Genomic DNA, 70,814 nt, shown 5'->3' on the forward strand with positions numbered 1-70,814 from the left:
GAATTCAGATCGAGGCCAGCGTGTAGACACTTGGGTCCAGACTTGTTCCTTCTTCATGAGTGCTTGGCACCGCTGGCAAGGATCCCGCTATGATTTTAGTAAGTGGCACTCCACCCATGGCTCGTTGGGGTTGGAGGCACAACCACAAGAATTACAGCCCATGTGAATGTTTGTCACCCAGTGATGAGTGAAAACCACCGCATGCTCATTTCAGCCGGGGTGAGTCAGAATAGACCCGGCGCTCAGTCGAGCGTTACGCCGAAAACCTATAATGACTGCTTTTGGCAGAAGTTGGCTTCTCAGAGGATGGAAGTGCAACATATAGAGTTCATTTAAATACTTTCAGTGGCTCCCATCAATAGAAGTGAAATATGAGGCTGTGTCGGCCATGTTTTCCGCAGGTGTGTGATTTTATCAAGTGTGTTTCCCGGCTGGCTGGAGGGAGAAGGCGGCGTGAGCTCAAAGGGTGTTGACAGACAGCCTCCCCACAGACGCTCCAGAAGAGTTATCTTCCCGCTGAGGTGCGGAGCAAAGCGGTCGTGCCGACCTCACCAAAGCCCTTCTGAGGTTTGTTGGAATACAAGTGAAGTCCTTCCAGGATCGTACGGAACTGATTCAGCAACCTTCCGTAAACTATGACCGTAAAGAACACACGCCTCCTTGTTCACCTCGCGGTGGGTCGGTATCGAAGCGTTGAAAGGAAGGACAAGGACTCCCATTGAGTGGGTCACCCCAGTCCCGGGTGGACCAGATGTTCAGCGTTAGCGGGCAGTTTGAAAATGACGCACTCAGTCGTCGGCTGTTTCAGGTCTACCGCTGACGGATGGAGGGGCGGCGGAGTGGAAGCAGGTCTCAATAGGAATATGTCATTTGACTGAGGCTTTGAAACGTCAAGTCAAACCCGCGCAACATTGAATTTAGCCCTGTGAAATATGCGGGAGGTTAAACGGGCCATTACACTTGAAGCAAGAGGTCAACTGTAAACTCCCTGAAGAGTCATTATCGTATGAACGAGCAGGTCATTTCTGGAGGAGACATGAAACAGAAGTTCCTCTTCCAGATGATGTCAAGGACAGAAGATGTTTCGCAGCTGCACCACAGAGTTAATTGAGGAGCTTCAGGGGATTGTTTAAGAGGTTCTGACCCGCTCTCGCACAAAGCCAACCTTTGAATTTGACGTAGAAAAGGGAGTCATGAACAACGGCAAGTTGTCCACACTAAGATTCTTATTTTTTTAAATCTGTTTTACAGTGGCAAACACCAGCCTGACTCAGACAAGACCAAACTGAATTCAGAACACGTTAGGGTACTTGCCATTGTCTATCCGAACGAACCTACATGTATTTAAAATATGGCTTTGAGTTACTCTCTAACAAATGGATAGACAGAAACTATCACACCAACTTCATAACCCCCATGATGAATAAAGGAAATTATTGACTAGACAAAAGTTGCATTCAGAGCTAGCTTGACATGGAAGGTCTGAGGTCTCATTTTCCTTTAGTCACTGACGTAAAGCAAGTTTATCAATGGCCACAAAGGTTCCATTTTGGTGGTGGCTTTTCAAAAACAACTGACTTAAATCACAGAAGTCCTGACTGGTCCACACAAAAAATCTAGAGTCCAGCCAGGCCGGGACCAAGGTGAGACCACATCTAGTTGTAGGTGAACACTTGCTCCGTAGTGTTTCATTAAAGTACATTTTTATTTATTTATTGAAAGTGCAGGCAAGCATGTGATCCGTGGCTGCCTTGTCACTGTTTTTTGCCGGTTCATTTCAATGTCTTTGCTCCGGTTGTAAAGGTAGGAGGTCATAATATCTGGTGTCCAAGCATTTGAAAAGTTATATACAAAAAGAGGTGGATGTGGTTCCTGGGTGTGGTGAACTGAACAAGTTCAGATAAAGAAGCAGACTCAAAAGAACTTCTTCATGATATCATTTTTACTGCAGGGGGCGCCGTGTGGTCGGCCCACAACAAAGTCTCCGTAGAACTGGTGGCACTTTTACAACATCTATTGCCGACGTCTGTGATGTGGCAGGGGAACATTTTTTACTGTTGCTGTCACTCTAAAAGTGTGCGGCAATACGGAAGACTGACTTCAAAGTTTCATGTTGACGGCAGTAAACTATAATGCGCTAAGGGTTTTGGCTAAAACCTCAAATAAACAGACTTGAATGTCAAATCAAATGCAGCAACCATGGATCCCGGCAGTGTGTTTAGGTGGTCACCTAAATGTATTCCTCAGAGAAAGGCCTGGCGAAGAGGTGGGAGGTGATGTAGACACGCATTTTGAATCAAATAAAAAAGTGTCCTTAAATTGGCCATAAGAATACACAGCTTCAGGCGCAAAAGCTTTTACCAAACTGGAGTTCAACAGTTCAGAGAGTGAAGTAGCAGCTGGGGTTTCACACACTCCACGTTCCTCGTGTACTTCTCAGCTTCAAAACTCATTTTGAGAACAGACACTTCTCATTTCTGCTACCAGTTAAACGCATGGAATCAGCGCACATCTGGAAGCCGCCGTCTCTTATTTAGCTTGAGTCCGGCTGGACTGATCCTGCTCTTCCCCGCTCAGCGGAGCCAATTAAGCCGAAGCATTGCAGATGTCTGACGTAGTTTTCAATCAACACTTTAATTTGTTTGACACATGGTTCTGGGGATGGAGCTCCTCCACACCAGCTGCTTGTAGTTAAGGAAGACAAAACATCTGGGAGGCTGTGACCTCTGACATGCTTGAATTTGTCTCCCTCCACATTGTTTGGAACAAGTTCTGCATTGGTCTGGGCTGCCGAGCACAAACGCTCACTTTCCTCAAGTCATTTATTTATACATTCAGTCTAATACATGACTCTTCTGAGTGAAGTCAAATCATTGAGGCACATCATTGTGCAGTTTCAAAGAAAAAAAAAGAAAAAAAACGAATCAATAAGACTGACCCCATTGCAAGACCTAAACATAAATCCTGTTATGTTGTACTTAAAGTCTTTAAGTCAAAGGCATTGAGTCTAAAGAAAAAGTGGAAAATACAATGTTTGTTCATATAAAGAACACGCTTCCTCTCAGTTTCCTAAATTGATATAAAAAATGTATTTCTAAAAATAATTCCTTGCATCCAATACTGGTACAAAAATCTGTCCTGTTTTTAATTCAAGGAGCTTGAGGTTTTTGTTTTTAAGTATGTGCAAAGATTAACCACCCCCCACACCGCCAAATAAATAAATAATCCAAAGCTGTTTGAATTAAAAATAAAGCAGTGTTGCAAAAAAAATGAAATGAAAATTTATATTTAAAAAAAATGTATAGAGCATGAAGTTGGGGAGTTAACTTTTAAACGACTATAAAAAGGAAATGAAAATCTGTATTATTGACTACATTTACCTGTCCTTTGGTTTTGTTGAAATAGTAGCAATTAAACACAAACATTTTAATAAAATAAAGCGATCTTTCTGACACAGAACAGTATCAGAGGCAGAGTCTGGCCGAGCAAACACAAAGTTGAGCGTTCCATATTCTCCAAATTCCTCACACAGGTTTCCCTCAGAATCTGCTGAGCTCATCATGTAAAAACACGGGCGCACGCGGCCATCAGAGCATTTCTGCTTTCTCCATCTACATGACGGTAAGAGCGCGCCCCCTACAGGCGAACCGAAGCACCCTCTCAAATACCACAACACAGCATTTTCTTCTTTTTTAAATATCAAAGTTTATTGCTGACATGCATGTAGAGATCTGATGAAGTACAAAAATATGTTTTTATACAAACGTGTTTATCATCTGTACAATTACGCAGTTTTTCAATGTATCTAGACGCCCGTTTCTGATCGAGCAGCTTTAATAACACATGATCCTACACAGAGTGTCCGGGTGAAGCAGTCAGCGAGCACGCTGGAAAAGTGTGGAAGAAAGTTTGAAAAAAAAAAAAAAAGGGGGGGGAAGAATTAAAGAGGAGAAATAGTTGATTCAATATCCAATTATGTTTGCCTGTCCAAATCATGCAACAGTTTCACCTCACATGACGCTCATGCTTCTGGAATCAGACTAACATTCAGTGTGGCACGACCCACAAGCTAGAACACTTTTCAAGAGGGCAAACAACATTAAAATCTATTGATCTGCATGTGGGGCGGAATTGTGACTCGTGGCATGAGACACTGCACAGAAACCACCGACAGCTACGACACGACCTCTTCTGATGAACTACAATACTGCTGTTGAACCACAAACTTCACATTGAGGTGGGAGAAAACCCTCGCGTTGCTAGTTTGGACTTAGATGTGGCTTTCAATTTATGACTACCTGTGTGTGTGTATCCTTAAAAAAAACTGCATTGTTGTGGTGTAATATTTACATACTGACCAGAGAGTGCAGTTTGTGTATTTAAAAACAAAAAACGTCTCGGAACATCTCACACACCATTTCCCAGTAAGGAATATGCAAAAGTCAGTCTAGTTAGTGTAGCTTGAGTCGACCACTGACTTTGTGATTGGAAAATGGAGGTGACAGTTGCTACTCTTAAGCTGTACACAAATGAAAATGGGGGGCAAAAAAAACAACCTTACTAGCATAAGTTAAGGAGGGGAAAGCCTTGTCATTGAACCCTAATGGTTGCAGTGATGAGCAAAGTTGACACCAAGGTGAGAATAAATAACTCAAATGAAGATGATTGATAAATATTCCAGCTGGATGGTGAAGTAAACGGAGGAAGAATAGAAACGCGAACAGTCACCAGCAGTTTTCCAGAGGATGCGCATTTCCATTGAGGATGTGGGGAGAATGTGTTGGAGCCATTGAGGAGCTGATGTGAAAGGGAACAAACCAACGAAAACTGAGGGCGGTGTATCATCTTAGGGATGAAGGGCAAGTACGAGCTCCAAAACATTCTTGTGTACACATCTGTTACCATCGAGCTACCTAGTAATCTGTCTACTTTTTAGAGAAGCAATAAAAGTGACTCCCATTCAGTTACCATTTAATCACAAAAAAAAAAAAAAAAAATCAACCTAAAAAAAAGTTGTAGTCTCACACTTCAGTTTCACCCCCCCGCCCCGACAATGGCTCTAACACATGATGATCACCCATGATGCCGGACAGCGACCACGGTCCAAGCGTGCTCTGGTTTCACAGTGTTTGCCGTGAAAGTGGGCCAGATAACAGAAGGTTGTAAAATAGCTTAAAGGCTCAGCCGCACGCACTCAAGGGTACAGAGACTGGATTGAAGAATTCACACTCGAACAGAGGGAGGGTGGTGGTCGACTGACGGCGTGTACCGGTTCCGTGGCTGTATTTTGTTTGAAGACATGATTTGGCATTGGAAACATGACGGCGCCACATAGTTTTAATGGCACTCAGGAAGATTTACCATCAATACGCCTTGGCATAGTTTCATTCTTGGCTTTGTGTCTTCCAGGTACCTCACAGTAGCTGCCTGGATGCTAAAAATAGATAGTCCACAGGGACGAGCTAAAGCAGACGCCTTCAATGTCAAAGGTCAGGGTAAAAATGCTACTGTCATTAAAAGCTTATTCGGTTCAAGGGAAACCCGACGGAAGGTTCCGGAGAGAGAGAACAGTAATGCTTTATGTCACCGGTGGTGTGGAGGCTCTGTTCCTGGTCGGGGAACGGCGAGCGATAGAAAACGTGGAGGAGGTAGATTTGATGTTGCAGACCTGACTGGGTCAGATCTGCGGAGGAACCAGTGAGAGAGGGTAAGATCGGTGACTGGACCAGCAATGGTGTAATGGAGAGGAAATGGGCTTGCTACGTGACCCTGTATTCAGGGGACCAGGGCGAGGTGGGCTGTTGCTGGAGCAGAGGAGGAGGATGGGATGCCACTCTGCTCCAGCTCAGTTCCTCCCCAATCCCACCTTCAACCTGGCCTGGAAGTTCAGTGAGGCCCACACAGTCCAGCGACCTCTTTCACCGGGGCGACGGAGGATTATTTGCGAAGGAAACGTTGAGCCAATATGGCTGCGTCCAAGGGGCTGACGGGCTGCGCGTCTTGACCCAGTCGCCTCACAGGCGGGAGGCTGCCAAACTGCCGCTTGGTGAGGAAGCTCTTGGCCTCGTGGATAGTGATCTTCTCTTCGGCAAGCAACAGCTGCTGACGCATGTAGTTCTCAAACTCGTACTGTGAAGACTCTTCGATCGCCTTGGCCTGCAGCAAACCACAACATCCACTGATCAGAATCATCGTGGGGCAGGAGATGTACAAAGCCTTATTCAACCCGTCTTGATCGTCCACCGTAGTCACACCTGTCCTCTACATGAGACGTCCCTCTACATTCCTGTGTATTTTGTGGATGGAAGACAGACAATAGTACCTCTTGTAGGTGCTCCGGGTGATTGACTTGATCATCAATATCTGGGACAACCTGCAAGGGGCCGCTCATGGAGGAAACCGACTGCCTGTCGGACCAAACAAATGGTGCGGTTATTAAACTGCCATGCAAAGCGCTAATAGTCCAGCAGGGGGAGCGCTTACCACGATGCAATGATGGCACTGAGGGACTCCAGCACTTCTCCTGCAGTCAGCCTGTGCTGAGGATCCAGGACCAGCAGCTTTCGGATCAGGCACACAGTGTTCTCGGACACACGGCCATCTCTGACAACAGGCATCGAGAAAATGGAAGGCATGAACGACATTTTTCATCTGCCATCCTGCCTTTAGCTTCACCTGGAATGCCCTTTCATCTCCCTGTCTTGGTGCACTGTTTACATTCACTCATCATACAAAGGCAAGAACCATTTCATCTCAACCCACACATTCTGATACAGATCAAAACCAAAATATCTAGTATCATTCATCGCGATGTATTATGCCACTCACTCTGGGATGGTGTATTCAGCAGCCTTGATCTTTCGGAAGAGCTCTTGAGGTATGCTGTCATAAAAAGGGAACTGGCCATAAAGCATGGTGAACAAGACCACGCCGAGAGCCCACATGTCGCTGGGCTTGCCGCGGTATGGCCGACCTGCAAACAGGAAATTGGATCAATCGTTGTGTAAGAGCTTATGCAGACTCTTTTATCAACAGACAAGAGTTTTAAAGCATCAAAATAAGAAGAGAAACACCTTCTGCAGTGCCGAAAAGACTCTAAATTTGACCAGAGCTGCAGCGACAGTCAGTCCATGAAATGAAGGTTGAGTATCAGAGAAAAAAAATAAAGCAGTTTTACAACAATGCTGAGACCTTACTTTAGAATAAGTGAACGTGTTAAAGTAAATGATCAACTGCACCACCACGAGGTTGCCTCACTGGTATTCAGCTGAAGTGGATCAAAGACATGATTAAAATACATTTGCCCGAACAACGTCCACAACTTGCTCTGTGAGTGACTCAACACTGGTTTTCCAGATGCAGAATGTCAAACATTTCTACCATATACAGTATCCACTACACTCAGGAACATGTGCTCTCTAGAAAAAAATTACGAATGAGGGGAGCAGATTCATGATGATATTATACCATCTTTTAGATTCCTGTTCTTGTCACTATATTTGCATTTATATTAACATTCCTGGTGTTGAGACAGGTGGAGAAAAATCCACATGGCTTCTGCAGGTAAATGCCCGTCATCGGAAAATAATTCAATAAGATGAAGAGATAAAATGAAAGGTTATATAACCTGCTCACTGGAGGCAATTAAACTGTGCGACTCCAGGAGACTCGCTGTGGTGAGAGTCGGGCGGGCGGCACAGGCAATTGCGTTCAAGCTTGCAGCGCACACACACGGAGCGGGAGGGGGGGAGGTGGATGGGAGTAGTTCCCCGCTCATGACTCATCACTGCGTGAGTCACCGACTCTAAATTGTGTGGCTGTCACGTTAGACAAGCGCATGCACGCATACACACAGTATCTCGCTTTTGAAGCGCTGAAGGTGTAGCATTATCTACCATAGAGAGCGTTGTGGAATAAATAAGAGATGGCAAAAGCAAGAGTCCATTTCTTCTCAGAACATTTCCAGGGGAACCATTCAAAATCATTTCTGCTTTTCCAAGAAACAAGGCTTTCGCAGCGTGAGGAAAGTCACTTCCTTATTCGACAAATCGTGAGAAAATCCTAAACCATCTCGAACACTCAAACTGAAAGTAAGTAACAGGAAACGGTGTGTCCTTAATTTGTCCAAGATTGCGACAAGCCCCCTTTTTTAAGTGCAGTATCCGCACATCAACAAGATCGACTGCAATGTGTTGCATAACACGTGTGTGCCAGGAACTCATCTAGTCCAAAATCAACAACTGCACGGCCACTCATTACAGGAAATGGAGTCGGTGTTTAACCAGTGACGAAGAATCCACACATTCATATCAAACACACACACACACACAACAAGATTCATGGTGACAAACAGATAGATGTAAAGACTGGTGAAGAACACACTGTATTTTAGATATAAATTAAGCATTCATCATTTCCACTTCCAGTATCATGAGCAACTTTGGCAACAAAGAACGTTTTCACTCACCACTTAATACATCAGGGCTTATATATGCAGGACTTCCTCTCTGGTCTTTCAGCAGGTCTTCTTCACTCACCAGGTGTTTCCCCAAGCAGAAGTTGGTGATGGTGATTCGGTGGGTTCTTAAAAAAGAAAAGGACACTTTCGATAAGCATAAAAAGACGGTGCATTCACGAATACAATTTTTTTTGGTTTTGCTAGTCTTGAGAGGGCGCAACCACCAATACTTTCCTCACCAAATAATGTTTCATATCAATGCTTTTTTAACGTAGAATGAACTTTGACACTTAAATGAGTCAAATTCAGCTCACTGTCATCCTCCGTCCTTTTGGTTGAACTGGTTTATTCGGAAACAATGAGGTGTTCAAGGGTTTGTGTGACTCATCAAGATCACACGGCACAGCGAAACCAGGTTGCAATGAGTCCTAAACTTTGATTCAAATAAGATGAACCAGTGGAAAAAAATGGCCACCCACTGATCAAACATGAGTCAACCTGCTGCCTAGTGAAACTGATAATGATTCAAGGTAGGACGCTCAAAATCCGCAATTAAATAACTGAGCAAATATGCATGTCTTACTGGAGTGTGGTGGTAAAAGCCAAAGTGAGTGTATGGTCATGTGTATAATGGTGAGCACTGAAGCATCTGACAGAGCCATCACAAGAGACATTCGTCAGCACAGAGAAGATGGTCTGTTGATGTTAAAACTTTAATCACATGAAGCCTTACATGAGACAAAAGCTAAGCGATCCCTGTGGTCAAAACTTCAGATGTATATACAGTAAACAAGGGCTGAAGGGACAAAGGGATTTCCAAAGACTGCACACATAAAAGCGAGGTCTATTCTTTTGTCGGCGTACATCGCGATGCATGCAGCTATTCATGCATTGGAGAAAGAGCAAATGAAAATTGCATGTTTGCCTCGTGAGGTAAGGTTCCCAGAGGACTGAAGACATCACACAGTCTCTGCTTCCAAGTCATGTGATCTCAGGGAGGCAGGAAACCAGAAACCTGGTGACCTCCTGCCACAAACATAATGCTGAAACTAAACCAGTTGTAAACAAAATGTCACATAATAATAAACAAATATATAAAGATAATTTTTGACGTCCTACTTAATGACTGCATGAACTACTGAACAGATTTATTTATTTATTTTTTAGGACTAAAATAACGATAACAATCGGGTTCTAAGACAATAATAAAAAGTGGTTGAAGATTTTTGAATTTATTTTGTGCGCACTTTGTCCAGTTGAGGCGTACTCTGTGCTGAAATGCATATCCTGACCTAGAAATGTTTAAAGTAACAAGAATAGTCATGTGACACTTATATAGGTATAATTAAAATAAACAATGCATTCCTCTCTTCAATAAATCTGACATCTAACATTTTGCAGTGGAATTTTGAACTTCTCCAAGGTCTAATCAACACAGACCAGCCTGTTGGTGTTCCGGCACAGTAAAACAAATAACAGCTGAGAAATAGCGTAGTAAAAACTCAGACTGAAGCGTACAGCTTTATTTTGCTGCATTTTGTGCAGTGTTTACTGGGTTGGATAAGCTCTCTACAGATACTAGCCTAGAGCAAAATTCTAGTCCGGTAGCAACCTCTGAGTCATCCAAACTTGTTGACAAACAAGACAAACATGCAGACCTCCAAATAGTCCTGCTGAAGTGCTTTAACCAAAACTTCACAAATAAGCCGACACTGAAAAAAAAAAATACCAAAATGGTTTTCTAGGGTAGGGCATACTTTTGGACAAGATATTAATGTATACAAATCCCATGTTGTGGGAACATTATTAACAAATATTTCATTGACAATAGCTTTGTTTTAAATCAAAGCACACTCATGAGACACAGAAGTTAAATCAGTCTGAACAGAAATTAGTTTCGGTTTCACACGCCTTTCAAAATGGAAGACTGTTATTCAAGCTGACTCCATTATTTAGGCGTTTCGAGGAAGTTATTACACTACCAACACACAGTGAGAGATGCTGCAGATTGATTTACAACATCCTGCTTTCACAAGAGATTGCTGTGCAGAGGGGAAATAACATCACAGATGCCTGAACTGCTGAGTGTCATAGACATCTGTATTTTGAGTGATGGCGATTTTGCACAATCTTCTGTGTGCAGAGTGGAAGGGCATCAGACAAAACAAGGCTGTAAGCAAAATTTGATACAGGAAACAAAAAGGAAATAGAAGAAAGGGAGGTGATAAGGGATAATAAAAGGTGACAGGGGCTGGAAAAACAAATTTCATGATGAAGTATGGAAGCACTCGAGGAAGACTGAGTGAGACTGTGCGATTGCCTGTGTATGACGTGCATGGTGGTGTGAGTCAGCTTTGAGCTATGGGGCCTTTGGCAGGCCTCTTCTTTGTCTCCAGCTGGGACGAAGTGTTCTACTCTGTCTAGAACTCCCTCCTCCCCTCAACCAAAACACACCGGTTTCATCACAACCAGACTACTGCAGCTACTCCTGGTCGGGGTCATCGGGCTCAAGCCTCAGGGAAACAATGGATTTGGTCAAAAATAAATAAAACACAGGAACATGTGAGTGAATGAACTTGCATGCAGGGTGGATGACTCAGTACATGGTGTTACAACTCATCACACACACATGTACGGCCAGTTTTGAGTGAGCGCAGTTTCATCTACTACAGTGTTAACATGACCGATGTACTACTGTGTTTTCAATTTCACATCACCCTCCTCATAGGGTGACACATACCAGATATTGTAGCAAATAACTGAAGGCTAGTTTTGAAGTACCAGGAGGAAAATATGTACCAAATCGCAGGATAACTCACTGACTGCTGGTGCCAACTACCAAGCCATATAATCTTTTCTCCTCACCAGCCTGCAACCCACCTTCCCAATCTATCCACGTGGAATGCATCATCAGCATTTACACGACCCGCAGCGTAAGGTCGTGGAGCCTTTCACAAAAGAGTGTGGCTTTGGATTTCTAAACACGTTTAGTTAGGGTATGTGACCCTAGCTCGGGTTCAAAGCCAAGTGTACATCAGACGCATGCTGCTGGAACCATGAGAGTGCTCGCTCACACACTCTCCCACCTACACACAAGCACACAAGTGGAGGCAGAAGCACTTCCTGGCAAGCTAAAATGACTAACCACATCTCATGAGAAAGATCACTCTTCGTGACCATTCCCAACACATGAACCCCATGTGGTCTCACCGTTTGTTTAGCACCATGTTTCCAAGCTTCAGGTCTCTGTGCACAATGTTTTTCTGCAGACAGAAGAGAAAAAAGAGACACATTATGTTCAGAGTCCATAGTTGGTATCAAAACAATCATTGTTCCTGGGTGTGGCCCGCTGGGATGGGAAATGAGTCATCACAGGAAGAAAGCATACAAACAACATCAGAGAAAAATCAGCACAAAATGATTTTACAACATCATCACTTTTGATTTTGTGCTGCACACTCAAATTAAACACGTTTAAGGTCAGTTATTCTTACATCTGCTTAATCCAAATAAATATTGCATAAAAAGACAAATATGACAGGGTCCCACCAACATGTGACAACTCACCTTGTGAAGGGCTTCGACCACACGCACAACGTCATAGAAAATGACGATGGCCTCGCGCTCGCTGAGACGCTTCTCCTTGATCACATAATGCTGGAGGTTTATCAGGTCTGCAGTCTTGTCGCTGAAGTCGTGAGCGCACAGGCAGTCTAGCACCAGGCAGATCCTCTTCTTCATCTTTCGCACCTTGTTAGCTTCCATGTCTTCAACTATTTCATATGCTCGATCCTTGAGAACGAGAAGCAGGAGTCACTTGACATTTTTCAATCGGTGCGCCATCAAGTGAAAAAGCTGACAGATTTGTGGATGTACCTGGAAGAGGCCATGGTGGTGGACCACACCGTCCTGGTTGTGCAGCAAAGAAAGTAGCGAGTACTCTGTGTGTAGCAGCATCTTCCCCTGTCGCTCCTCTTGTGTCTCCCCAGCAGCATCCACACGCTCTTCTAGTGTCAGGATCTAATGAAGACAAGGCAATCCAAAATTATGTCATGTGGTTATTGCAAAAGCAAATCCAATATAACATCGACTGAAACACAATGGTCTGACAAAATATATTTACCATTTTATTTGCCATCACAAGTCCAGATGAGTTGTCACTTGGGTGACTAACTAGACATATGAGCAGACTCTAAATGGCCACAGGGGTTAGAAGTCAACATTCCAGATGGGCAAAAAAACTTCCACCTTACATTCTTTTTCATTAGTCTTCCTTTTGTACCTGACAGCCAATAGCCCCAATAATGCAATTGCATAGGCCACATTGAAAAAGAGGGCTTGCAATGTTGACAAAGCCTGGTCAATAGTTCAAATGGCAAGAGGTTTATGAAGAATACATACAATACAAAGTTTAGTTTTTCCACTTACTTTGAGCTGATAGAAATCATCTGTGCCATCTTTCCGAGCCAAACACTGGACTATACTGGGGACTGGTGAGTTGCCCAGACGAGGCCCTGCAAGCGTAAGAAGAACAGCTGCATGACCAAAAGGCAGAGAATGTTTGCTCTCACTGCTCATCAGACTGCATTCATCCACCAACACTCGACGGTGTGACGTTTTTATTTCACACTTCTCACTAACACATGTCCACATGTACGCATGAGTCACGGGAATCAACTGAGAAATTCTGTTTCACACTGTGTGAAAAACTACGTATTTCTAATCTCCTGTTCGGCTTCTGCATTGCTGTTGGTTCCCTTCAAATAAATGTAAACCATCTTGTCATCCCCGTCCGGTAAGCAACATTAAAATAAGCACTGTAATTGACATAGCAGGTTAATATTCAAAGAAACAATACTCCATATAAAATAGTTTTTAGGATGTTTTCAAGGTTCAATGGGCTACAAGTGATCGCCATTTTCTCTTCAAGATGGGCAGTGTATAATTGTGTGTAAACAGATTTGCTTTCGTCCTGTAGATTAAACTAACCATCTTGATATTTGAGAATTTTATTTCCACCAACCATATAAATTTGTTTTTAATGTGACTGACCTTTTCAACTTTTATTTTTTGACCAGAAAACAGCATTTATATATTCTCCTGTTGGCCGAGAAATGTGCTTAATTGTTACCTGTCCATTGCACATTTTTTATTTACGCTTTTGATATGGATTCAAAACACATGACCTCATATATTAATGTGAGAATATTTTATCGACTTCATATGGCACTAAAACTGTTGTAAAACACGAGGGCAGCAGCTTTCACTGCAACACATCTCACCTATTTAACTAATAAACATAGACCTCTCTGGTCGATGTCATAGGGATCAGCCACATTCTTTACATTCTTGCCTCAGGACAACTCACGCAGACACCCCACAAATTGCACACTCAAGACACACAAATGCTACTGACGTTTTAGACACAAACTTGACTTACTGAAACAATGCGCAGAGAAGACACTGTTTGAGTAAAAAAGACCAGGAGAGTGCACATCACTTCCTTACCAAGAATGAATGGCCCAGCTCTCTTAGCGTTACTGCCGGAAATCCCAGGACATTGCAGCTTGTTGGCCCTGCCTGTAGTATCTCCAGCACCCCTGTCCGAGGAACGCCGCTTGGACATGCTGAGGCTGTGAAAGACGATAGATCTGATGAGAGTCCAAATCAAAGAGTCATGAGGATGTAACAAGAATCATTGGACATGCTGTGGAAAGAAATTCAACTTCAAACAGTCTCCTAAAGTGAAGTAGAAACCAGCCCGATTCCTGCAGGGTGGAAGGGAGAATAAGCAGAGGTAACCTCAAGGGCAGCTCCTCCTCACACATTTAAATATCCCACCCACACATTTACCAACACCTCAGCAAGAATGTGAGACCATTACAGCTCCATTCAAAATAATGCCTGCTGGTGTTACTGGTGACACCTCTGATTTAATCTCCCAGTCACACAAGGCACACTGTGCCAGAGGCTTCCATTTAAATAGATTTCATGTAAATGCATCACATCATCGTGAGACCAGGACAGAGAGTCCTTCAAGTGTGTCTCCATATTTGACACGATTTGGTTTTACCGACTGCTGCATTCGATGTTCAGCAAATCCTTTTGGTCTTAATCTCCACGTTTTATCTGAAAATCTGTACAACCAGCTTATCTTCAGATGGCCGGCCTATGAAAGGAACACTTGCATGTGAACAAGGCTGACACATGCAGCCGCACCAACAAGCCTTGCCCTTTCATGATGATAAGAAAGTAGTGGAGCAACATGCAAAAAGAACCAGCAAGACCATGACACATCATTAGAAAATGTACTCCAACCGGAATGCAAATTTACCACCATGAGTTCCACAGTTCAAGAAGTCTGCTTTACGTGGCGGTACAGAATTCCTATGTGATGAAATCTCATCTGTTTCCCGTAACAAGAAAGGAAGTAGCGCTTTGGAATGAGCAGTGAGATCAACCCAAAATTTGCATACACATTTCAAAGGCAACAAGAAAACGAAAAGGAATCACACGAGTAGTTTACTCCAGTAAAGAGTGGTAAGTGGCTCACACATTTCAAAGTTTCTGACTTAGGACAATAAAATACTTCCCGCACTCCAGTATACAGATCCTCAGCACAGTACTCAATAACAGAACAGCATGCAAAAAAACAGTATGCAGTAACATTAAATGGCTGGTTGCGTTCCTTTTTTTACTCGATTGAGAACTAGATGAAAGTTTGATGTGTGCGTGCAGGTTTAGCTACCCAGAGCAACAAGAACAGCAGATGTTACCAAATTTCAACAGAGCCTTCAGTCGTTTGCAACGCTGAAATGTCAGTGCCAAAGTGCACAGTCCAGTGCAAAATTGACGACCACGAGATCGCTGCTTGACTTAATACCACAAAAATCTCTGGGAAACACAGCACCAATATAAAATATCTTCAGAAGTGTCATCCAACACTCAAGCATCGTGTTGTCATTATCAGATATACCTTCATGGGTCTGCTCTGAAGTAAGTTGATTGAAGGATTCAATTATTGATGGAAATTTACTGTTGTATACTTAACAGCGACATGTGTGAGGTCTAGTCAAAAGGGGTGAGAAAGACAACAAATCACAACTTCATTCCTCTTTAATCATCCATACAAATGGAGGAGGATGAAAGAAACAATCCAGCGCCACACAGATAAAAAGTGACTTCTACTCAGCTACTACAGTAGCTCAAGACTATTCAAAACTATTAAGAATAAATGAAACTTGTAACAAGAGGTTCTTTAAACCTATCACATTGTTACATCGTACGTGCTCCACCCCATAACCCGACCTCCCCCTCTCAGAAAAAACAAAACAAAAAAACAATCCATTCGTGATTCATGCTTGCGCTCTTATTTTGTACCACCAGCCAGTTGGCATTTTAGCACAGTTGGCAGTCAGAGCAGGCTGGTATGAATTCTCACTTCCATGAGGCTTTTTTTGATCCCAGACAGCAGACAGTGTCATCATCACTGTCTCTTGCCCATCTGTCTCCAGCTACACGAGTCATCACTCACTGCGTCTGATGAGCTGAGGGGTCTGACAGCGTTTGTTGCGCAAGCTGAAGTGACACGAGTCACGTTGCTGATAGCAAGCAAGCACTTCGCAGGAAAAACCTCTAAGCAGGACACGCAAGAGCACTGTGAAGATAAACATGCATTGTAATGTCATCCATGACCACCTATCAAAAGCCGAGTACTGCTACTTTGGCAGCCAACACATCACATCTCAAGGGACATCCTCACTTCCTGTGTGCAGTCTCTGGTTTAAGCACATTATGTGGGTGTCACAAATAAAGTATATTGCAATCCGTTTCATCCATGACTACAAAGTGGCAGACTAGTCAAAGCGCCAAACACCATCATCTGAGCATTAAAGGGCACAAGGGAGCAATAGAGAGAATTCAAATTACCTGTTATCATATGTCCTTAGGACACAAATCAACTTAAAAATGTGTCCAAAAATAGCTATAATAAAGATACAATCGGAAATTGAATGGCAGATAGCATTTGCATTAATACATCCAGCTTGTTTAACATAAAACTACACTTATCCATGCACCATGGACTTGTATCTGAAACTGGGGCATGACATAGGGGCTATTCATCCAGTGACTAAACACCAAAGTGTTAAGCTGCAAAGCCAACCCCTTGAAACATTTGAAAAGCAAAGGTCATTCCAACCAACTAATGCACACCGACCTAGATGACATCAGTGCGATGACAGTGCACAACTACCCTTTTCTGACAGTGCCGCGCCTCCTTGCTCAGCCAGCGATCTTGAGAGCACGACCGCCTCTGACTGTACCGCTGGGAGGACGAGAACAGATACAGTCTCTGAATCATATCACACAAAAAAGGAGGCGAGAGACACTTCTGTGCCTACGAGACATGTGGGATCCTTAAATAGTATCAGAACAAATAGATGTCCTCGAGAACTGCCCACCGCCACGCTCCACGCCACCCGTCTAGAAATGCAAATGTAGCTGGCACCAAAAAAGCAACGAGTCATAATTGCTGATTGATATCCAATTACACTCTAACTCAAGCAGCCTACTCAGTAGATGCTAAAAATAACTGCACACACGTAAAAATAACTCTTTACATGTAGATCTAAACAACTAACAGTTGTTGCATTAATAAATATCAGCTGTACAAGCCTGTTGCAAACAGCTGGTCAATCCAAACAGTTACCTGATAAAGGGAATGTATTTGTTAATAACAGGGCGACAAATGGAATCAAAACTAAATGCAGTAACTGTTTTCGGACTATGGAGGTCAGCATACACAACCAGGACCAAATAACTCAGCTGTTCTGCTGATCTTAAAGCTGCACCAAACCCATGTGCTATTCAGGAAATTTTAAAAAGGCTCTCGAAATACACAATACCTTTTATTAAACTAAGCAGTGCTTCCATGTTTCACATCATAAATACATTAAATAGAATGCAGAACTTTAATGACTGCAGCGTATCAAAAACAAACTTAAACCAAGAGATAAAAAGATCAAAGTGTCAACATTGGCGGTTGTTTCATTTACGAAAGCACAAGCGCTATATCTATTGTAAGTGGAATTAGATCACTGCGGTGGAGTTAAAAGGACCGCATGATTAGAACACGTTTGCCAACTACACGGTTGACTTCAGCCGACTGAAACGAGGCATAAATCATATTTAGCTGAATATATTTAATCTGGAAGCACATGACGAAGTTAAACACGACCTGCGGGTTATATTTAAATCCAACCGGTCATGTGTGCACGGAGTTATTCACACGGGGAAGCCGACTGAATTCCACGGCTACAGCCAACCGGCCACACAAAGGGAGACAGACTCGACACCAGGATTTTCGGTGCTGGTTATAAAGTGTGGCAGTTAAACCTTCGAGTCACCTCGGCGCATTTTGCTCGGGTTGCTTGGTTCCAAGCACCGGGCGAGGACGACACCGCGCCAGCCGAGAGGCCATTTAAACAAAGTACATTACAGCTGGATAGCTTTGCCAGGAAGCTAGTAGCAACCTCGTCGCTTACCTCGAGCCAAAACCACCGCTTAAAAGTCCGCCTTGTCGGTCTACAACATGGGCATTTCTGGGGCAACTGCGGCAATGGGAATATGAAGTCCCCCAATCGAAGCTTTGCTATCGGTTGGTCTAGTTTCTGGAGCCGAGTAGAGCCATTAAGGAAAAGCCTCCGCTCTTCGCTAATCGCATCTTTCCACAGCGACAGCGCCACCTGACAACGGAAATGACGCACATACTTGTGTGATCGACAGCTGGATTCGACCAATAAGGACGCACATACCACGTTTTTTTTCCTCCTAGTAAATATTTCTAAACTGATGATGAAACTATTTCTGACTGAAATGTGATTACGTCATTTATTTTTCCACGAATATGTGATCCGGGGAGTTGGATGGAATCGTGAAACATATGAGAAATATTGGAACACATCACATTAATTCGCCATTAGATATTACTACATACGTTGACATGCTTGGGTAAAATAAATTAAATCAGGACGAAAAACAACGTATATGTGGTTGAAAAATAGGATGTAAAACAAATATCGAGAATTCAATTAACAAATGTTGAAATCCCAAGACTGAATATAATTTTGAAATGTGTCTGTGTCTTTCCTCAGTCACTTATTATGTGGCTATTTTCGACAGGCCACTAACTTTTGGAGCAGCACATCCAATCTAATTTTAAACATCAATCGACATTTAAAATTCCGACCGCAGGCATAACAGAAGCCTGCCAAGTCAGAACGCGGTTTCAGATACTTTTAAAGAGCTGAATTTGTCCTCTTGATCTGAGACAGCAGAGCACATGGTCACAGCCAGATGAAACGCTTGTCAGTACCACCCACAGCTGTCAAACAGGAAGCTGAATCATGAATGAAGATGATCACAGCATGACTGAAGTGTGTCATGGATTTTGGGGAAATAATCTGCTCCTTGTAAATTAATTTCATTTGAACTCATCAAGACAAATCAAGAATGTGACTGAAGTAAGTCAAGCTAAATTCAAGTGTTGTTTCAGAATAAAAGGGACTGATTGCGAAATGACATCTGTCCTCTGCTCGCACCAGATACTGTGCTCAAATCGATTCCCAGCATGTTTTGCAGATGTGATGTTCACCTCATGTGGCTCCAAGCGTGGGTGACTTGAGGAGTAAACATTTAAGTACGACGAGACAGGGAAAAACTGCCAAGACAACTGTTTGCTTCAGTATGCTGAAATCCCAGGTAGGAGTTTCCAAAAGACCAGCAAGTCCAGCAACCCTAGCACCAACCACCTTAGTTCTAAAGTGTGGTTACACTCTAGCATTATTAACCTCTACATTGTCTGTGAGACAGTATTCTTTTGTGCCTTAGTATATTACTGTCCAAAAAAGGACAGGCTCGGAGACTGTTGCAGGACGCATTTAACTATTAAATTCCTTTTGTTTTCTTTTAACCAGGAAGACTTCAGCATTCACAAAAAAAGAACAATCAGAAACCAATAGAATGTGATTCACAAAACCAGATTACGTTTCTTTGAGTTATACAACTCAAATCCCTGACTGAGTTTTGCAATGCTATCCTAGAGAGACAAGAATTGAATTAGCGACACAAAGTAGATTGAATTTTGTCTCATAGATGCCTCACACACTGCAACAGTCGCAGTAACGGCGCGCAAAAAGGTGACAGAGCTCCCCCTAGTGTTCGATCTTCTTAACTACAACAGCACGCGAATCACCAGTCAAATGGGTCAAGCTCATGAAGTGATTTATTATAATTGTTTATCAAAATGCACATTCTAACATCGCAAGTTAACCTTACTATACACATTGACACGAATAAATAAATACATTTACAATGCACTCCGTCCAAACCACAATACTCTGGGAGTAACTGGAAAATTTATGGATTCATGTTAAGATTACACAACCGGTTTGGATCACATGAGAAAGGGCAGTTAGTCCAGCCGCCCTTGCAGCAGTGTTTGAAATGAGCAAAAAACCTTGACGGTGCATTGTTGCATTTGACAATTCAATGCTGAAATCATCTGTAATTTAGTGTCTTAATACATAGTCAATTATAATGGCACAATATGAGCCAAAATATCAGGATTGAAATACAATACGCATGTTTGAAAATGACAATCATGTACATAGAAATGGGACCGTTTCTCACAATGTGTTAATTATGTTACGTATTATTTGGTTGGCTTCATTCACAAACACCTAGTTATGCACTCATACGGGCGGGACCTCTTTCTCAAGTCATTGGAGCAGCAGCAGACTTTAGAGCAAGCGTGAGCAATTGGTCAATTAGTTCACAGGCCATCCATCATGGCCAGAAGGTCATCACCTTTACTGTTTCCACTAGAAGACTGTTCTTGAGACACACTGAACTCGCCGATGATCTTGGCTAGCTCAGCATTGGTTTGTTGGTCCTGAGAAAAAACAATTCAGACAAGACATCATAAGGTTTAGAGCATAAAAAACAATACTATGACACTATTATTTACCTTTGTTGCTTGGATGTTAATGACTCCATATGACAGTTCATCCGGTCTTGATACTAATGCCTCTCTGTGGATAAACAAACCTGTCTTCAACTGACCAAAATCAAATGATAAACTATGCTTAGAAAGAATACCCACTCTTCCTCCTCATCAGTCGCAAAAAGATTCACTCGAAAGCCAGTGTCTGTGTTCCCTGGTGTCTGACAATCTAAGCCACCCATTAACTTAGCTAACAGATTCAGTTCTTCTTTGGCCAGAGGGTTGGGGGCGGTGTTGACCTGTTGACCATCAGGAAGTTAGATACTTGAGAGTGGAAGAGCTGTACAGAAACAGTAAACCGGCTTCACCTTCGTGTGCTGTGCAGAATTTTTGGACGTTCCTGAAATATGCGTTTCAACTGGACGACACACACTGTACCTGCAAGCAAGGCGAGGTGCAGACCATAAGGGGGAACGTTTGAGCAGACTCATTCCATAAAGACAGTTCACAATTTCACTAAGGTTTATTTGTTTTAACACTCACATGTTTGTCCCAAGTCTGGTGACTCTATCACCAAACAGGTCAAAAGAACCCTCTCGGAGAGCAGCAGCATAGTTTCCCCCGTTATTGAACTGTAGCCGGCTGACCTCTTCACCAGTGCAGCTGAACATCCTGGAATAAAAAAAAAGAACTCATTTAAATAAGTCACTGTGTAAGCAGAGTCAGACACTGCACTAAAATTAGAGACTAAATGCTTGTAAACAGAACCTCACTAATGCAATTAGCTGCAGACGGCCTGAAATAACCATTTAAGATCTGCCAGGAAAGAGAAAAGCAAGCACTTCTGAAAACTATTCACTAGCATTCACCTCAATATTTACATTTTGCCTTGAGATTATACCAGCCTTGTGCAGTATTACCTTATCAAGCCCGGGATCTGAGTCCCACAGGGCACTGGGCCACAAATAGGAAGCACAAAGCGGCCGTTCGAGTTCTGCACTTTATCCTTCAGGAAAATAGAAACCTGATGCAAAAATAACAGCGAGAAAGGAAGACAAGATGAAGATGCATGTTCAACGGGTAAACTATGGATAATAAGAATCCCCGCCACCTTAAAACTCAAACGTCGACTTACCCTAATATGCATATCTTGAAAAAATATAAGAAGTGTTTGCCTTATTAACTGGAATTCACCACTTGACAACGGTGTGTAAATCTGCAGGGGAAAACAAAAACAAGAAAATAAAATCAATCACAACACATAAAACGTACCCTCTTGATTTGTAAAAAAAAAAAAAAAGTTACATTTGAAATGTTATTGGCTTTGTTTGTTTGCAGTCACTAAAGTGGATACAGGTTTTGGACAAACAGACATCTCACTGTCCTATCAAACAAGCACAGGGCCAACGCAGACCAAACCTCTATCAGCTGGTGATACGTCTCATCAACTTGACCGAGGACACTTGGAGTATCTTTCACAAACTCCTTGATCGCATCCATGTGGTTGAATGACACGAGGAGGATGTCCTTGGGCCGAGGACAAAGGAGAACCTGATACTTAAACGCCATGGTCATTAAGTCATAGAGCTGGAAAGAGAAATAGGGACATTCAGGTTGGATAATGAAGCTTAACTTTAAGTGTAAACTTAACTGACCTAGGAACATGTAAGCACTCTACCTTGTCCATGCTTGCTTGGTTCAGTCTCATAATGGACGCATGGGCTAGTCGGTCAAACACCGTCCTCAGGGCCTTCTTGGAATACAACTCCTGAGGCTTGAAGAGCTCTTCCAGGAACTTTTTGTTGAACATAGTGGTAATGATGTCATTCATAACTGGACAGGCAAAAAGAGGAAAATCCAAAGGTAAATTGAGGACTCACCTGAGTGGGTATATCATCAGAATTAAGTGGGTGGGAAATACATTAACTCAAGCAGCCGGGCGTTACATATAACTGATATATCAGAACTACAGGCAGAGCTATGAATAGATAATCGTCAGTAAAAAATAGTAATGCGTCAGTGCTACAAATAACATTTTAACACACAAATGTAATTCCAAATATACAGAACTGTAATTGTGTAATTGCAATCCGTAATTTTTGTTGAGGCTCTCCGATAAATCCATCCAAATCTAAGTGGTCATTACCGCTTTGGAATCATACTTTTACATCCAGATTAAACATTTAGATTGACATTTGACAAGCAAGGCGTAAAGTTTATGAGATATTTTTATATAAATGCAAGCAAGCAAGCACGAGGGAAGAGGCTGATCCCAAAGAAACTGGGACATCACACTATGGCAGGGTGGCGCTTCTATATTTTCTAATATCTTCTTATAATGCAAAGCTGATATGAGAAAGCTATTTTTTTTTTATTCCGAACGGTAAAGCATTTAGTCAATGAATGTGTTGAAATATTAAACAGTCGTTACAAGTCAATAAGTCAATACTTTTTTTTTATTTTGCACCCAAGCAAAGCGCAAAATGTACTTGACTTTTCAGCAATACCTCTTCGTCTGTCATCCTCTTTCCAGGCAGCTGAATTGGATACTTGATAAATGAATACTAAATTAATGCATATGTCAATGGGAAAACCAACAGTTCATGACAGTACCCACTTGTTAAACACGTTTCTTAGTGCAGCCTCCAACGAAATGTATCATGTGACGAGCAGACGAACAATAAAACGCTCCCAGGAAGTAAATGTTAACAGGACTGTGGCTAACAACTTACATGCTAGTCGAAATGTGACGTATCTGTCATAACACGGGGGTGTCTGGGATGTGTTGCTGCGCTAAATACCTTTCTTCGCTTTGTCAGCCGGGATATTCTGGGCTCGAAGTCGCTGGTCCAGAATATAAAGCATCTCTCCGCCGAGATTAATGAAGAGGAGGGGCAGGGTTCGCGAGGACATGGTGAAATTCCGTACCGTTTTTGCAAGAAGGCGAACACTAGCTGGAGCTAACGGCTAGCTAGCAGTGAAGCTTGCGGGGATGACTGCGAAGCCTCATCTGGTTGCCAGGCCACGAACGGAAGAGCCAATCAGAGGATGCCACGTCAGAAGAAGCTGAAACTTGTGAAATCCGGGTTTATGTTTTTTCTTTCGTGTGAAAAAGTCTAGCTATTGAAGACGAATGTGAAATGATTGCAATAATAAAATAAGAGAACGTTCAGTAGACTTAAAATATGCACGCACTTTCTGACACAACATACAGCGACTTTATGAAAAAAGAAGAAAATCCTTTAATAGCTTCCTGACTGTTTTAAAGACTCTAACTACAGTGAAACCAGGCCCTTTCACTGGAGCTTAAATTCCTGTTTGAAAAGTAAAATTTAAAAAAAGATAGGTTGTGACCTGACTGTACAAACAAATAAATAAACAAACATTAAAAAATACACAGTACTGATTTTTATTGTTTAAAATGTTGCAAAAAGGTGATACGAAACCAGAACTAGAAATAAATCAGTAATAATGCTTTTGTAAAAGTCTAGATTTCTCACTCTTTTAAGTTAAAATAGATGAGTGAACACACTGGAAATAGTTCAGATTTTTATTTTTGGAACAAAAAAGCAAGAAGACAAGAGTTACAGATGAATTCAGTTTTATGAATGTTTTTACATTGAGCTACAGTCAGTGGGCAACACGTTGCTTTCAGTGGTCAAGCTCAGCTGACAGCTCTAGTAAAATGTATAGATGACCGTCACGAATGAATCGAAGTTATGTAGTGGGTCAACTTCTTTCCCCTTTTTTGCGTCGGTGCTCCCTAAACCTCTCCGTTCTGAATGCGTATTTCTCGAGCCATTCGACAAGTTTCACACAGTCCACAGCAGAACGTCATCAAGGCGTCGTTGCATATTGTCCCCTGTGGTGAAAGGATTGCATGATCAAGTGAACACGTCCTCATTTTTACTGGAAAACACACCATATGCACTGTAAATGTAATGCTGAGATAAGAATCATACGCACCTCAATTCCATAAGTGAGTCTCATGTGCGTCCTCATAGCCGTAAGACCTCCTGGCACGAGGCCCAAACAGCAGTTCTCTCCATATTTAACGGCAGTATAGCAGCCCAACGCGACTGGACAGAAGCAGCCAAGAGCACCTACCCAAAAAAACATATACGTTCTCAAGGAGTGACAGCGACATTATGTTGACGTTATGAAGAAGCTCACAGATCAGCATGTCACTGCAGCAGGAGCAAAGGCCAGTGCTCCATTGTCCTGTCTGGACATTTGTTCCGTAGCCACCAGCACTCGGCGGGTTGGTTATCACTGGGTTTGACATCGAGGCTGCTGGTGCTTCTGCCGTCTGAGATCAGAAACAAGAAAAGATCAGTTTCATTTCACGATAGTACTAGTCACACAACCTACATAATAAATTCATCTTTCCAACATGAAGACAAGACACTATTAAGTCAAAGGTGATTTTTTATTTAATAAAAAAAAGGATTGTTGCAATTGCAATGGAAAGTTTGAAGTTCTAAATAAGAGTTTTTTGTCGTTTTAAAAATTCTCAGGTCACTTACCAGAAAAGTGTCAGTGTGAATTCTCCAGATTAAGGTGACTAACTGTGAACCAAACAGGAAGCACAAGCTAGTTTCACTGCGATGCGCAGCTGTCTTCTCCCCACCATCTCAAGAACACTGCATCACAGTTAGCAGCTTTCGTCACCCTGTTGCAACTACAAAATTTCCAAAATGATATGGTCAGTCGTTCAATAGTGACATTGGCAGATGTTACCAATGTTCTGTTAAATATTCTAAATTAATTTGTAATGGCACCGCAGTTTTTCAAAAAATATTTCATGTTTAATTGTTTTTTTTTTACTTTAAAACAGCACATTATTGGGTTGCACTTCAATTCAATCCATAGAAACGCATAAAAATGCATGTTTATGTCACATAACTTGAGGATTTGGAAAAAAAGAAGCACACTCATGTCACACATGTATTCCTCTCATTTTGAGATATATGGACTGATGTACGTCAAACTTTAACTAAACTTCAGCTAATTTTAAATGCTTGATTTTTCTTCTTGAACTAGTGACCATTTCAGGAGATTATATTTCTTCCGTGGCTGCAGCAACAGGCCACACAGATAGAGAACCACATTTATAGAGGGCAAACCAAACACTCTTAATCATGAACTCATTGAAAAAGAGTCAAGCTTTTAGGTAAAAATCACACTAATGAAAGATTTCAGACTACAAAATACAGCTCCACTCCGACACTCAATGCTTTCTATCACCAAACATTTCACATTTTGAATTGAGAAGAGTGTAAATCATTCAATTTTCCCCACATTATTTGACAATAATTCCACATTTCCTTCTCATATAATGACTGCTGGTGGTTGGAGACTCCACACTATATTCTCAATATCATGAACAAAAATGACATGACAAAATTATCTTCACATTCTGTTTATTTACTCATGAGGACATGATGAAAAGGAGAGGGGGTTCACTTGAATGAATTATATTAGGGAATCCATGTTATTGGCTGTCAGCTGCCTCAGTTGAAGCAGCAGAATATCTTTGCTTCGTCTGCACCTTCTGTGCTGCTTTCTGTTTCTGTATTTCCTGGTAGAGCTGCAAAAAGACGCATTCAACCACAGAAAACGTCAGAACAGTCCCCTTGTCAAAACCTCTAAATGATGATGTGACTTGTTCTACCCGCTTGTTACCTTCAAGCAAAAGGCTTTCTTGGCCACCCAGCGCTGCGTGGCTCTCCTGTAGTACTCGGGTGGGAACGTGTAGGTGATGCCGAGCTGCTCGCACACTCGCTCAAAGGTGTCATAACGGACCAGCCGCATGTTTTTTAACAACTTTTTCCTTTTGTCAATCGCCAATAGCATTCGTCTTTTATTGGCTTTATCCTAAAAGAGAAAGAGGCATCACAGCATTTTGACTGAAATTCTGGCAAATTATTTCGTAACACTCTTATCAGTTTTAACCACAAGAAGCATGAAGTGATGTTTCTGGTGGAAAGTTCCAACCAATGCTGTGTTCTATCTAGACAGGAAATCCTTTAGAACATGTCGTTTCCAACACAGAGTAAACATAAAGATCTGCGCGCAGATCAGGAGCATCAATGTTTCTCAACATTCAGCGTTGTGGAAAAAAACAAAACAAAACAGAGATGACGTACTTTGTGATGCATTTGTAAGTGCTCCTGATAGTTTCGTATTCTGGCAGTCAAAACAGCCACTGTGAGAGAAGTGAGCAAAAGAGAATCATCTTAACTGCATCTGCAACTGCAACAGCTTTTGCTTTTTCATCCTTGAGATAATGATTTATGGCACCTCACCTCTTACTTCATCAGAGCTACGGTCGTTCTTGTCTCTCTGGACTTTTGCAATCAGTTGCTCTTCTTTCAGCTTTAACTTTTCACTCTGAGAACACATTGCATGGAAATACAAAGGTGAAACTCCCATAGAAAGATACAAATTCAATAAAAGAGTATTTGATTTTTTTGTCAACCTCAGTCAAGCAGGACAATAATGGTGGTCTGACAATTTACAGTAGGGCCAACGGGATGGCTATCGGGGCTATTTGAGACACAAAAGTTTGTCTCTTTAACTGAACCACTATGTCACTATGTGTGTTTTATTTTTATTTTATTTATTAACAGCACTTTATTACGAAGCACTTTCCTAGTTGGTGGGACCCCCACTGACCATGGCAATAAATTCTACTCTGATTCTGATTCAGTTAGTCTTGGTCATCCGTTCATTTGTTACTAGTTCTTCACTTGAGTCGGGTTGGTAGCCACATGCCTACATTAATATTCAACGTTCTGATAGTTTCGCTGTTGTAATTTTTGTCATGCAATTGATGATATTCCAATTTTTATTTTTTTTACACCCCCAAAAAGATAAAACAATTTTAGCATTATGTATTTTTTTCCTATTTGTCCACCAAAGGTGTTCTTAACACAAGGAGAATATTTTTTTGCTCCTTATTTTGTGGAGTTTATTTATTATTATTACCTTATCAGAGATATTTACAAATAATAATAATTATTTTATTTCCTGAAACTGACATTCAATTTTGACAATGGAGAGAATCTCACATTGTTTTTCTCAGAATACTGAGCCATTTATGACTTTTCTATACATTTTCCCCTTATTATGTTCTTCTTGATGTTGCTTTTAAATAAGGGCCTAATGTACACAGTACAGTAGTATGACCTTAACTGAAGAGAATCCACCTTCATAAAAAGCATTTGATTTACTTACATGGCTTGCTAACTCCAGGGTTAGAAGTCTCTTAACTATGTCATCGGTTCTGCAAAAGTAAACACAATAATAATTATGTGCACTGAAATCTCACTATTCCTAAATAATACTGCCGATGTTATGTTATACGTTTGAGCGATGGACACCGCCTGATAATCCATCTTCAGCATGGTGGGGTCAAGATCACTGAGCTGACTCTGAGGCGCTGAAGGACAGAAGTTAGGAGTGAATAAATTGTTTTTAACACGCTCTGCTGAAATGACAGCACTACGTACCGGCAACCTTTTTCTTGACACCTCGAGCATAGTGTCTGACTGGGGGATGGACACCAGAGAGTCCTGCAACTGAAGAAAAAAGCAAAAGAATGTAAAATATTAGTTTAAGATGAATCATAATTCATACACAGTTTTATAGCTCAGTATGTCAGAACTGTTATATAAGTAATAAGTTATTGTACATAACCTGCAGGATGATTGGAAGTTGGTGTAAATAGTATGTACAGTACTACTGTAGCAAGCTTTAATGGACACTTACAATGCACACTGAATTTCATCCGCGTTTCTGACATAATGCTACATGTACTAACACATATTTGATCAGTTATTCCGAGAATATCCTTTTCATTCTAACCTGCCTCACTTTGGCCCGACGTTAATCTTAAAATAACAAGTGGCGGTGCTACTTCATAACTGCTAAAATTCAGATAACTTGGACTCATCCATTCGTTCTTAATACTCACCACAGCCTGCAGCGTGTCCTGACGCTAAATCCGGAGATGTCCAGGCCTTTACCGCTGAGCACAGAGCTCCACTTTCTTTTAGAACGCCGGCTGGAGACTTCAGAAACGTCCGCAGAGCGAACATGTTGGCGATTGTGTCACAATTTAATGTAAAACAGTGTTATTGCGGTGGCAAATTTCAACACTCGACCCCTACAAGAGTGCCGCCATATTGCCAGACTTAACAAGTCGATTGTCGCAAGACATATTCGTCCTAGGAAATCTAATGATGGCAGAGCACATCGATCAACTAGGAGGCGACACGGCAATGGAGTTCTCTCTGTTTTTTTTCATATTCCCGTAAAAGTGCCCATTATAAATTAAGATTGTATGACGCCTCATTAGTCGAAGTTAAAGTCTAAAATCGATCTGTCATTTATCTGTTCTTTCCATGTTCATCAGCATTTTAAAGGGTGTTGTGTATGATGATATGAATACATTTATTTTTCTTCAGAAAATGCGTTCTGAATGACAAAAATATTTTCGTTATCTGAAAAAAAGGTTCCTTGACAGGCTGTCTTTTATTTATCTTTATTATAAAACAAAAACAAAAACAAAAAAACAGATAAACATCCAACATAAAGACTGGGGTGCTGAATCAACACATTCACATAACATCCAAGAATATTTTCTGAGCTTGCCTGCTTTCCTACCCGTAATTTATTTTTCAGTCTTACCTCTATGGATTGGTTTATGAGTAAAAATACAACAATAATCACAGGTAAAATAAAAAAAAAAAAAAAAAAAAAAAAAATAGCATGATTGCAAAGAAACAAACAAATGGCTTAAAAGTCATTTTCAGTCTCATTTATGACTAAAGCTTGCAGCAGTGGGAAACCTTTCCATAGATCTTCCGCGTGCTCTTCATCTACACTTCCAGCGTTTGGGTCAAAAAAGCATGTCTCACCCTCCACGCCGCCAGAATTAAAAATTTGAAAAGACCTCGGACTGACACATTCTTCTGATTCTAAAAGGGGGCGTGTAGACTCAGAGCGGAGGTAGACTGGTGGTCTGGGTAGCTGGCATGGGTCTGTCGCAGGACCTGAAAACACAACTGTTGCATAAGGCACTGAGTCGCTGTTGGAAAAACTGGGAGTGCACGGTGAGCCACAAATGGATTCTCCAAGATCGCTGGTGTCCTCTGCATTTTTCAACCAGGCGTCGTCATCTTTGTTGAAGCTCAGATGAGACAAGTAGATCAGGTTTGGCTCGGTGGTGTCTTTGAAAGACTGGATATTCTGCAACAGAAGATGAACTGAAGTCAATTCCAGGAACTCTTTTGAGATTGAGTTGCTAGAAAGGCTGCTAAATAGCTAGAAAAAAGGTTTAGTTTATGCCACAAAAATGACATTGCTGAAAGAATAAAAACACTTATTATTGCAACAAATGGCCATAAGACTAATCGCCAAATGAACATTCACTGTCAAACGATTTAGGAGACACTGACTATTATATGTGTTTTTCCTTTAATATGTAATCTGTCATCCTTTAAAATGAACTGATTATGAATAAATATAATATTTATCTTTTTTCTAAGGTGAAACTACTTTAATGAATGAATTCATTTGCTATGACTCTGAGGGTCTGTTTATTGTGAATGTTTTATGTACTGAATGTCTATCAGAAAGCCACTGGTATAGAATGGTTCTCCCAACTCACTTTTCTGTTTGAGAGCATGGCAGGACAAAACTATATGAATAGAGAAAGTTTCACCTGCATTGACCCGGATGACCATTTCTTGATGCTGCTATTAGCAGGATCCGGAACAGCTGGCCACAATCCCACTTTCAGTCTGAAAAATATAACCATGTTAAAAGATAGAGCCATAACAAATTCCATTAAAATACATAAAAATTCTATGAAACTCAAAATGTAATCATTCTGAGTCAAACGCATGAACAGGAATAAATAAAAACAAAGCACATGCAAAAGAGGCACACTATTTGCTTTGGCTTGAAAAATGAAATAAAATAAAATAATAACAATAATAATCATAATAATAATATTAGTGGTGGGACTTTAACAAGTTCATTACGATTAATTAATTACAACAAAATTTAATTTCATTTAATTTTTTTTGTCAGTGCAGGAGTTCCTGGTCCACTGATCACGCTGATGCACAAGACACGTCGCAGCTAGGAAGATAACAACAACAACAAACATGGAGGAATCCCTGAACAAAAACATCTGTTTGCTTTTGTTCAGGGATGTTTTTCACTACACAATGGCCAGAGTTTCCACTAGCCTGAATGTATTTGAAATTCTTATACAAATATTTTCAAGACATGAAAAGAGCTTTAGTTTAAATAAGGTGATATAAAAACTTGAATACAGTCACCATTGTGATGTATTGTGCCATTGTCAAACTGATGCAAAATATTTTGTTGTTTAAATGTATGTATGGCTCCATCATTTGATTCAGTAACATATAAAATTCATTCAAATTGAAAAATGTGACTTCTTGTGGAAAATATATATAGAATATATATAAAATATTTTTATACAATTAAACTGCGATTGAGATTAATTAATCACAAATTCTCTCATCAACTAGACTTTTTTTTTTTTTTTTATTGAACCCCACCTCTAAATAATATACAGTGTATGTTTCTACTGTCTTAGTTTACCTGGGCCACTAGATGGCACTGTGGGGTTGTATAATGTTTGGCTTTGAACAGTGATGGTCGCATGAGGGATCATGAAACAGTACTGCAGGGTTGATGAAACACTGTCCATATTTTCAGAGGCCACTAGACGGCGCACTAGCTTTACAAATGATGTGAGGTTTCAGAGAATTAGTTGTTCAAGTCCAAACATTTTACAGTATGGAGTGCCATCTGAAACCTGTCTGAAACCTCCCACCATTATGAAGCCAATAGCGCCACCTGCTGAGCTCTGGAACGCTCCGGTCTACTCACGCCACCGATTTCGGATATTCTCACTGTACTTTTTGAAAAGTTTTTTTTGCAAAAGAACACAACAAACATGATTAAACGGAGTGCAATTTTACCGTTTCTGGTTGGACAAACAAGCTTTGAAACCCATTGTAAGCAAGATGGCCACTCCAAAGATCGACAGGGACACGATTATCAGCATAGTGTTTGAACCTGTAGAACATGTGGGAACAGGAGCGTGTCAAACATATTATCGTGAGAGGGAATGTGGATAGCATCGACACCAACCAAAGGGTTCAATCTGAAAATAAATGGTCGACCCGTTCTTGCTGCCGCCGTGAGTGCTGACCATTAACACCGCCTCGTAGGAGTAGACGGAGCTGAGGTCTTTCAGGACCACCCTCCGCTCATCCACGGCTGCGTTCACCACTGAAACAGCACACCAGATTTTTACATTAAAACAGGTCGAGTTGGGTTTTCAAGTGAACTAACTCACCAGAAACCGATCCATTTTTGCCCCTGTAGAACACATGGTAGCTGTCTATGATGCCGTTCTGCTCCGCTAAAGGTAACTCGTCCCAAGTGAGCTCCACATGCGACTGCCAGGTCTTTTCAAGCCTCATTTCTGGAACCTTGGAAGGAGCTAAACAACAACAAAGCACAGTCATGACCTTTTAACTGCAGCATGACCAGTTATTCACAATAGTTATGCTCCTGGAAATGAAATTTTTGCACTGTGAGAGGTTCATTTGAGCTCATGCTCAAGGAATGTAACGAATATATTGCCTTATATGCTCGTGCACATATTTTTTCCACGTTTTTAATCCCCCAAACACACGACAATAGTTTGTTTGTCCACCAGAGGGCACCATGCCACCACCTACCAGCTCAACCCAAGCTCCCTCCCATGTTTTAACCAAACTTAAAACTTCAAAGATGATGGAAGCCACCTCTCAACTTCAGCCTGCTCTTCATGTGATCATTTCTTCATCTTACCCTTTTGTCTAGAGTAGCCATGAACCATCTGACCAAGGCCGATCCCGTGCTTAAACTGAGGATACACAGTGATCCCGTAGGGCTTGTACGGCTCCCCTATAGATGAGTGAGACGGAGGTTGGAGTGAGTCACTTGGGAGGGACTTGAACAGCAGGAGTTTGTGGCTCTTAATTTGGAAACTTTCCAACCTTCAATGATGAGACTTGTGGTGTTTCTGTCGGTTGTTTCGAAGCGAAGTTTGGAATGTTTTTTTTCTTCCAACAAAGGTCTCCATTCCACGACAAAACCGGTGAGAGTGGACAACTCTTTGCTTTCCCAAGTGACCAGGATGGAGGAGTTGCCAAGTGAAGAAGCTTTTAAATTCAGTATTACAGCAGGTCCTGAAGGAACAATGATGCCACATTGTTTTCTACTTCAATTTAATCTAAATACATTTTAAATACATTGATAGGAAGCTCAAAGTGAGAAGTAAAATTATCTGTACAACAACTCGGGTATAAATCAAATACATTTTATTATAATTTAAGCACTAACAATGGTCACTTCTTATGGTTAATACTTAAAAAAAAATGTAATTCAAAATAGGTGTGGCCCCTGCCTGTGTTTTGCTGGTCTTCAAGAGGACAGCGAAGGAATGTTTCAGACAGATATCTAACACTTTTCACTTATTCCATACTTTTAAAATTATTAATTTTTAAATTCCCTATATAAATAAAAACAAAACAAAACAAAAGTCTAATAATAATACGGTCTCTTTCTCTTTGCTTGATGGTGTCCTCACAACTGTGTTCGTAAATAATGTGGACCGCTTTTATCATGTCTATGAAGTATGTTGCATTAATGTGTTGTATAGTCGACATAACATAGAGAGGTGTTACCTTTTGGTTGCTGAATCCAGACTACACTGGGCGAGGACCTTCCTGCTGCATTCACTGCAGTCAGATACAGTTTCCTCACTCTCACAGGAAGTTGAAAGGTACAAAAGCTCCCCGACGTGAAGCACAACCTCTCCCTTACGCCCGCAACTTTATGTTGTGATACGATATATGACACGTTTCTTCCATTGGCACGGAATTGTTTTGATGGCTGAGACAGAAGAGAAGCCAGCATTTAAACAGCCTCACAGAGTGATAACAGGAAGCGTGTCACCTAGTGACAGGTGTCAAGCCACATGTGTGATGTGTGTACCTTCCAAAACAAATGCACGTCGAGTTGTTTGTGCATGTGATCCCCCGTTAACCTCATCCAGGAGTCTATGTGTCCAGTGGGAGCTGAAACAGAAAGAGACAGCTGTCAACTCTGCCGCTTGTCAAAAAGCACTTTCTCTTTTCACTCCTTAGAAACTTTTTCTCTGCGAGGCAGGTCGATGGATTCGCTGCCAGAGAGTGCAGCAAAAACTCAATACATCAATTCATCTTCTACTCAGAGGCAAAGTAATGGGAGCTGTTGAACATGACATCAGCATATATTGAAAGAGCAGGAACTGGAAGAAAAGGTGATAGATTTGAAAATGTTTGGGCATTGATCTACCGCTTTCCAAGGTGACTGCGGATCGGCTGCCGCTCCATTCACTCCAGGGGCTGAGTTGGTATCGGACTCTGATCTGAGCAAAGTACTCGGTACCGTGCTTGAGCCGACACTGCTCCACTGCTTTCTTTGGCCTGGCTTTGCCCACTAATATCTGGGTTTTGGAGGACACAGGAATTAATTTGTTTTCAACAAAGAAATGGCAATTTTCTCTCTCACTGGCGCGTGGGTCCATTCGCTGCTCTCAGCTGGCTTCATTCTGACTTCCAGGGTCAGGAACAAATCCTTCATCCACTTTTGGTGGGGGGATAAAGCCCAGGTCAGGCTCAGGCAACCGAAGCGTTTAGGCATCGAATGAAGTCGCAGAATGCTTGGTTGGTCGAACTTGGCTATAGGAACAAATAAACCATAGATTAAAAATATATACTCATTTCATTTCATGCTTTACATCCATTGGAAGATATAAATGGCACAAATACAAATCCAGCAAATACTGACTAAATGTGGCCACTCTCACGAAATCTCACAAAAGGCACATGTTCAGCACTGCTACTCATTGGCTTTACCTATGTTTTGCTTCATTATAAACGATTAAAATGCGTGAAAATATCCTTATGATCTACCACTAAAAGGGACGATCTTAAAATTACATAGATCAATAGGTCTAGATCACTTTCCATGTCTCACGATCATGTCTTTGGCAGCTACTCCTGAGACTATACATTGGATAAGTGGGAAACTGATGCACTAAATTGGATTATATCTTATTTCAATAACATATCACTGAATTGTTTCATGAAACAGTGTCCAGTAACATTTTCACTCCCAGGGCGTAATATACAAGTAACAATTGGACGTAAGTGGAATGCCATTCAAAACAGCCGAGGCGAGGGTTATAGGTACTACTGTAGTGCTAGATCACTGTGTGAGAGTGAGATGCTGGGATACTGTCGTACGTGTTGCCGGGCCGCTACCTGCTGCGGTGCCAGACATTGAATAAAAAAAAAAATGAGTCAAGTCAAGCAGGTCGTAAGTCGGATGTTAAAGTGGACTATAGTGTCCTATACTGACGCCAAAAGCAGCCTTCAGAGTAGCATGCTGACGCATTAAGTTTTCAAATGAAGTACATGTTCTGCCTTTCACGGTAGCATAGTAAGCCATGTTAGGTAAGCCATGGGATGGCGCTCCATTCAGTCTGCCAGTAACAACGTGTCAATTTGTATTTAAAGCCCATGAAACGCCAACACGTTTTAGTCACATTCTCTTGCCCACTGTCACTAAGAAGGAGAGCCTCATGAGGACTTAAAAATAACAACTGACAACCACTATGATAGACTGAAGACAGCTTCCGTCCCTTTGCCGCTCGCATGCGATCCATACCCTCTTCCTAGAAAGCAGCATGGGAAGGAAAACATTCTTACAGTCCATCGAAATGCCTATGCTTGGCATGCAACGCAGAAAGCTACCATCGTCGGCAGTATAGGACGCGAAAGTCCACGTTCCCAACGTCAACATATTACCATGTTTTCAAGGATCAGTCGATGGCACCTTCAGTTTAAAAACAATGCTCAATGCTGGAGTAGCAAAGCAGAGAGCGCCACCTGTAGGCCTGGGAAAATGAAGTTGGTGTTCCACAAAACCCCGACAGCCTCTCAATAATTTGTAGTATGTCAAATATTCACTTCTGAATGTCCATGTAGGCGGTTGGAGAGTTGGCCCTCCTGATCACCTACAGTGGGGATATTGACAATTCACTCTCTGCGTTGGTGGAGCGCGTCAAATGAACAGCTTGGCTGATCAATAACCCCATAAGCGATTTGACGAAGCCTCCATTTTAACTGAGAAGCGTAACACACTTATACAGAGCAAATCTTAAACCTATTTTTCAATCAATAAATAGTCTTTTTCAATAATTACCTGCACTGACAGGCTCCAGAGTGACGTTATCGGACCTGGCCTCTCCAAGTTCGTTCACACCTCTGACAAAGATTTGGATTTCAGCAAATAGGACAAAGTCTGTTCTGGGGATGACGTAGCGCTGCACCCCTGGTTGAAGCGTGTAATTGTGGCTTTCATTGGTGTCCCTGAAAACAAGAAGTGTTGGTGTTGGTTGGATGGGAGATGCGACGATGATGTTTTGTTTACCCGATCCATGTGTGGAGGTAGTACTGGGTGGGCAGGTGGGTCTCCTGTCGACCGTTGTCCCAGTGACAGGTCAGCGTATTAGGGGTGGTGAGGTTTGTCTGACAGCTCAGGTTTTGGGGTGCGGATGGCGGATCTAGGGAGAAAGATTGACATTCATGGCGCACATTTAAAGATAAGGAATTCTTCTAATGATTTTGCACTCACGCATTAGTTAGCTCTTTCAGGACTTAAAAACAACATAAAAACTTGAATTGTATCTTTCAATATGGTACGACATTGTTATTACCATTTTAATAAAACATACAAGAACATATGATGATGGTATTTTCAAAATGCTTCCAGCACCACAATATTAAACACATTCAATTATTTTTGCTTGGTGTAACATGAAGATGCCACAGAAGAAGTCTCACATCCAGCTCTGATCACCACTCCTCCGAGGATCATTGGGGCTGACGCTTGAAGACTGCAGGTGAGGAAGGCCTTGGTGTGATTGAAGCTCCGAATATTGACCTCTGAAACTTCCGCTCCATTCTCTGTCCGCACAGAGCTGTCGGGGAGTGAGCGATTACCGAGGCGCCACTGTATGTGGCCCGTTTGTCCGCTAACCAGGGGGCAGCCATCTTTGATGACACAAATGGCAGTGACAGGAGACCCCAGAAGAACCAGGGAGTTGTTTGTCCAAACTGTTGCACATGGCTCCGTTCCATTGTCAAACACTCTCGCTAGATGGATGGGTACATCATTGATTTTATTAATTTGAATGCATAACAACATCTATCTCTGTGGTTCAGTACAGTGTTATGATGTGTATATTACCTTTTCCTGCCTCACACACCCCCAAAACGACAGTGACGGCGATCAATACGGCTCTCATGGCACCTGTCAGACAAGACGTGCAATGTTCCTTTAGTGACGTTTGGTAGGAGTTCTTTGTACTTAACCTCTAAAAAGTTGTATTGACAGCAATACACTTGTAAATTTCTCATGAACACACTGTGAAAGGACTGAAGCTTTTTGCTTTCTTAAAATATTTTACCTCTTTATAGTGTTTATAGTGGAACTCCTACAAGCTTAATAAGGTTCTTCTTAAGAAAATTTGTCAGCAAAATCAACCTCCAAAACAGCACGTTCTACTATGTCAGAGCAGGAAATGAAGACGTTGTCAATGTAGCCATGGTTGAAAGCTTAATAATATAAGAATGAGCGACTCAAACTCACATCAGATTGTTGCACTTGCCGCCAAATATTGGGTGAGAGCTGAATTAAAAACAGTGTGGAAAAATGGGAGTTCCTTATCAGCCGCTTGCATAAAGGCCTCCATTTCCCTGCGTTCTTTTATAGAATTCCGAGATTACTTCTCACAGGTAATTGCTTGTGGCTCGGACAAAAGGCTTTAAAAAAAAAAAAAAGGAAGTAGACCAGTAGGGAGCGGAGAGAAAAGCCATTAAATTTAGAGTGCAGTTTGTCAACAAGTAAAAATACTATCAGCAAAAAAGCATATATATATGTATATATATTTTTTATTTCTTTTTTTTTTCTTGCCTCACTGAGTCACAGTTAAGAGAGGCATGAGAGCCACCATATGCTTCCTTTCCCGTTGCTGCTGTGGGTTACAAAACCTCCGCACACAGGATTTTGCAACGTCCTAGACACCATTTCTCCTTTTTTACACTCTGATTGCCTGACTTTCAATGCAATACTTGTGAATATATAGACAGGAAGACTGATTAAAATGCCCGTCTCTATTTTGTTATAAAGCTGAAATGTATGTATGACACAATGGCACAGGTAAACAGCATAATTTCTTTTTATCCAACGAAAATGTTCCACCTCTCACACTCATATTTCATGCCACCAAGACATTCAACTGAGCTGAACCTGCTATGAGTTTTGGAAAGACAGCTTTCATTGCATCCAGTGTTTAAGAGGAACTTCCTAAACTAGTTGCAATATTGTTATTAGTGGGTTTTTCTTTTTTTTTTTTTTTTTTGCAACCTTGAAGATTGGTTGGAAGGTTGTACTGACTTGTCACTCACAAAGTTATTGATAATGTTTATAGACAACTGCTCCACACTGACAGCCAAAAAGACCACACCACTGTAATGCATTGAATGTGCACAAATACAAGCTTTTATTGGTTAACAACAAACCCTGCATCATTCAAATATTGCAATAAAAATAAAATAGTTAAATAACTGAAGGTCAAACCAGAAATATGTGGCTATATGCCACATACGGCACAGAATAAAAAAGACATTTCAGCATGTTGCTCATGCGAAATTGAACTTTAGGGATTATCCTTCATTTAAATGGTCTTCAACTGAGCATTTTCATATTCCCATTTTTTCTATTTATTGGCACCACTTTATACTTTGAAGTCAGTTGTAGTTGTAATATGTCAACTCACTTCATTTGTGGAATTATTGAAAACCTTTTGAATTTTCACATATAATATTCATTTATTATTTAAGACTTAAATGTATTAGATTTAATGTAAATCTTAAATTAAAACTTTATAAGACATCTACTATATAATCTTGAAAGCCTAAAAATGATCTGATTCAAAGTGACACTTTATAAAAACTTATAGAAATTTATAATACATGGAAAAGTCATACTCTTATAGCCCATCACGATGAAGGGCTTGAAGGGCTATAGGAGTATGACTGAATACAAAAAAACATTTTTGTATTCAGTTCTTATAGCTGTTGACAGTTTTAATGGCTGCATAATCTAGCATGGTCACAACAAAGCTCAATATAGCCAATGACCGTATTTTTCTGAGATGACAAAACCAGTTGAGACCAATTTAGACAGCTTGAATCTGTTGCAATAGTTCCCTGACCTTGAGTCAAGTGACTGTTGCTCCAGTGTTCTACGACAGTCTCCAAAAAGATGGACAGTCAGCAGTTTCAGATCCTCTTTTCCAGCGGTAACAAATTTTGATCCATTTTTCAACTTCAACCTGATTCTCTTTGACCAATTACAAAGTCATTACACAAAGTAGAGAAGAGAATGGTGAATTGCAAATGACGACGTTTTCTATTTCAGGCTGGCTCGAGCACCACGACGAGCGGCGCAGAAGGCTCAGTGCTTGATGTGAAGATAAAGCGGGAGAGATCAGACTCACCACAGCTGCTGAAGCAGACCCAGATAGACGACAAACGCTGTCATCAGCCCTGATGGTGGCAGGTGACGGTGTTTGGCTCAAAGACACTCACAGCGGAGGACAAGCTAAAGTACAGACAGAAGAACGAGCGGCACAACAAGCTGACGAAGTAACATCCTTGTTTTGAATTTGTGAAACAGTTTTTCAGGAAGAAGAAGATGACTCATGGGGCCCAAGTGTGTGGAAGGTGGGGTGAGGCTTTTGAAGGCGTGCAGTGAGAAACTTGGAGGAGGGAAAACACTTTGAAACTCATCGTGTGATTTAGGAGCAGTTTCCTACATTCGGATGTGGCTGTGGACCAAATGTATTAAAATGTTTTTTCAAATTACTTGTTTAAAGATGTTAAATTCACACCTATAAGAATGTTACTTGATCACAAAAAAGAAATACTAAATCAATTCTCAGTCGGTTTTTCAGGTAATAAAACAAGCTGAGAAAGAATCTATATCTTCCAATGATGTGTAATTTCCAGACTATAAGTCTCTACTTTTTTCTCCGGCGGTTTATACAACAGCGCGGCTAATATATGGATTTTTACAGGCTGAAATCTGATTTGTTCACAGGCAATGAAATCGATGAAATCACATGCTTTTTATTTACCTTAAAACACTCAACACTCTGTGCTGTTTTCACCCGCGTGTCCACAGCTCCTTCAATAGAGTTGATCTCCTGTGAGGTCTGGAATCAAGAAGCAGCCGCTGAGACCGGCAGTGGTGTCGGAACTTTGGGCACGCGGGCGAAAACAACACATTTTGAAGGTTTGAATGTGAACAAAACATGAGTTGTGAGACGCTGTCTCGAGACAAAGTGCGCTCGGCTCAAAAGTCCGACGTGAACACAAATTAGTTGGGTTTTTGCCGCTGACTTGATCCCGGCTGGAGAGCTGCACCTTGTCTATTGAGAGAGCAGCATGGATAAATCAAGATACTCCGTATTACGCAGCTTGGACCCCGTTTTCAAAACTAGTTTTGAAACACGTGTAAATGTGAGTGTTTAGGGTGCTTTTGTTAGCGGTCTGTGCGTTGTCTGTTGTTGTATTTTATTTTGAAGAAACTATGTTGGTTTCTGCTTGATGAAGACGAAAGAACGTATGTTTCCAGTCATCCATTTTTGTTATGATATTTTTTACTCCGCAAAGAAGAATTGCTGTTGATAATCCAAGTCTGCCGTTGATGTGAAGGCGACCAAAGTGGTTTGTTTGTCTATATTTTGCGATATATTTCTGTGACAATTGAAGTTATTCTTTCACCGAACTAATGCTAATGACTGTGTCTATTCAGTTCTACAGTGGCAATAAACATCAGTAAAGACGCTGAAGACTCTATTCATTCAATCGATGGCATAAAGTGTTTTTAAGATGGTGCAGCACTGACCTGTCTACAGTGCAGACAGCACCACTGAACCTGCAGCTTATAGACTGGTGTGGCTCCTGTTTGAACAAGATCTATTTTCCTTCTAAAATTGACGGTAATTCTTTTCTTCATCCCGATCATCTCACTGTCGACTCTGTGCTTGTCGCTACAGTTATTTCAACATGACTCTGAGCTTCACATTGACCCCTAGAGGGCACTTGAAAGCACTTGTTATATTACATTTATTGGATTATGAAACGGTGAAATGATTTTCTCAAAGCTTCGTCTCCAGTGACGCGCAAGTGGCGCTCACCCACTCGACTTTGAATCTAACAGCTGCGTCCGTGTTCGGCCATTCTGCCGTCTTGAAACACATAATAGAAGCTAACCGTTCATCAAAAGGGCGCTGGAGGATAATGAAACACTCGGTGGTCGGCTTTTCAGCCGAAAGAGTCGGCGGGAGAGCGAAGACTCAGCGACTAATTAAAAATACATTAACTGGTTATCATGCGTTGGACTTTCTTCGCTTGATCTTTTTCGACGCTAATCAGCAGCAATGGAACAAGAGCTTCACTTCCACTGAGTGTTACACGCTACATTCCAGTGAGCAGAGAAATTAGCTGGAAGCCCCTGAAGCTACGTTCAACTGCTGAAGCTTCGTTAGGTTTCATTTCGGCCCCGTGCTTAATAGAATGTTGTCTCCGCTCCAGATTCTTATTCACATCTTGGATGTGACCAACCTCGCATTAGTCTCTGCTGGAGATATCCGCTAGTAGCGCGCAGCTTTTACCATGTACTGTAGTTAGCTGCAGTCATGACCACAGTCATCACTGCTTCAGCTAAACATATATCCTTCTCAAATAGTGGAGCAATGCCAGTGGGGGACCATTTGACCTTGTGGAACATTTTACATTATAGTTGCACATCCAGTTTTTTAAATTTCAGACAAACCAGACTTTAAGTCTTTTCTGTTTGAGACAAAGACAATGTTAATACAGTTATTCTTTATTGGAAGGTGATTGGAAATTCTTTTTTCTTTTCTATAATGTTAACAGGGATACAATGTTATGCAGAGGTGAACTTATTATAATTTTGCAATAATACTATTTACAGAGGCGGCGGAGAGTTGGGGGCACGAAATATTTATTTCTTCCTGGGGGGGTGCAACAGAAAATATTGAGAAGCACTGGGCTAAACATATATGTTGACATCTAAAAATATCTGGGTTTGATGCAAGACTGAAGACAGTAGTTACACCAGTCCTTCCCAAATAGTGGGGCAGGCCTCCCTGGGAGGGGCGCGTGTGACCGCGGAACATTTTTTGCCATACTAGAATAAAGTGTAATTGCACGTCCACGCATGACTTTTGTTTTTTAATTTCAGGCAAATAGGTGAAGATTAAGTCTTTTCTGTTACAGACAAAAACATTGTTAATAAAGTTATTCTTTATTGGAAATTAATCTTTATTACTTTCTTTTTTCTTTTCTTTAATGTTAACAAGGATACAATGTTATGCAAAGGTGTACTGTAAGAATTTTACAGACAAATGATACTATTTACAGAGGCGGCGGAGAGTTGTGGGGCACGAAACGTTTACTTCTTCCTGAGCGGGACGCAACATAAAATAATTGAGAAGCACTCAGTTGTACCAACGTGTAATCACAGGCAATTTTTTTCCCTTCTTTTATTGCTCACTCTCATTAAAAACTCACTCTTAATAGGCCTTTGATGTTTGACTATTAGTTGTGGGGCTGGTGCCGTGCAACATTTACTTTTCCTGACTCCTGATGATGATGTGAGTTCAGCCAAAGATTTACTTTTTAGTTAATATAATTAAATGCAATGACACATTTATATCAGCAAAAACAAACTTTTGCTTATTGCAGCTTAAAGGACGAACAGTACCTGATTGGCTGCTGCGTGCGGGTTATTATTTTAATTCACCAAAGCAGAAAACTTGGGATTGACTTTTATGTTAATTTTATGTTAATTGACCGTTCATCAGTAAATGTGATTTCCTCTGCTTGCAAGATCCGCACCGGCTACTTCCTGTTCATCAGACATTTGAATGCTTCCTGCTCGGGCTTAACTGCGGCGTGTGTCTGCCAGTCACAGAAAAAAAGTTACTTTTGTTGATATTTATGTTTGAAAAACAAAGTTTTAGGGCATAAATTCAGAGTTTCATTTCACAAAGAAACAAAGCTTAAGGTGAGTCAGGGCATCGAGAATCACCCAGCTACTGTAGGCTCTGACGCCTTCATTGACACTGCTATCACACTTCATGAGAGCCTTGAATATAGGCCGGGGAGCCAGTCGTGATGGGTAGCAGAGGTATTATGAAACAGTCTGGCAAGGTTGATGAGACAGTGTCCTCATTTTTGGAGGACCCAAGATGGCGCTTCTACTTTAGAAATGATGAGAGGTTTCATTGAATTAATTATTCAACTCCTACAATTTTGCAGCAGACAGTGCCATCTGGTGGCCTCTGAAAATCAGGACACTGTCTCATGAAACATCAACCCTTCAATACTGTGGATGCTGGGATAAAGAGGGGACTGAGACACCTGACTGGCTCTGATGTTGGTCAACAACTTTGTGAGATAAAGGTGAATAAGTTGGATTTATGAGAGAAAAATGAATATGATGTCCCTGCAATATAAATATTGTCACAGACTGATAATGAAGTAGAAGTGTTTCCACTTATTTTTTAAACATCCACAACCAGTGTTTGTGACTTCTCTGTGTTTCTTGAACATCTTATTGTGAAGTCCATCAGGATGGATCCATATGTCGAAAAATGAAATAGAAGAAAACTTGTCATTGACAGTTGAAGCACTCAAGGGCTAGTTTCTATTGTACCCATTTCTGTCATCGATTTCAGCATCAGAAATCTTCTGCTTCTCTTCAACAGACTATTCTCTGAATATACAGTAGGAGGCTACAAGTTGCCCACAGATGAGTGCAGAAGTTGTCACCTGGCGAGTAAATAAACCCTCATTGTCACCTAAGAAGCAGCATGCAAGCCGTCATCATCCTCTCTTTGGCCCTGACCCACGCAGTGGCTGCCTGATTTCACAAGCTCTTGCCCATCATCCTGGTGGTGCTCGAACGCACGCAGAGACATTGTTGAGTGTGATATCAGCTGGGCTCCAGTGGGGTACTTTCAAGAGGCAAGCATATTTTACTTGTGCTCACGCTCCTTGTGTTCCAGCTGAATCAGAGTTTGGTGGAATATCACACTTTAGAATATATTTCTTAGCAGCCCATACTTTAAAAATGAAGAGGCACACTCTGCTCAGAATCCTTTCAGTGAGACATTATGTGCAATAATATTCAATTTATTTACTGTTTGGAGCAAAGAATATGGCTTCAAAGCCACTCCTGCTGTCTGAGACTCTTCTCTCTTCTGTGGTGTTGCTTTCTGATGAATGCTTCATATATCTTGAGAGAATTTTACCACATTATTTCTGGTTTTGTGATCAAGTTTTATACACTGTTGTATCCTTGCCATAGTGTCTCTCAAGCTAAGCTCCTTAACAACTGAATTTTCTCTCAAGAGGCTTTATCTTTACTTACTTTATGAGTCAGAACTCCCCTTACTATATTCCTGATTAAATACATACTTAAAATATTGCAGTACGCATTGGAAAATAAATCACATTAATCATATGATGTACGCTAAATGATTATGCGTTTTTTTTATGTTAAATCAAATTGACTATCTGTGGGAACAATGTTCACACTCGACAGAGTTAAATGAGGTTTTCTCTCAGTGGTCCAATGAGGCAACTGACCACTCGCTTGCTCCACTGCGGTTTCCACCCTGACGACGGATTGAGAGAGACAGAAAAGAGAAGAAAGAGAGTGGGGAATGGGAGGGGGTCAGTCGAGCCTCCACTCACGCTGCTGCTCCTTACATGCACCCAATCCACTCCTATCTAGTACCTGTCACACTCGCTGTGCAAAATGGAATTGACTATTGATTTCCCCTGGACTCCAGGTCAGTGTAGCGGGTGGGTTCGAGTCGCCTCACTGAGAGCTGGGACAAAAAGAAGGCAGAGACAGGAAAAGCAAAAGGAAACACTCCAAAGTTACAACACAGACTTTCGTAAGCGCTGTTCCTGATTTAGTCGCATTTTACCGTTACTGTAAGACATTTCTGGGGTCAGTCTGGAATTAGAAAGGTATCACTATGTCATAAATATATATTTTTTTTATTAAAATATGTGGCCGTTTTCCTTCACCTTTTGGTATTATCAGTATTAGTTGGGCAAAAAACAAGAAGCGACTGAACAATCTCTAAAGGTGGTTGATGTTTGAGTTGTCTAAGTTGAAGATTAAAGCTGTCATTTTGAATCTCACTATTTAGCAGTGTTTTCCACAGACCAACAAAAGCACAAGCTCACAAAAGTGAAAATGAGTGAAGCAGTTACTGCTCCATTACATCCACAGTGAAAGAACATGAAGCTGATTTAAATGGAGATATAACACCCGTATATCTAATATAAAATGATTCGGACACAAATGAGTGTAATATCTGCCATTTTATGGGGCTCAGTATTTAAGTACACATACTATTCTAACTGATTTATTAGAAGTTATATTCTTATTTTTACCCTTTTTACAAAATCAAATTGTAATTTTTATTTAGGAGGGAAAAAAAAGATCATTTGGGCTGGGAACAACACAGTAATCGTGAATCCACCTCCAAAACAAAACATGGTGGAAAACGTAGCAAAAAGGAGGATGCAAGAATTTGCAAACAACAGACGCAGCAGATTATGGGATTTGTCAAACTCTGACCTTCTGTTTAACAGCACCTGCGCATCATGTGAGCCAGAGTGGAGAAAATTAAAATCCCATTGAAGCCAACAGATGGCACTCTGGTAACATCCGGCTTGAGGGAGCCTTTTTCACAGGGAGAAATGGGAGCGAGAGCTGCAATGGTTGTGCATTGCATATACATTGCAGGGAAACCACACTTTTTCTTGCTTTAATTTTGTTCTAAGCAGAATGGACAATATCTAAATCATGAAACTTGAGTTCCATTGCAGGTCGTCTTGATTTATTATACATTTGTTTATTGGACACATTGAAATAAATGTGGTTCTGATAAGTAAATTATAATGGGACATTAACTCACAGACTGTATTGTAGCGGTATTATTATTTGAAACACTCTAGGTGACTTCAAGGCATGATGGGAGCTGCCAATTATTTTGGAAACAGACCAGTAGCTCTCAAGTTCATTTAGTAACTATTTTACCAGGGTTGGGAACCTGTGGCTCTCTATCTAGATGCTACTGTTTGGACACTGTCGTCTGGCAACAAAACACCTCCACAACTGAGTGCAGTTTTTCTGACTACACTCCGATTTATCCAGCCTCTTAAACTACTAAGGTAATGCGCAGCACATCAGACCAATGACATTTCATGTGTTTTATGAACATTTAAGTGCCGATTTGGTCCATATATACATACCGACTTCTGCTTCTTCCCACTTTTTTTCTGTTCCCGGAGCGCTGCGCAGCTCAGCTGACCGGCTGTGGAGGTGGAACCATGTTGACTGGACTGCAAAGCATCATGGAACCTTTTAGATCGCCACAACTGACTTTGTTTTTGAGAGTGATTGGGACCAATGCCGTCTGGAGATGGAGCCTGTTTCAGCTTCTCAGATCCAATCCCTGCCACTAGACATATTAAACTGTGTGAATGATCTGGCACATGGGGATTGTGCTCCAACATACGTCTCAATGAAATTCTATTACAACTAAAATCTCAAGCCAGAGTCTTATACTCCAAATTTGTCACCACACATTTGTCTTCACTGCTAGGCCACATTTCATATTAAACACATCTTGGCGGCCTCTGAGTCAACCACCAGGCTTTGAAAAATATGGAGGTGAACACCTGCTTGATCCTGACTTTAGCATATGCTAACCTCAAAGTTTAAGTTAAACACGGACCGTGCAGTCAAACCAAAAATCCTCTTTGTCATGCGCTTGTGTGTCTTTATCCTTCTCAATGTCTTTGACTACTACATCAAAATGCCGTCCATACTATTAATTCACCTGCCATTTATTTTTAAGTGAGAGAGGGAGAAGTTAATAAACAATTCCTGGAAGCAGTTTAAATATTCCCTATTATAAGTAACATCCGATTTACAACCGGGATTGGTTTTGACCAACCGGTCGTAAGTCAGATTGGACGTAAGAGTTGAATCCCATTCAAAATAGCTGAGGTGAGGGTTATAGGTGCTACTGTAGTGGCAGATCACTGTGTGAGAGTGAGATGCTGGGATACTGTGCTGCCGTAACTGTCGTACGCATTGCCGGGCTGCTACGTGCTGCGGGGCCAGACATCGAACTAAAAAAAAAAATATATATATATATATATATCTATCTTCTGGCCATGGTCGTAAGTACGGGTGGACGCAAGTTAAGCAGGTCGTAAATCGGATGTTACTTACCTTAGATTCAATCTGAGCATCAAGGCAGAACTACACCCTTTCAGTCCTTACGGTACGACCTTAAATTCCTCACATTTGAGACAAGCCTCAATCAATGAGCAGAAAAACAGCACGCTGAGATTAAATGTATTTTTATTCAAAATGAAGGGTACAATGGATGGGACTTTCAGCATGAATCACTTGACTCTTCTTGCTCTCAACTGGCTCAGTCCCAGTAGTCGAGCTGGGAAGATCCTTGTCCTTTTAGTAAAAGCACCGCTGACTGGTGCACGACCCCTGGAGACACCAGATGAACCGGGGACAGGTACCTTTCCTAAACCACTATCAGTCACCCGAGATTGCCTTCGGTAATCAGCGCGACCCCGAGTCTGAACTGGTGAGAGACCTCTTGGGGACATGCCATGTCTATTTGGGACATGCTCATCAACAACAAGGTCACGCTCACTGTAGACAAATAAGGGTGACTTTTCGAAATCTCGAGGATTCAGATTCACAAGGTCATCGGGGCCCCAGGCACCGTCCAGTGACAAAGGGGCAACACGCTTGACCTCCTCAAAATTGGACCTGCCAGAGCTAACCGACTGTCCCCTGGGAAAGCTCTGCAATTGGTCAGCGCCGTGTTTGGTCTGAAGTGGGTTGTAAACGCCATGTCTCAGTCCGAGTGTGGTGGATTCAGAACCCCTGGGGTGGGCTTGTTTATGTGTCCTGTCATCGAAAGAACCGGCTGCCGGTTGTTTCTGCCTGTAATGGGCCATGTGAGGCCTGGAGTGTGCCAGTTCTGGATCATCATTATAAAGAGGAGGGCTTTCAGAATAATGGCCATGGTGCACTTGGTGGTGAACAGGTTGGGAAAGATCGGGGGCTCCATGAAGTCCGGGGAAATCCAAACCCAAGTCAGCCGCACGAGCTTCAGTAGACAGTGGGAAAACGTGACAATTGTTGGAAGACAGTCAACAAACAAACCACATTTAATGAAGATTTCTAAAATCTGCTCAGAAAAAAAGTGCACAATGGTCAGCAAAGTAGGAACGACATGAAATCAATGCACATTTTATGAACAATCCAGCACTTGTTTTGTAAAATCTGATGTTTCAATATTTGAATATGGGGAAGTGTCCTTTATTTGGGGAAGGTCCTCCATTTTTGGGAGGAACACATTACAAAATCTAAAATTTGCTAACACCAGGGATTCATAATGTCATCAGAGATCACCGGGTAAAGTAAAGTTCAGGAAAAAGTTAGACCTCAATAACTAACTGATGTTAAAGGTCATGGACTTAAATGATGGTGCATTAAACAGAAAGGCTTTTATCCATAATAACCATGGAATTTTAAGCTTGGTTAGGTGGCAAGTTATTTGTGATAAGATGAGATATCATAAAACAGTATTGTTAGAGTCCAAATTTTCAGAGGCCACTAAATGGCGCTCTTGGTTTAGAAGTGATGTGAGGTTTCATTGAATTTGTTGTTCTAATCCAACCATTTTACAGCAGACAGTGCCATCTGGTGGCCTCTGAATATTAGGACACTGCTTCATGAAACCTCAACCCTTCGACGCTGTGTGATGGAACCTCATCTACCCCTAAATATAGTTTTCTCCAGGTTATTAAAACCACCATTTTAAAAAAATGGCTAACGTAGTCTTAAATGGAGCTTGCAAGGAAAATGTGGACCCCCGCGGTTCCCTCATAAGCATAGCCATTAGAAATATAAAGCAGGCAGTTAACAGTTCTGCCCATTAACCCACATAAATGTATTGACAGAATTTAAAACAAACAAACATTACAGCAGCTACATACCTCTTGCTGTTTTTGCACAATAGGCCCCTCCAGCTGACACAGAGTGGAGCACAAGAGCACTGAGAGCGAGAGAGAGAGAGGGAAAAAACTCAATACTTAAAGCCAGTCATGGCAAAGCTCAACTGCAGTTCTGTTGTTCTAACCACAGGAAATATCCAGGTTTAATACCAGAGAGAAACCACCAACAGTGTACACATCCCTGCAGCCAAAATCCAAAGTCACATGTACCCAGCGCTCTTGACTTCCGCCGGTCGCTCCCAACCTCACCCTGCCTTGATTTACTAATTACCGACAGCTGGTTGTCATAGAGACGGAAACGCAACCACTGAATCCAGTCAGCTTCTGGCAAATTGCTCATTACAGGCAATTAGTTAAAATGCTCGCTAGAAGCAGAATTCGACAAAACAAGTCACTTTTTTGTTTGTTATTTTTCGTCTCGGAGTGTGTTGCTGGGTTAATGCAAAAGAATATTGTGGAAAGCTTCCTGTCAGAGGCTGCTGTCAACGCGTCTCTTTTTTTATATTCCCGTGTTGGAAATGAAGATTTTTAAAACATTAAAATAATAGTTTGGCTGTATCAGTTTTCCCTCAAGTACAACTGTTTTTCTTTTTTTTTCTACATCCTTTTTTTCTTCATAAGTTCATAAGTTTCTTTTCCATTTCTACTTTAAAATCTTAAGCTTTGTTTATCTTAATTGCACTGTTTTTCTAACTACTAGTTTCCAAGTATATATATATATATATATATATATATATATACAGAACAACCCACTATATATTTGAGTGGTCATTGATGTGCGGCGATCATGAGCCTGCTGTCTTTGGAGAGCAGTTCTGGAACCTGAATGTTCTGCTCATGGTGCTGAAATTCCTCTAGCCTGAGGTGAGCTGTGAATATAAACCATGGCAGGTATGTGTGAGGTCTGATCTGATATTTATGTGACTCCTCAAGTTATATTTTTCCTTGCAGTTTGCATGAATATAAAATGATTTACCATCATTTAAACCAAGTAATTCTCAATTAATTTTACATTTTCATTTTCACTATAATGCAGCAAAGACAATGAAAAATTATTTATTTTAATAATATACTGAAAGTAACACACAGCTGCTTTTAGTAGTGATGGGTAGTTGAGGTTTCATGACACAGTGCCGTAATTTTCCCAGGCCACCAGATGGCACTGTGTGCTGTATGATGTTTGGAATTAAACAACAAATTCAACTGCACATCATTTCTAAACCACGAGCGCCATCTACTGGCTTCTGAATCTGAGGACACTGTTTCATCAACGGTGCAATATTGTTTCATGATACCTCAACAACCCATCACCAACTTTTAGTTCTACAGTAAGTAAACAGGCCCCACAATCTTCCCACGTTCAATGGTTTAACAGTTATTGGTTGTCTTCAATGTGCAAAAAAATGCAGTGAACTTTTTCGAGCAAGTTTATCTGCAACCTATACCTAGCATCAAAGCATCCAAGAAAAGCAGAAGAAAACACTACCTGAAGGATGAATTCATCCGCCAACATGTCAAAGATTAATCTGGACGGTTAGTTAAAACATCTTGTTCACACCACAGATCCATGACGGAAACATCTCCGCATGATAACGCGCTGCTGTCAGCTTGACCCCTTCGATTAAACGGTTCATGGAATGCAGAAAATGTCTGACAACATTCACATGTGCAGGTAGCAAAAACTCATTCAACATTTATTTTCATACAGAGAACAGATCCAGGCGCTCCAGCCGAAGCAGCTGAGGGCTCGGGAGGCATTTAATAATTCACCCAAATTATTTCTGTCACCACTGACAAGCTAAACGGAGCCTGGATTTAATTCTGTAATTGCACATTCACCTTTACCCTCAGCCCATACTTTGGTAATTAATAGGCTCCAGCTTTATCTGAAGCGCGACACAGCAAGTAATGGAATTCAAATTGTAGGTGATGTAGAAGCAAAGATGTGAACGCTCGCCCGCCCACAGAACACATGCTATTTTCCTGCCACTTTGTCTCCGGGCGAGAGTGATGCCAAAAAGTCTCAACCACCCACCATCAACCTGCAGACGGAACACATTCTGCTGGTGCTGTTGTCGGTGAAAACAAGTGGATCATTCCTTTCTTCCTCGTGTTGGCCGTAATAAAAGGGGGCGAGAGGTCGCCTGGCCGAATGTTGGAGTTAAAGTTGTAAGGCTGCAATAACACCTAAGAGCCTTGTACAATGCATTTACAGTCATCTGTGACGGAAGCCTTTTGGAACTTAATAAGTGACTTCTTTTAACTCTGTGCAACTTGTCAGCTATTTCTTCCACATAAGGTCTGAGAAGACTTTTATCTTCTGGACCTGTGTGAATGGACCATTGGTAAACTTGCGGGTAATTTGAACATCCCTTTAACAACCCTGTGAATATGGCATTGTACCGTGTTTAAAGGGCACTTTGGAACCAGTTTTCACCGATGAAATCAAATCTCATACTAAATATTAGCTTCACATTAAAATAAAGATGTAAATGTTTGTTTGTAAAGTTTATTGGTGTTTTAGTACATTGGAAAGTTACAGTATTCGCTTCAATGACAGCAGCTCCAGTGGAGAGATTCAGATTCAAACGGGCCTCAGTGTGTTTGGAAACACGGCTGTGGAGAGAGAGAGCTGTGATTTTTAGGAATGGCAAACACGTCCCCCCTTCCTCGCAGATAAATATTTGCATCTTCATCTTTCAAGACAATACTTAGAAGCAGTTAAACTCTTTACAGTCTGCGGTCATCATGCGGTTGTCACAGCAGTTAACTCCTCAACCATAGCGGAGGCAAGGTTTCATGAAACAGTGTCCTGATTTTCAGAGGCCACCAGAGGGCACTGTCATTGTTTTGATTTGAACATCACACCAAGAGCGCCATCTAGTGGCCACTGAAAATGAGGAAACTGAGTCATCATCACTCATCTACCCATCACAAGTAAACTCTCACAACATCACTGGTATCAACTTTTTTGTATAATTCCAGGTTGCTGTCTTACTTCTTTAATCTCTGTACGCTAGAAAACTTCATGTTACACGGGACAGTGTAGGCTTCAAGACTCACTAGCTCACAATGGCTAAGAGGTGATCAGTTTAATAGAGCAAATTGTATATATTTAAAGCTCATAAAGTGACTTGGCAGCTTCAGGTAGTGTAGTAGTTTGGGCTGCAGCGTCACAGCATGGCCTGACACAAACTCTCCAGAGGAAGATGCCATGATAGGAGGAAGAGCAACATCCGCCTCTTCACCTGAACTCCGACTCCTCGTATCCCTCTGAGGACATGTGTGGAAAACCCATGAGATACTGACGGTTGCATCAAACCTCTGAAAATGACCGCGGACTGACGCAAACTGATGCACCAGTAACGTCTGCTCCGTCGCTGTTAGATTCATGATGCAACCTCTCTGATTTGTTTTGGACTAATTTCCCAATCTGGTGTAAAAAAAAAACACGTATCAGAATCAATTAGGCTCTAATAATATCCAGTCCGCGGAGGATTCACATCAAAGCACATAAGCACACAATCCAATTAAGAGTGTTTACTGTTTAGATTGAAATGCTCAACGTTCCGCTTGAAAGCCGCATATCAGTGAGTTTCTTATCCAGCGGTTGTATGTGTGTGTGTGTGGGTGTTTGCTCAAGTCATATATATGCAAGTAAAGAGCAAGATAAAGAAGCAAAACTGCATCTTTAGCTTCTCATGTACATTGCAGTTGACGCTAATAAACAACAGAACACTTTGGTTTATGAATGTATGCACTGGTAATTTGCATTATATAGGCTTAAATAAAACTTTTCCCTCTCTGGAAAATGGTCCGAATTTAATCCTTGCATGACCACAAAATAACATTTCTGCGAGGTTAAACATGGACTCTGGCAAGATGATATTTTCAAAGCATGAGAGCACAGAAATTCTGGCAGCCTTTATTTTCCTGGAAGCAATATTAATAATTAGATGAATAATTCGACAGCAGTGGGTGTTTTAGCTGGATTTTTAGCTTATTTTTTTCCTTTATTTTTATTCCATCTCTCACCAGTGTTGAGGACATATTCTGAACTGCTGATGATTTTAAGTTGAGCTCACAATGGAGCAGAAAGACAGCGGTCAGCACATACTTGAAAATGTATTTCATTTGATGTAATGATTTGGTGAGAAATGTACAGCAATGGTATCGTGTGGATTTTATTGATTCCGATTCTGTTCATTGATTCTTAAACTCTTCTACTCCCCGGTTTACCTCTACAAAACTTTAACCTTGAGTTGTCATCCACAGTTCAAAAAGTTGTCATCCAAGCGGATTTACTGTTATCTTTATTGGGTCATGAACCAAAATAAAATAAAATAAAATAAAATAAATATTATTACGTATCATATTTTCTATACTTGGTCATCATGCACAGCCAAACCGGCACCCAAGTCTAAATCTTCGGCGCTACAGAGCTCGTATGAATCCATAATATTTTGAGGCGTCCCGTGACTTGACCACCTCTACACTAAAAGTTGAGCATCCCAAGATGACACCAACAATGTCCGATCTCAGTCCTATGTGTCATTCCCAAAATAAAATAATTGATACTTCAAAATATCATCATGAATTCATATAGGCTTTTCACTGATAAGCATAGTTTACAAAAGGCCTTTATTTTAAAATGACAGGACTGAGTTCACATTTGTGGGATGTCTTGTTACAGTGTGGTAGTCTCGAGCAGTCTGGTATTCACTTTAAGGGAATTCATAAACTTAAATCTGACTGTTTTCAAAAGTCTTTTATTTTGAAATGATGCTTGGGACTGAGATCAGATTTACATCCTGTCTTCTTGAGGTGCTCCAGTTAACATCAACCACAGAGGCGTCATATTCAAGCTCGGGGACTTATCAAAATATCATTATGAATTCATGGATATCCATTTGGATACAGGCCTGACTTTTCGGGTCGGTGGGAGTGTGTCCCTTACTTGTAACAGACTGCCAACCTTTTCCAGCCTTCAGCATAAGTAGGCTCCACCCCCATGAGACACTATAAAGGGAATAGTCTGTGGAAAATGTATGAGTAAATGAAATGTTGTTTGTTTCCACGTTAGAAAACAGCCAACTGCTTGGAACGCAACATTCATCATTAGTATCTTCCCTGCTCCAAACGTGCTGAGCTTTCACTTTTAGTCAATTAATTTGGGCTTCTCCATCCTTCGTTTTTTTTTTTTTTAACCCGTCATCATTACCCGCCGGGAAAACAGGACACATCCACCACCACTTCTGTCCAGACACTTATTATAATTTACTAAGACACTTTCTCATTTGGATTTCACTCCAATTAGGAAAAAGAGCAGTCAGCGAATGTAACTGGAGCTCTCACCCCAAAAATGCCCCTGGTGGCAGATTCCTTCACGTAATGGGGACAGCGTTACCTGTCAGGCCTTGTTGCCGTGTTGTGGATTCCTCTTCTCTCCTCGCTGTCCTGGAACACCTCCTCGCATGCGGAGTTTCGGCGTCAGGGATTAATTATCTCCGTCGTCTAGTCAGAAAAACCGACCGGCTCAACATGAAGGAAAAAAAAAGGAAGAATTAAAAGTTGTTGTCATCCATAGTTGCTGCTTTCAAGCATCACAGTAACTCCGGTGATGATCAGTGGCAGATTCTGACAAGCTGAACCGCAGCAGGAAACATGTGGCTGCCGGTGTGTCAGACCTCAGTAGCTCCCACTGATGTTCTCTCATTAGTCTCTTTGTGATGCAACGAGTCGTTTTCAAGCAGATGAAGCCATTTTGTGCAAGAAAACGCAGTGTGTTGGACTTTACTTAAATTTAAATATTGTTACAGGTGTGCAGATCTTCATGATGTATTAACACCAAGACATGTAATGCATCTCGTGTGTTGTGGAATTGCTGTTCTCCAGGTTTGTTTTGGATGTTCATTTACATTGGTCACTCTCTTATGGCCCCTTTATGTACGAAACTGTCACATGCTTTCATGCATTGGCTTTATTGTTCACCAATACAGTTGGGGCTCAGTTTTCGAACGTCTCCGAATTCGAACACATCGGAATTCTCTGGATTTTTTAGATAAATTTTCTAGACTTTTTTTGCTTCGGATTTCAACCGAAAATCCAGAACTCGAATGCCCCCAAAATAAGCCGGAAAAAACATAACGTGCGCAGACCGATCAGCTGACCCACAACGCGCTTTGTTATTGTGTATAACGCAGCCTCTGTATGCAGACGTGTCCCGTTAGCTACATTTACGGACTGTTTTTTCTTCATATTGAGGTGTAAAACCTTTCCTGTCTCCGCACTGGACCGTGGTAGAGTGTCACAGGGGAGGTGCTCGCTCTCCACACCTCCGAGGGTGGAGCTCCAGGGTTTGATGTCCTGTTGTTGGCTGGAGCTGGGACAGGGATGAGGCGAGTCTGGGACAGAGTGTTACTTGGTATATGACTTTGTCACAGCCAAACTGCACAGAAGCGCACATTCAGAGCTGGACACGCACCGGGCACCTCTTCCCTTCTGGAGAGACGTCACTCACTCGGCAACCCCTCCCACATGCAGCGGCCACACACATAGAGGAACAGCGCACCTGCAGCAGACACTCTACATTCACTCCTACAAAAGACTATTTTAAGGCTTGGAACACATTATTTCTTTTCCCATTCATTGTAATGGGAAAAATCGATTCAGATTTCGAACAATTCGCTTCTCGAACGGTTATATGGAACGGATTGTGGTCAAGAACTGCGGTACCACTGTATATCCACCGGCAGGAGCATCCCACAGTCACAAGTTTATAAGAAACTCCTAAAGCAACATGGAGAGGGTTTTGTGGACAGTAAACTTGAGAGTTGATCTGAGTGTCAAACATACCACAGGTGGACTTGCAAGGCTTTTCAAAGACGCTTGCGAACTGCACAGGAAAGTAGGTTTCTGTGTGCTGATACAGCACCGCTTTCTAAATCCATGTTTACAACAAGATTCTGTCAAACCAATGTCAGCAGTCTACCATCGGAGATGATCTTGTGCACATTTTATGAAGCACATATAGTACAATCCGGAGAAGTCTATCCATCTATCTATCTATCTATCTATCTATCTATTTATCTATCTATCAAATCCTCTGAGAAAAAGACAATTTTCACTGTACATGTTTTTTTAAAGAGGTGTTGGAAGAGGGGTGAGGGAGGGGGGTACTTCAGCTGTCCTCCATATGCTGTATCATTTGGGGGCTTGTTGGTGTCTGTGTTGCTTGGCAGGTTCTGGCTCCTTCCCACTGTTTGTGATGTCTGTGCTGTAGTCTCTTTCAGCACCCACCTGCCCGTCAACCCACAGAGCTGGCAACGCACTGTGTTTTACCCTTGGGACTCCATGAGAGAGGAGACTTTTAACAAGTGGCACAGTGCTGAAGAGCTGAATTACGACTCCCTTTGTTTAAAAATGTAGGTTCGACTTTGGAACCGTGACACAAATTTGATATTTGATTCAAATTCTGAGGAAATTCTGTCAAGTTGTACAATAAGAAATCTGGGTATTGGTACAGATTTCCCCAAATCGATTCATGGTTTGATTTTATTTTTGGTTTTGCTGAAAGATGGAAGATATTCTCAGAGAACTAACACTCTAAATAGTACAAGGACCCTCTAACATGACAGACATCTTTTTTTTTTATCCAAGAGCCTATGCCAAATTCAATATACGATGTACATATACAGTACATGGATATTTTTCTTTTTGAACTACCGATTAGATAGAACATGACAATGTGACAGCCGTTGTTGCACTTACCTTGTATTCATTTATTTAACTATATAATCAACAGGGATTCAGAAACAGAACACCTGAAGCCTTCATCCAACAGAGGCATCTGCTTATACCAACACAAAGGCCGATACGCTTAAAATCGGCGCACTCACAGCCTGTCCAATGGTGCGTCACACAGATCTGCCTGCCATCTGGAATCTGAGCCTTTAAACCTTTCAGAGGAAGTTCACTCTTTCATACGCTCAGCTTCCACTCAGCAGTCAACAGTCATTTGCTTTTGCTGAACAACAGATTCAGCTGTTTTAATTGGCCTGCGTCTCCCAGGGAATGAAAGAGACAGTCTTGCAAATGCTGCGGAATTAAACTCTTGGCCTAAAATTAAACTTTTGACATGGGTGTGTCACAAGAACTGCTGGGTGAAAAAGGCTGGAAAGTAAGTGAATTTCGAGTTTCCCAGCTAAATTATTCAAGGGTTGTTATAGTTCATGATGTGAGGACTGTGGTCCGTGAAAACTCCAAATCAAAGGCTCAACGTTTCCATTCATGAATGGGCTTGGGAGGCTTTAAAGCTTCAGACAGTTCTACTGGTAGGTTGGGAGAGGAATTGTGAATACATGATGAGGGTTGTGTTCAGCATTCGCACAAAGCTGGAGGTAAGTGGCCAGAAGGAGACAGATGGCCAGTCCATCACAGGTACTCAGTTCTTAAAAAAATAGAGACATTATTAGTATCTCTGTAAAATTCAGCAAGGTCATTTAACAACAAGGTCATTTACGATTTAAAGCCCATGACGTATGGGGTTATAACAACTATCAATCCAACTATCATCCAGTATGATTCAGTGAAGTGAACTCCCCAGCACACGCAGTGTGCGATCCACACCCTCCGCCAGAAAACATTTTCTTAATCCATTAAATTGCCAATGCGCATGCTTCAACATGCAACCCAGAAGGCTGCAATTGTCATCAGTATTGGACACAAAAGTCAATTTTTCCGACTGAAATATATTACACTATGGGAGAGAGGATGTGTTGAATTCAAACCTGCGACCTCATAGCTCATTATCTGGCAAAAGTATTTTAAATAAAATTGATTTGCTCAACTTCAAATTTTGTGTTGGATAACGTCCCACCATGGATGTTCTTGTGACATAAGTGATGATTTTTTTTTTTTTTTTTTTTTTTTTTTTGGTGCAAAATCCTACTTCTGTTCCCACCAACCATTATCAACAGGATACACATCAGGGTGCCCAAATGTGTTGTATAGAAGAACTTGCCCGTAGATGCGGCTCTTCCAAGTGGTTTACGAGATTGCAAAAAATAAAAACACTACAATCGGTAGAAAGAATTAAAATTAACATGCATACTGACACAAGCATCAAAGCAGAGGAACAGAGCGCAGTCTGCAGTCCTGGTCCCACCACCAGAACAAACCTCAGAGCGCCTCAGATGCTCTGCCTTCATGAGGAGCCCCTCGTGGTGGGACTGAATATCACAACTGAACAATGGCAAGGATGAAACAGAATACTTTGTCACTTTACACTAGTCAGTCTTAAATCCAGATGAGATATTTAAGCCTACTCATCAATGATATGACAAAGAAAAGCATCAGAATAATATCAGTTTAACTCATAAGTTATTGATGTTTAACATAGTATCCTCCCAAAATTCAGGATGTCGCAGTGTGATGGATGAGATGTCACATTTCCCTTCTACTTTTGATGAGCATTTACTCCACATGCACGACTCAAACAGCGGTGGCTCTGCTCGCTTGTCGATTCCATCAGAGGAAAGATGGACAGGTGTTTAAGACCCAGACTTTGGTATTCAAATATAGATATTTGAGCATATGGGGGAGAGAAGTAATGACATTGGCTTCAAGCGCTGTTAGTGTTGAATTTTTCAGTAGCCTTTTTTTTTTTTTTTTTAACCAAAAAAGTGAGACTGGCATGCCGATCACAGAAGTATCTGAAGTGTGCTGATTCTGGGGTGGAATACCTACACTTTCACATCAAGGTAAGTGTGAGGGGTTATTGATCTGTGAAGGGATCGATCCTGCTTACGAAGTCTGTTTGTGGTTTATTCACAATTTCATCAGTCAGTCTGTTTATACGGCCACATATCCGCTTGTCAAAGGATGTTCTTTCCCCTCCTGAATGATGATCACCTGTTATTTTTTATTGGCCTTGGATGCTTCCCTCGACCGCACAAGTGAGTATATAAGCTCATTGCTAGTCAGAGACGTATCCTTCATGATCACCTGGTGTTGACATATTCAATTATAATGGCTTAAAATATTTATTGTTATTGTTATATGTATTGCTCTCATTGACAGCTGTCTCAAGCCTCTCATTCTGAACTGAACCATCAAATGGCCAACCTTAAACAGGACTCTGAACCAAACTAAACCTAATAAAAGAATATATTTTGAATTCTTCATCCTTAAACTGAGGCTTGGATTTGTCGGGTACAGCCAAATGGTCCCCACAGAGACTGAAGGTTCTCACAAGAAGGTGATTTCTCAACCAGGCACACACACGTACCTCTATCTTTGTGTGGACCTCTCATCGCCATAATGCTTTCCCCAGGTTCTTACCCTTAAACCCAACCCTCCATTACAAATGGCTGACCTTCACCAAACCAATACCCAATAATAATGAGCTATTCACGTGGAAGTTTTAATCCTCAACTTGAGGCTTACCCTAGTGGGGACCATCCAAAAAAGTCCCTAGAAGTAGATGTGTTTACAAGAATTGATCTTCTCTAGTATAACTAAACCAGGCACACACACACACACACACACACACACACACACATAGGTCAAGTGCATGCAAAGCTCCTCTGAGAAGAATTCCTGTTTTCCAGTTCTCCTTTTAAAGAGTGGTCATTCGGAATTTGCTGAGCTCCAGAAAGGGCTAAGGTGTGATTCAGCTGACCATCTTAAAACATCAAAACACGGCACGGAACAATGGAAATCTATGAAGTAAATAACACACAATTACTCGTATAAGCAGTATAAAATACTGCTTATACGAGTAGTATATATATATATATATATATATATATATATATATATATATTACCAGACAGGCAACAGACTGTCCCAGTTGCTACCCTCACTGCAAAAATGAACAATTCTGATGCAGAAAATTGCCAGATACTTCGCTAAACAGGGCCAATAATATGCAAATATGTCTGACCCAGCTGTACTTAACACACCAAGCAGCATCCATTTTCATTAACCCCTTTTTGCTCAAAGGCACGACCAAGAAGATATTTATTTTCTGCTTAATTAAAATGACCAGCATATATCTCCGGGACTGTTCGTCTTGAAACTAGAGGCTTAAACTTTGTTTAAAATGAGGATTTTTTTTGGAAAAAAATATGCCATACCTGACACGTTTTTTTGAAAAACAAATACTCATATGAATCATTATGATATCATCCCCTGGTGGCAGTGACAGTCTCGCTGAACTATCAATGTTGCTTGCGTGTAGATACTTATATTCATGGGGATTTGAACTGAAGCTGGCTCTGAGCAGCATTGTTCGCTTCGAGTGGATGCGAAATGTTGATGAGAAGCCAAGGCTGTTAGCAATCAGAGAGGAAATTATTTTGCCGAAGAATGAAAAGCATATCGGGATCAGTTAATGCTCGACTATTAATTAACTTTCAGCTGATGAGAAATGAATAAATGTGATGAATCTGATGCACTGAGGGCTTTATTAAGAGCAGAAAACCAAACCACAGCATACAAAATAGGTCCGAAACCAACTGGACGCATTGTGTAACAATGGTATTTCAAACAATTATTCCGTAAATTGAACATGTTCTTCATTATTAACCCTGCTCGGCATGCTTCCGAGTGATCATTTGATGATGACAGAAACTACTGATGGGTCGATGAGGTATCACGAAACAGTACTGCAGGGTTGATGAAACAGTGTGCTAATTTTCTGAGGCCACTAGATGGCACGGTTTAGAAACTATCTGAAGTTTCATTGAACTAATAGTTCAAATCCAAACATTTTGCACCATCTGAAAATCAGGACACTGTTTTGTGAAACCTCACCAACCCATCACTACTTGCTTTTTACTTTTGAGCTTCATTTGGTTGATACAGTCTTCCCTCTCTGAAGGAATACTTTTTGGGAGCAATGGGTCAATGATGTGTCATGAAACAGTGTGCGAATTTTCAGAGGCCACTACATGGCCCAGTTCACAAATGATGTGAGGTTTCATTGAATTGATTGTTCAAATCCAAAGAGCAGACAATGCCATCTGGTGGCCTCTGAAAGTGAGGACACTGTTTCATGAAGCCTCATCTACCCATCAGAAATTATATGTCCACATGAGATAAAACATCAGTAAAAGTGCTCCAGTATCAATGTTCAATTAAAATGGTTCTTTATATCCTGAGATTTTAGAGCTGACAGTGCCATCTAGAGGCAGATGCTGACATTGTTTTTAAGTAGAAGGGGGACTGACAGTGTGTTACACAGTGCGTGGAATTGGGAAATTCCCAGATACGTCCTGTGGTGACGTCAACTGATGTGGAGGAAGTCAGAAGGTATGAACCCTCACCACCCTGAATATACCATTCAAGATGGCTGCCAGGAACGTAAACAGGGAGTTGAAGTTTTGAATCAATGGAATTTGTGTCTCCTTTTCATCAGATTTCTCAGGAAATCTCTCCATCACACCTCCTTCACACCACCCCAATTTTCCATCCAATAACTAAGGAAACCTTCTTTACCACTGAGTTCAGCCTGTTTGCCTCAGAAGCACCATTAGATGGAACATCTGCAGAAGCCTTCTAAAGGACCTCAGCTCATAAAACGTGTGATTCACTGTGCTGTTGTCATGAACATACACATCTCTTTAAGAGTAGACAATTTCAGCCTTGTTCACCCCGATGCGATGGAGGCTGGAGGTCTTCCATTTCTATGCCAAGTCAAGCAGTAAGTGGTTCTCTGAAAATCTCCATCACAGCTCTTCGGTTCTCCACCTAGTTTTCATCACAGCCAACACGTCCCCAGAGAACTTCTGGAGATGAAAAGTTCCAGAGTGAAGCCTGAAATCAGAAGCGCTTCTGATGAAAACTACAGTGGAGAGGTTTTCCTTTTACTCCCCTGCAGTACATACATCAAAGTTCACTTGTAGATCTCTCATAATAAGGAACCAAAAACCAGCATCCCCGCTGAATCAATGCTAGAGTATCATTGTCTTTCATCAACTCAAACTACACGGTGTGTTGCTTCTCATACGACTTGTAAAAGTGGCTCAGTCACTCACTGTAAAGTTTGTAATTGTCCTCCAGGGAAGAAAGCCTCTGAACTCTTCTCCTTCTCTTATTGTGACCTTGATCATGGCTGCCGTCAACTGGGAGGAAGACATCCTTCACCACTGGAGATACATAGTTCTGAAGTGAAGACGAAGTCTATGTGCCGGCAGTAAGCCGGGAGGCCTGCCTTGTTTTCGGTAAGCAACAAGCTGTTATGAGCAGTGAAGAAATTATTAAGAAAGACGGGTGCAGAAACATTCCATCGTCGCTCTGTCCACTATACTCTGGATTAATGTTTGTAATGTGATGCTACGCAACTTAACATCGCAACTTATTAACGTAAAAGTCTCGACAGCAGATGTTGCCCTCCAGTTCATCGACTCCCAAAAGCAAGCCTCCTGCCTACTTGGGTGAGCTATTCTGAGGGCATTTTAAGGACGGCACGCTTGACGGGTGCACTCCTTTCCTTCCGAAACTCGGGGGATGCTGCAGCCTGATCTGGTGATGGAGTCCCAAGCCATTAAGAAATAAGCTTGTTGCATTTACAATGTCGCAACAGATGTTGTGTGAGGAGCTGCTCTTACAAGACTCTGTTTCTTCTGTTTCAGGTTTTGATGCTGCACTTTGGATAGGTGACCTTCACGATAACGTTTCAGTGTAACGGAAAAATGGATTTAAAGTGTGAGCGCTATTATGCAGGGGATGTTCTCCGCCTGGTGACAGTGGCAAACGTGTCCGCGGCCCATGTTGCTAAAACGGCGCTCCCTCTCTCCACCTGCTCACAGCGTGCTCTCATGAGGACGACTTCCCATCGTCGCTGTGCACGCACCTCCATGATTTATGAGCCATCTGTCGCGTCTGATGTTCCCGTCGCCTAAGACAGGATGTTCCCGGCTGGTATTCTGCACCGTGGTGCGTGGGCAACGCCGGGTCACGCCAAGGTCCACTGTAATTAAATTACTGCCAATGGGAGCAGAGTGGTCTGCATAATGCAACAAGCCCTCAACACCAGACAAAAGCGGATGAATGAAGTTCAGTCTCAGTGAGAGACGGAGGAAATAGAAGTCTCCCACCTTATGGCCAAGTTCGTTTTTGAGCATCTGTTTCTGAGCACTCATGACTCCTGGCTTAGATTCTTCTGGTCAAAATCGGCCACACCCTCCAATCGCTGAAGAAAAAACTAGCACCTGGAATGCTTCTTCGTTTTGAACAGGAGGTGTCACTTTGTAGTAGGAATTACTAAAGCAGTCTAGCGGTTTCGGGAAAACAGGAAGATACCACACCTCTACTGCGATCTAAGATCTGTTGTTGTGAAAATCCCTTCGTACATTAACATATATGTTGGCAGCGAGTCAAAACTATGACGAAGCACTAGCGCCACATAATGAAGAAAAAACAACTTTTTTTTTATGAGATAACTCGCATAACAAATTTGCTTTTACAATCTCATAATGAGCTATTCTACAAGATAAATCTCCCATTAAACATTTTTTTGATAAGATTAATGTAATAAAAAAATGAATTTATGTGTTGTGTGGCTGAGATGGTGACGTCATATCATTGGTTCCCTGTCAGATCATCTAACTTGTGCTGTGATCTCGAGTTTGTGACAAGATTAAACTCATATAAAACAAATTTACTCCGAGATTAATCGTGTAAAAAAACTAATTCACAATGAAATCAATCGTATAAAAACAAATTTACTACAAGATTAATCTTGTAAAAACTAATTTGCTATAAGATTTATCTTGTGAAAAGACATAAATTCCTTTTATGTGGCCATAATACTTGTACTTCGTACAAAACAAGAGAGACAAATCTAGAAAATAATGTTTTTATAGCATCTCATTTATTGTTTGAATTCGATCAATGACATTGAAAATTGATGTACGCAAAATGATTAATGATGCAGCGCGCATCTAAATATCAGAGTGACTCATGCCAACAAAAGTTAAAGAAGGTAGGTTGTAGCTTTTCCTGATCACAGACGTGAACATCTGGGAGCTGCATAAACAGACAGGAGATTGATTGGTCCAGCTGTTCATATTCAAAAATAAATCTCAAAGGAGATCGCCAGCCTTCAACTTGTTTTATTGCAAAACTTGTCCGTGTGGATGGAGAAGAAGAAGTCGCTCAACATTTTAGCCTTCTCTCTTTCTTTTTAACACATACATATATTATTAATACAGATAAATATTGTAATTTTTTGTCCACAAAATAATGGTTAGACTTTAGCTAATGCAATATCTCTTTGCGCAATAATGATAAGAATAATAATGTAATTATTCACATTATTAATATTATTTTGACCAGATTATTTGGGGTCATATTGTTTGCATTTACTAGAAATACAAACAAAACTCCAAACAAAAGTTCAATATATGTAGCGTGTGTTCCTGAGAAATAGTTCTTCATGGTATATTCATCCTCCCTGACCCGTCCCTGCTGAGGTGTACTGAGCAGATCCAACAGGTCGGTGGCCTGAAGGCAGAGCCAGCACGTGCTGGAGATATTACGTCTCCGATTCCCTCAGAAGCAATGGTTCCTGGGGAGGAGCAAGTCTGGTTCTGCCCATGAGACCCGACCCCAGATAGATCGCATGAAGAAAGGATGGTATTTGTGTACTTTATCGCCGTGTATTTTATGATTGTTTTCTCCTCAACTTGCTTTTATACAGTCCTTCTGGTAACCATATCAAATATTAATCCGCACATAAAAAGAGCTGAAGGAAAGGGCTGGTATTTTCAGATAAGGCTAAGAAAACCAACACTTGTTGCTTGACTAAATACATTTAATACTTCACCTGAAACATTTGCAAAAGCTGCGGCAGGCTCTTCTGCATGGCTGCTCTTGCTCATGAAAAGAAGTGTGACAGCAGGTTAATCGTTTAGAAAGTGATGGAGTCTGAAAGGATCGGCCTTCACCGTCAGCCGCGCAGCCAGCTCACCTCTACTGGCCTGGCAATTCCCTGAATAACACACAGCATTCATTCGAGATCACTGAGACTTCAGGAGCCGATGCTCTACTCTCCTCACCCCAAAACACCAGACAGCTTTTCAATTGATGCTATATTTATTAGAAGACAGTTGCAGAGTGAAAAAGGCCTCGGGTCTCTTTGCCTGCGCTCTGTCAACAAACCAGATCGAGAAAGTAACTATGCTGTAAACTTTTTATCCAAGCTGACATATAACTTTACACACTTCCGTGTGAATTTGATGGTTTTACCGAGCACCGCAGTATTTGAGTCACAGTAAAAGATGTTATTTATTTTGAATGTTTCCCACTGACTGTAAACATCACATTGCATGTGTGAAGGTAAACAATCGTGAACGATTGTATTCATTTTTTCGGCATATTTTTCAGCACATTAAGACATTAATATATCTGTGTATCTTCGAAATTATTCCTTGACAAATAATCCACCAGAAAATAATGTTACACACAGAAAACACATCATTATGATTCCACTAACTTCTTGCCAGTGTCGCTTTGTTGTTTCGCCTCAGGCCACTTGAAAAGCTCTCGAGGAAACATCTGGCGTATCATGGCGCATGTTTTCTCTTTCACTTCCACACATATCTACAACAGGTTCAATGTGTGGTTCAAAGTGTTTCCAGGATTGGGTCGTAGCAGCAACCTGTACAGGGCTTGGGGTGACTGGCAGGAATGGCAGAGAATTAAAATTTGAGCTCAGAATAATATGAGGTGTTTGGTAATGTAATGTATATTTATTTTTCATTCCCCCCCAGGCACAGTGGAGTACGTGGGTCAGCCAGTTATCAAACTTTTATTTCCAGTCACTGTGAATGAAAGTTGGTGGATGGATGTTTTGAACAAAAATATTCTTAGACATACATGTTTGAGTGCAGATATTAATAATACAGTTTATTTTTTATTGTGTGTGGAGGATTTTACTGATTGAACACGCAGATTAACTTAACTTAACTTTCAAAAAAATGCACAGTCGGCCTTGTCCACATTTTTGCAAAAAGAAGTCATGGAATATCTGGCAATAAGCAAGAATGACAGAATTTCATGATGTGGCACTTGTGTATCACATACAGCTATTAGTTGAAGATTTATAACATCCACAGAAGTTCGTGAAGTTGCTGCTCTTACAACTTAAAGCAAGCCTCAACTTTTAAACAATAACAAGATTAAAAACAAGAGCAAATGACATTGTTTTCTACTGTTTGAGCTGTTAAAGTGCATTATGGGACAAATGGTAGGAGTGTGTTTTGTTATCCAGTTTATCCTGGGCCTGAGCCTTAAGTTTGACTCGCCTGTCGACGATATTTTCATCATAATTGTACTTCTCTATGTCGAATAATTAATATTGAAGTGATACTTCATTTTGTTTTTCATCTAATTTCAGAGGAAAAAAAAAACACACACAAAAGTCTAATTAAATGATCTGGTTGGAAATTCATCACACACAAAAACAAACAAACAAACAAAAAAACATCTGCTCCCCATTTCTGGGGCAAAGTTTTATCATGAGGGATCGATATGCCGCCGGCAAGTTGAAAATGTGACATGTGAGACAAAGAACAAGGCTGTTCCCTGAAGGGTTTGTCGGTTTGTGTGAATGTGTGTGTTCATACTGCAAATGAACCCTTGTCTCATGAAACACTGAGCTATAATTGAGCCTCTATATTGTGAGGATTTGCAGCCTTCATGCCCAATATGTGAATATTTGCAACAATAGTTGTGTAATAATGTTTCATTTCACTTGTGTTGTATGGCTATCTATTTAAATTAAGGCCACCCGTTCAGTGGTTACCGCACTTATCACCCGATGCAGCTTGGATTAAACTGGGGTATGGGAATAAGCTGCAAAAAATAAAATGTTCAGTAAAAAAGTTTTGGTCAAAACCCTCGCAGCTCCAGTTAAAACCTGTTTCTATTGCACTTCTGCCATATAGTTCAATACTGAAATGTAAGGCATATCTCCTCGTGGTCCTTTGGTCCATGCTCCCCCTGCCAGGATAATAGAATCCCAGCTGTTGAACGGGTTTGAGCTGATCAAACTTATAGCCCGTGGGCCATTTGTGGTCCTAGGGATGCAGTTTGCGGCCCTCCACTGGGTACAAAATTCTAGCCTATGCATGGCCCTCAGAGGGTAGTGCCACTCTTTGCGATGCTTAGAAAACACTGTACAAGTGAATTCCAATGGAGGACATTTAAGTTTTTGACAATATAAGATGGAGTAAAATAAGCAGAAGCATAAAATAAAGAACCATTCAGTCCTGCAATGCATGATGAGACACCTCAAGCCCACTGACTTGTGGGCTTCTTCTATAGACACTCAAGAGGCTCACATTGGCCTTAAGTGGAAGCACCAACAAGGATTCTTTTAACGCAAATAAATAACAAGGTGGAGGTCAGAGAATGTACCTTTTTGGTGAGTTTATCATGAAAGCTAGTAAAATAGCTCTTCATGGTATTATTAGACAAATTCAAGATGGCCATCTAATAGTATGTGTTCAGTGTTTTCTGCTTTCCTGGAGGGGGCCGTGTTCACCGGGAGCGAATGGCATAATCAAAAGTAATGAAAGGTTAAAAAGTCACAATAAAAGTGCGCTCACTGCAGGTGAACACGATTGCTATTCCACTCAGGTCTCCTCTAGTGTTAGAAGCAGTTATTCTCAGAAGCAGAACTTACTCTGGCAGTGACTGGGAGCCAGGAAGAGAAAAACAGAAACTGTTGAATTCACTCAGGTGCGTCTGAGGTTAAATGAAAATGTAAGGTAAATAAGCAGTCCTTCATTTTCAGATATTCATATGACAGTCTGGTATTTATGTCAGCGAAATATTTTTGAAATGTTGCTAAAGGAAAGTGGAGTTGTACAACTTTTCTATTTCACTCTCATGTTTTGTAATTCACAGGAACACAGCGGAAACACTTCCTGGACTGAATGAAAGCAGCCACAAAAATGTGTGTTGTGTTTTGACTGCTCCTTCTTTCAAAGTTCATTGACACATGTTTTTATTAGATTTATTTAAACTAAAGGATTTTTTTCCTCGCCATATATTTCTGAAGTGTGAGTTCATGATCCAGACTCAAAACAGAACTGCTGCTCCTTCACATTAAGAGAAGCCAGTGGAGACAGCGCTGGCAGCGTTTCAGGACGCCGCGGTGTTCTCGGCATGTCCGGCTCATTTTGAAGGATGAGCGTTGCATCAGAAACGTAAACACAATCTAGCGTATTTGCTAACACCACAAGTGATTGCCGTTCCCTTCATTTACTAAGTTGATGTATCCATCATGATTCTGCTTCTGGCGATCAATATCTGCCCAAGAACATGCGAGCGAAGAAAGACAACATGCGGACCGCTGACTCAGCAAAAAGCTATTTTTTTTTATTAGTATCAAAAGCCTGTCAACCCTTTTTGCCATATAGAAGTGTCATCATTTTTTAACATTTTTTTTTTACATTTCATCTTCTCTTCAGAGTAAATACTTTTTTTTTTTTTTTTCGAATTCGTCCCTCATAACTCAAAGGGTTACAGCCATCGCTTCAGTCTGGTCGTCAAGCCTGCACCTGTGCATCCCCTGCTGTGGCTAATCCACGAGCCTATGGCGAGAAATACATCGCACATTTAACAACCTGTCAGATTTGACAAGTGAAGACTAATTCAAATTTACTATCATGATTTTGCAAATCACCGTCTATGGATATTGGCTCCCACTCAGCAAATAATTGCGGTGATATTTCAGAGATAATGGAAGACAGAAACGGGTGTAACCCCCTCAAAAACATTGCTACATGCATGCGTAATTGGCTGAGAACAGATGCAAACGTCTGAGAGGAAATCTGGCGCGTTTTAAGAGTGACTTTGGTAAAAGTCACACTGCTTCGCTCCCACTGAAATTCAGGATACAAATTCCTGGAGCGCTGACCTCTGTCACCATTTGCTGCTCCAAATGAGGTTGCGTGTGCTGTAGGTGTTGGTCATTAAGTCGGACTGGATCCATTGTCTTTGTGTTACTTTCACCTGAGAAAAAAAAAGAAAAAAAAACACAAGTCTCATGGCACTTTCCATTTTTAGTGGACACCAAATAAGTTCAGATAAATGTGTGCATAATGCTCATTAAATTAAGAAGTGTTTTTTAAGTTATGAAATCATGAAGACCATGTCAAAAAGAAGAAGAAGAAGAAGATGAAGAAAAGCTCTAACTTATAATAACTCTATATTTATATGGAGTTTCCATCACCAAACTAAGAAAAAAGGCTGCTTATTGGATGAATTTCTGGTGCCATGTGATTGGTTGAGCAGCTGTAGTGAAGGGGCACTTGTTCCCCTATAATATTTTTATAGGTGACATGTTGTACTGTTCTCTGAAGATAGTATTAATCATAATTAATTGACAATAATAAATAAAATGTTCATTTAAAAAAGCTAATAAATACTCCGCAGGGATTAATGGAGGCACTGTGAGGTATGGGGCATGCGCCCAGCGCCCCCTATTGACCAGCCGCCACTGCTCAGGTGTTATCATAACTAACAACTCAGGTCCCTGGAGAAAAATGCAGGAGGCAAAACATAATCTGCCAGAATCCTGACATGCCCTGCTGGAACTGGGTGGACTTTAAAGGCTCATTCATGCTCAGTATTCCATATGGATCCAGATCCAGATGTATCCGTCTATCTGTGCTCCGTGTTCAATTCATCCGTATTTCAGCATGTTTCCACAAAGCTTGTGAATACGGACCGATTGGTGCTGTTACTACGTCCAATGAGACACCAAGAAGACATAACAATGCTGGAAATTCTCAGTCGCAATATATTTATATTTATCACCGACCACCGCCGACAATGTTGCCTCCGTTTTCCACTTTTAGGTACATGAACAATACTTTTTTCACAGTCACCATGTTTGTTTTGGAGTTTGTCATAGTGATATACTTTTGACTCTGAGCTGCGCCCCCTGGTGGATATAATGGTAAACAGCCATGCCAATGTAAAAAATTGCATCAAAGCATGTGATCAGCGGCAATAACGCTTGAAAAGGACGGGTACAATTTTGTACTTAAAGAAAATATAATTGGGCCTTTGAACCATCTTCTGAGGATGCTGTTAACTTGGAAGCAGAGGTGGAGAAGAAGAAGTTGAACACAAAAAAAAAGGGAACAAAAAATAAAAGCAGAAACTGCTAATGTGTCTGAAGGGTTGATTTATTTGATCTGTGTTGTAAATAGTATTTCCACTGTTTTGAGCCTAAAGATGTCAGATGAGCAGAGAAAATATATCAACATTCTCGACATGAAAATCATTGATCCTCTACCGACTGATGTTCAGAAACAAAAACCTTCCAAAAGACAACATTCACGTCTATTTAAATAAACATATGTAGCGGACGCTTGTGAACTTCTTCCCGAGCTGCCTAACATCTGTCTGTCTGACAAGCAGCGCAGGGGAGCATCTGTCCCTCTGTGGATAAAATTAAAAATCAAAGGCTCAAACATGACATCTTATGGTTGAGTTTGTGTGAGACACTGACAGTAGACAGTATCAATCGACATTGTATAAGACAGAAGAATCAGGTTAACTCATTCATCCTTTGTCACCAGTTGGAAATGTCTTTCCCTGCTGCTCGGGATATATATCAGGACCCAGGATGGATTGACCTTCACGATGCATCACACTGCAGCATTAAGCACTACACCACTGCACTTAAGAAAAAGGACACTTTCAAAAAGTTACCAACGCAAAAGCAGTACAGAATCTCTGACATTCCAAAGCCTCTGCTGCACCCGGGTTGCACTTGTCATCACAAAAATGACTTCCGAATAACATTTTACAGCTGAGGCACTCAGTAGATTTGCTTTTTGCTCTTCCAAATACCCTTCATTTGGTTTGAAAACATCTCTCTGCTCCAGTTGCGATGGCTTCACCTCCAAATAGGATCAGAAAAGGATTAGCGCTGAGG

The 70,814-nt window shown here is 41.2% G+C and overlaps 5 protein-coding genes across 11 annotated transcripts; all 5 read right to left on the reverse strand.

Annotated features, from left to right (window-relative positions):
• Positions 1 to 3,714: 3,714 nt before the first annotated feature.
• On the reverse strand, positions 3,715 to 18,199 carry stk40 (serine/threonine kinase 40). 3 transcript variants are annotated; one of them, XM_053881420.1, is made up of 11 exons: positions 18,004 to 18,199; positions 13,967 to 14,091; positions 12,887 to 12,972; positions 12,335 to 12,478; positions 12,026 to 12,250; positions 11,669 to 11,721; positions 8,468 to 8,583; positions 6,829 to 6,973; positions 6,484 to 6,603; positions 6,323 to 6,407; positions 3,715 to 6,156 (listed from the first exon to the last, which is right to left on the reverse strand). In XM_053881420.1, exons 2-11 carry the CDS (start codon positions 14,082 to 14,084, stop codon positions 5,938 to 5,940), a joined length of 1,311 nt encoding a protein of 436 aa, XP_053737395.1. In that variant the 5' UTR covers positions 14,085 to 14,091; positions 18,004 to 18,199; the 3' UTR covers positions 3,715 to 5,937. The 3 variants fall into 3 exon arrangements, with proteins under 3 accessions (XP_053737395.1, XP_053737394.1, XP_053737396.1); XM_053881419.1 differs by lacking the exon at positions 18,004 to 18,199 and adding an exon at positions 16,677 to 17,266; XM_053881421.1 differs by lacking the exon at positions 18,004 to 18,199 and adding an exon at positions 16,388 to 16,578.
• Positions 18,200 to 19,742: 1,543 nt separating this feature from the next.
• On the reverse strand, positions 19,743 to 23,487 carry oscp1b (organic solute carrier partner 1b). Of its 5 annotated transcripts, none has more exons than XM_053881027.1 (11): positions 23,264 to 23,487; positions 22,970 to 23,011; positions 22,141 to 22,295; positions 21,882 to 22,049; positions 21,598 to 21,678; positions 21,383 to 21,486; positions 21,006 to 21,134; positions 20,831 to 20,900; positions 20,622 to 20,761; positions 20,487 to 20,550; positions 19,743 to 20,411 (listed from the first exon to the last, which is right to left on the reverse strand). In XM_053881027.1, exons 1-11 carry the CDS (start codon positions 23,373 to 23,375, stop codon positions 20,292 to 20,294), a joined length of 1,185 nt encoding a protein of 394 aa, XP_053737002.1. In that variant the 5' UTR covers positions 23,376 to 23,487; the 3' UTR covers positions 19,743 to 20,291. The 5 variants fall into 5 exon arrangements, with proteins under 5 accessions (XP_053737002.1, XP_053737004.1, XP_053737003.1 ...); XM_053881029.1 differs by lacking the exon at positions 23,264 to 23,487 and adding an exon at positions 23,080 to 23,188; XM_053881028.1 differs by lacking the exon at positions 22,970 to 23,011 and having other exon boundaries at positions 23,264 to 23,485.
• Positions 23,488 to 24,008: 521 nt separating this feature from the next.
• On the reverse strand, positions 24,009 to 25,099 carry LOC128768352 (cornifelin homolog). The gene is made up of 4 exons (XM_053881179.1): positions 24,989 to 25,099; positions 24,636 to 24,771; positions 24,429 to 24,565; positions 24,009 to 24,324 (listed from the first exon to the last, which is right to left on the reverse strand). The coding sequence occupies exons 2-4, from the start codon at positions 24,745 to 24,747 to the stop codon at positions 24,226 to 24,228; spliced, it is 348 nt and encodes a 115-aa protein (XP_053737154.1). The 5' UTR covers positions 24,748 to 24,771; positions 24,989 to 25,099; the 3' UTR covers positions 24,009 to 24,225.
• Positions 25,100 to 25,865: 766 nt separating this feature from the next.
• mrps15 (mitochondrial ribosomal protein S15) lies at positions 25,866 to 28,642 on the reverse strand. The gene is made up of 8 exons (XM_053881178.1): positions 28,441 to 28,642; positions 27,977 to 28,045; positions 27,831 to 27,906; positions 27,702 to 27,750; positions 26,771 to 26,855; positions 26,612 to 26,670; positions 26,148 to 26,339; positions 25,866 to 26,052 (listed from the first exon to the last, which is right to left on the reverse strand). The coding sequence occupies exons 1-8, from the start codon at positions 28,562 to 28,564 to the stop codon at positions 25,957 to 25,959; spliced, it is 750 nt and encodes a 249-aa protein (XP_053737153.1). The 5' UTR covers positions 28,565 to 28,642; the 3' UTR covers positions 25,866 to 25,956.
• A 382-nt stretch (positions 28,643 to 29,024) lies between these two features.
• On the reverse strand, positions 29,025 to 39,339 carry csf3r (colony stimulating factor 3 receptor (granulocyte)). The gene is made up of 16 exons (XM_053881006.1): positions 39,175 to 39,339; positions 36,861 to 36,923; positions 36,455 to 36,766; positions 36,042 to 36,174; positions 35,814 to 35,980; positions 34,116 to 34,285; positions 33,900 to 34,050; positions 33,558 to 33,640; positions 33,248 to 33,455; positions 32,558 to 32,749; positions 32,370 to 32,465; positions 31,870 to 32,016; positions 31,662 to 31,802; positions 31,490 to 31,586; positions 30,193 to 30,271; positions 29,025 to 29,717 (listed from the first exon to the last, which is right to left on the reverse strand). Exons 2-16 carry the CDS (start codon positions 36,916 to 36,918, stop codon positions 29,265 to 29,267), a joined length of 2,487 nt encoding a protein of 828 aa, XP_053736981.1. The 5' UTR covers positions 36,919 to 36,923; positions 39,175 to 39,339; the 3' UTR covers positions 29,025 to 29,264.
• Positions 39,340 to 70,814: the final 31,475 nt, after the last annotated feature.

This window comes from Synchiropus splendidus, chromosome 12 (assembly GCF_027744825.2).
Source record: "Synchiropus splendidus isolate RoL2022-P1 chromosome 12, RoL_Sspl_1.0, whole genome shotgun sequence".
Classification (NCBI taxonomy): domain Eukaryota; kingdom Metazoa; phylum Chordata; class Actinopteri; order Syngnathiformes; family Callionymidae; genus Synchiropus; species Synchiropus splendidus.

Coding starts and splice junctions, on each gene's coding strand:
- stk40 (XM_053881419.1), bottom strand. Junction 8,584..11,668: donor AACATGGTGCTAAACAAACG/GTGAGACCACAT, acceptor TTCTTTTTTAAG/AACCCACCGAATCACCATCA. Junction 6,604..6,828: donor GCTGAATACACCATCCCAGA/GTGAGTGGCATA, acceptor GCCTGTTGTCAG/AGATGGCCGTGTGTCCGAGA.
- oscp1b (XM_053881027.1), bottom strand. CDS start 23,375: ATGTCCTCGCGAACCCTGCCCCTCCTCTTCATTAATCTCGGCGGAGAG. Junction 22,296..22,969: donor AGAGGATGACAGACGAAGAG/GTATTGCTGAAA, acceptor TTGCCTGTCCAG/TTATGAATGACATCATTACC. Junction 22,050..22,140: donor ACCAAGCAAGCATGGACAAG/GTAGAGTGCTTA, acceptor TTCTCTTTCCAG/CTCTATGACTTAATGACCAT.
- LOC128768352 (XM_053881179.1), bottom strand. CDS start 24,747: ATGTCAAACCCAGTGATAACCAACCCGCCGAGTGCTGGTGGCTACGGA. Junction 24,566..24,635: donor CTGCAGTGACATGCTGATCT/GTGAGCTTCTTC, acceptor TTTTTTGGGTAG/GTGCTCTTGGCTGCTTCTGT. Junction 24,325..24,428: donor GACTCACTTATGGAATTGAG/GTGCGTATGATT, acceptor CTTTCACCACAG/GGGACAATATGCAACGACGC.
- mrps15 (XM_053881178.1), bottom strand. CDS start 28,564: ATGTTCGCTCTGCGGACGTTTCTGAAGTCTCCAGCCGGCGTTCTAAAA. Junction 28,046..28,440: donor AGGACACGCTGCAGGCTGTG/GTGAGTATTAAG, acceptor TTTTTTCTTCAG/TTGCAGGACTCTCTGGTGTC. Junction 26,053..26,147: donor AGAAAGCCTTTTGCTTGAAG/GTAACAAGCGGG, acceptor GTCTTTTTGCAG/CTCTACCAGGAAATACAGAA.
- csf3r (XM_053881006.1), bottom strand. CDS start 36,918: ATGAGAGCCGTATTGATCGCCGTCACTGTCGTTTTGGGGGTGTGTGAG. Junction 32,750..33,247: donor CTGGATTCAGCAACCAAAAG/GTAACACCTCTC, acceptor TTGTTCCTTCAG/GACCTGCTGTAATACTGAAT. Junction 30,272..31,489: donor TGTTTGTCCAACCAGAAACG/GTAAAATTGCAC, acceptor TATATTTTTCAG/ACTGAAAGTGGGATTGTGGC.